This window comes from Chenopodium album, chromosome 9 (genome assembly GCF_948465745.1).
Source record: "Chenopodium album chromosome 9, dcCheAlbu1.1, whole genome shotgun sequence".
Taxonomy (NCBI): Eukaryota; Viridiplantae; Streptophyta; class Magnoliopsida; order Caryophyllales; family Amaranthaceae; genus Chenopodium; species Chenopodium album.
In genome coordinates this window covers 10,987,501-11,047,015 of record NC_137842.1, presented here as the reverse complement: position 1 = coordinate 11,047,015, position 59,515 = coordinate 10,987,501, and the positions used below count along the sequence as shown (strand labels likewise).

General features: G+C 33.9%; 2 protein-coding genes across 3 annotated transcripts; one reads left to right on the top strand and one right to left on the bottom strand.

Moving 5' to 3' along the window:
- The first annotated feature begins 4,559 nt into the window (after window positions 1–4,559).
- On the top strand, window positions 4,560–19,329 carry LOC145558386 (ribonuclease E/G-like protein, chloroplastic). Of its 2 annotated transcripts, XM_081619613.1 has the most exons (12): window positions 4,560–4,711; window positions 5,901–6,138; window positions 6,226–7,547; window positions 7,703–8,020; window positions 8,201–8,242; window positions 8,829–8,953; window positions 11,252–11,399; window positions 13,513–13,585; window positions 14,567–14,679; window positions 15,549–15,668; window positions 15,929–16,084; window positions 18,632–19,329. In XM_081619613.1, exons 2-12 carry the CDS (start codon window positions 5,901–5,903, stop codon window positions 18,809–18,811), a joined length of 2,835 nt encoding a protein of 944 aa, XP_081475739.1. In that variant the 5' UTR covers window positions 4,560–4,711; the 3' UTR covers window positions 18,812–19,329. The 2 variants fall into 2 exon arrangements, with proteins under 2 accessions (XP_081475739.1, XP_081475740.1); XM_081619614.1 differs by lacking the exon at window positions 4,560–4,711 and having other exon boundaries at window positions 6,006–6,138; window positions 6,215–7,547.
- Window positions 19,330–21,469: 2,140 nt separating this feature from the next.
- On the bottom strand, window positions 21,470–48,887 carry LOC145558385 (succinate-semialdehyde dehydrogenase, mitochondrial-like). Its single transcript, XM_081619612.1, has 23 exons — window positions 48,747–48,887; window positions 47,794–47,925; window positions 47,468–47,599; window positions 47,169–47,282; window positions 45,507–45,606; window positions 44,963–45,011; window positions 43,634–43,721; window positions 42,605–42,715; window positions 40,138–40,200; window positions 39,873–39,983; window positions 36,251–36,316; window positions 36,090–36,167; window positions 35,935–36,012; window positions 27,717–27,783; window positions 26,671–26,756; window positions 26,349–26,381; window positions 26,221–26,253; window positions 25,967–26,067; window positions 23,265–23,350; window positions 22,974–23,080; window positions 22,785–22,862; window positions 21,845–21,912; window positions 21,470–21,730 (listed from the first exon to the last, which is right to left on the bottom strand). Exons 2-22 carry the CDS (start codon window positions 47,923–47,925, stop codon window positions 21,877–21,879), a joined length of 1,749 nt encoding a protein of 582 aa, XP_081475738.1. The 5' UTR covers window positions 48,747–48,887; the 3' UTR covers window positions 21,470–21,730; window positions 21,845–21,876.
- Window positions 48,888–59,515: the final 10,628 nt, after the last annotated feature.

The window sequence follows — 59,515 nt, the reverse complement described above, 5'->3', positions numbered from 1 at the left end:
AATTAAAACGACACTAATCATCTCCTAAAAATACACGCGCCCGATCGGGCGAGGCACCGCCCGATCGGGCGCGCCTTTTTGACTCTAACACTAATCTCGCGCCCAGCCGGGCGCGTCATCGGGCGCCAGACTAAGCTTCTCCCGCCCGGCCGGGCGCGCCTCCGGGCGCCAGCCACTTTGGCCGGGCGGCTCATTTGGGCCACTATTTGGACTTCGATTGGGCTCCAATTCTTCGGGCCAATCTGGGTTTCCTCTTTGGGTCTTGAATACTCGGTCCAAATGCCCCGGTATCACCTATACCGAGCCCTTAATCACTGGTTCGATGGCTCTAACCGGCCCTGGGCTATAAACTCTGGTCGTGCTTCTCCAATGCTCGTGATTGCTCCAAAATATCTCGGGAAAATACTTCAAAAGTATAAATCCCTGAAAAAGTCAACCAAATCTACGAAAACACTGGAAAACACCAATTAGTAATAAAAGTGGCTCTAAAGAGCCAAAAACACTACTAATTATGACCAAGGGACGGGGGTAAAATAATATATAAAATGGACACATCAGAAACCCATCGGGTATAGATGGGTGTTCATACGAAAAAGAAATGAAAAGGACGAAATTGTAAGATACAAGGCTAGACTTGTAGCCCAAGGTTTCTCTCAAAGACCAGGAATCGACTATGAGGAAACATATTCACCTGTGGTAGATGACAAGACACTAAGATTCCTCATAAGTGTATTAGCATGCAAAGGACTACAAATGCGTTTGATGGATGTTGTGACTGCATACCTTTATGGGTCACTTGATACCGACATCTATATGAGAGTCCCCAAAGGACTTGAACTACTTGAACCTTTGAGGTCACAACCTCGAAAGCTACATTCCATAAAATTGAAAAAACCACTATACGGTTTAAAGCAATATGGGAGGATGTGGTTTAATCGTTTAAGTGAGTACCTACTCAAAGGAGGGTATAAGAACGACCAATTTTGTCCATGTGTATTCATCAAAAGGTCCGAAAATGGTTTTGTCATAATAGCAGTGCATGTTGATGATTTAAACATCATCGGAACACATAAGGAAATTGAAGAAACCTCTAAATGTATGATGAAAGAATTTGAAATGAAGGACCTTGGAAGAACAAAATTTTGTCTCGGATTACAAATTGAACATTTGAAAGATGGTATCTTAATTCATCAATCCAATTATGCCGAGAAAGTATTAAAAAGATTCTATATGGACAAAGCACACCCATTGAATTCACCAATGATTCTTCGTGCTCTAAACATCAAAGATGATCGACAAGAAGGTGAAGTTGTACTTGGTCTAGAGGTGCCATACCTAAGTGCAATAGGAGCTTTGATGTACCTGGCTATCAACACTAGGCCAGACATTGCATTTTCGGTGAACTTATTAACAAGGTATAGCTCTGAACCTACAAGCAGACACTGGAATGGAGTGAAGCACCTACTTCGCTTTATACGTGGAACAATTGATTTAGGGATCTTCTATCCAAGAAATGGAAATACTATTCTCGTGGGATATGCTGATGCAGGTTACCTATCAGATCCAGTAAAATCGAAATCACAAACTGGTTATCTTTTCAGCTATGGCAATACGACAATCTCTTGGAAGTCAACCAAGCAGACATTAACAACAACTTCATCAAACCAAGCTGAATTGATTTCCCTTTATGAATCTGGTAGGGAATGTATATGGTTACGATATGTAACCCAACATATACTAAAAGAAAGCGGCATCAAAACAGTCGAAGAAGACTCAACTACAATATTTGAAGACAACACTACTTGCATCTCACAAATTAAAGGAGGCTACATCAAAGGTGATAGAACAAAACACATCGACCCCAAGTTCTTTTCTATTCATGACTTGGAAAAGGAAGGCAAGATCGATGTCAAGCAGATCCAGTCATGCAACAACTTAGCCGATCTATTCACGAAGGCATTACCACCTAGCAAATTTCAAGAACTCGTGCATATGACCGGCATGCGTCGTTGTAGGGAATATTTCAAGCATTATCCCTAGCTTGAACCCCAGTGATCATACACTTAAGTACGGTGGAGTCCAAAGGGAAATAAGATAGAACAAAAGAGTCGCCAACAAGTTTTAGGAACTTGTAAACCGTTCACAGGGTGAAGGTTACACCCCTTAACGATCCAGGAGATTGTCAACTCCAATAGGTCTGGAACCATGACTGGTAGTTCGGGGATGAAGGTACAAATCCAACCTAAAAAGAGATTGAACCTGCCCTAATAATAGGCCTTTACTTTATTCTGATCGTATTCATGTGCGCTTCCTGACTAACATGGAATCAATAGGATTAACCCTAAACCTGTTTATCTATGTTGGTTGAATATTAATGCACAAATAAACTATTATTGGCGATCACTTGAATTATAATCATATTAACCCTAAACAAGATTATTAATTATCTTATTAAGCGTGATTACAAGAACCAATTCCCTTTAAACATGCATAAAAGGTGTGATCAAGCAATAAATATCAAGCAACATAATAACAATAACAATAACAATTATTATAACAATTATAAAAATAATCATGTTAAAGCATAATAATAGCAAGATCCTATGCATGATACTAACAAGATTAATAACAAACCCTAGCATGTCACTAAACATCAAATATCAAAGCTTTGACCCTAACATGCTATTAAGAAGAAAATAGGAAGCATCGCAGGAATCATAATTGTCATATTTGATATTAGAAATTATAGTTGTTACCCTAAACATGATACTAGGAAGATCAAAACGCCCTAACATGACACTAGGAATCATAATAACAACATAGACATGATTTCTATATCATAATAACAATAAAATCAATTAAAGCACTTACTTGGATGCCTCGTACCTCTTTTAATAACAAAATACACACGTTAGTAACTTCAAGGAAAATAATAAAACAACAATTAAATTAAATAATTAAAATAGAGATTTGGGACCAAACCCTCAGAAATTAAAACCTTTCACGTCTAGGGCGAAGGCAACTTCGAATTATGCTAGGTGTGTCTAGATCTTGTGAATGAAGAATTTTGTATGTAAAAAGGTTGGTTTAGAAAAAGAGAGAGAATAAGTTTTAGCTTAGAGAGAGGAGAGACTTAGAAAACTAGAGAGTTGATGATTGTTGATGATGAAAAACGGAGGTTTTAGGAGGCTATTTATAGAGAAAATCAGCCAAACGGATAGAAAAACAAATCAGAGTTTCGACGAGGATAAAACAGGTTAGCGCCAGACGCTAAACTTTAGCTCCAGGCGCTAAGGCTAGCGCTAGACGCCAAGCGCTAGAAATTATTTTCACGCGTTTTCTTAATTCTGATAAAATTTAGCCGTACAGAAGGGCAAAATCGTATTTTCCTTAAAAACACTCTTTTATTCTGATTAAAACTCTAAAAAGTAAACCAAAGTCAATTCATCAATGCTAACTGAATTAGGAATGAAAAGAACCTTCTAGAAGAATCTAGAAGACTAAAATCAATTCTAATTGCATTAGGAATGATAAATCCATATTAGGCTCTCCTCTAGATCACTGGGCCGCATATAAGTATCAAACCGGACCCAGTTTAGTAATTTGGCCATAACTTCCTCATTATTCATCGGAATTGGGCTTAATATCGTTGGAATGCTCTTTTCAAGCCCCATCCAACTACACCATTATTGGACCCTTGCTATGGACCAAACCAAACTGGATTGACTGTTTTCTTAAAATAGGTTTTAAAAAACAGAGAGGAGAAACGAAATTAAAACTATCCGCAACACTAGACTTTCCACACTTTCACTTCATTCGATTATGATTCGACGCGAAAAGTAATCATCACCGGGTTTGGTTTTGGGGAGACACAAATGGGTGTCTACAGTCGTCTTTGTGGTCTTTGCTAACTTAGGGGGGAGCCCTATATGTGCTGTACACTTTTTCCTTCGTCCAAGTTTTTACCCCACAGGATTTTTCTTGGCAAGGTTTTAATGAGACAGATAAACATATAGGTACAATATCGGTAATATTTATTTTTACATACATGTAAATTTTAGATAGGAGTCATCCTATAGAAATTTGTTCAAGGGGGAGTGTTGTAATACGCACCGTATTGCGTAATATGAACGGATTAAGAATACCGCCAAACATCACCGTTTAGTTTCACATGCAAAAGTAAATATCGCCGCTCAGAACCTCATGCTCGATTAGACATTTCACTGCGTATTTAACATATTGAGTAAACACTGTTTATGCAAGGGTACTATAAATCCCCGCATAATCTAAAGGAAATATACACAACAATTATCGGAGTATCTAAAAGCTTTCTTTTGATCTCTTTGAAATCCTTTGCGGTAAGATATTGGATTTTTTTTAAAAGGAATAAGTTACCAGATAATTCAAATAAATAGAAAAAGGGAAAAGAAATAAAAAAAATAAATAAATAAAATTGAAATACTACGTATAAAAAAAAAAAACAATCCTCTATTGTTTATCTTCTCCACTGAATTCCTAATCCTTGACCATCCCCTGGCCTTGTCAATTAGCAACACTAGAGCTAGAAGCTTTCCCTCACTGCCCCACCGCACCCCTTCAACCTCAACCAACAGCCCACACACCGCAACTCTGCAGCCTGCACCACCGCCACATCTTCCCGGTGACTCGCCTGCATTCCGCCGGAGCCCGGAGTCCTGCACATTTCTTCTTCGTCAGTCATTTCTCCTCTTTATTTGTTTGTTTAATTTTTTCAAATTAGTGGTACTTGCTGATTTGGTTTATTGGTTTTCATGTATTATTCACAAATTGAATAATTTAATGTGAATTGTCAAGTTACTCACTTAAAATTTTACTTGGTTTTTTAATTGATAATTACAATTTCATTTTGTCACATTTGTGTTTACTTGGGATTATTGTGAATGTTGTATGCATTATCTCATTTGCCCAACCTCATCTCACACCTCCACAATTGCTTTTGGTGAATGAAAATTTGAATTGGCACCCAGAGATTTCAATTATCTATTTATTACCCTGTTCGAACTGAATGTTGCTTTACTTTTAGGACAAAATGCGATAATCTTTCAACTAATGATCCATGGAGTGTGTATATCACTAGAAGAAAGGGAATTCAGGTTCATTTGGCGAATTTAGTCATGGAATTTATAATTTTCAACTAACATTACTGCAGGGGGTTGGGGCGCCGGGGGGGGGGGGGGGGGTGTTGCTTTTGGATGTATAGTGAAGTGTACTAAACCATACAATTGGTGTTTTGGAGGGGAGAATTTTCAGGTGCTTGTTGTACCACACTTATACTGTTGGTTAGGATAAGGAAGGGAAAATTTGCTGACATTAATTACAGACACTTGCTACATTTTTTGCTGAGAAATATAATGTTGAAAATTCGAACTTATGTATTGAATATTTAATTAAATATATGATCAATTTGTTTTTGTAAGATTCTGAACCCACAAATTGGAATTCCTGGATATGCCACTGAAGCGCACTCAACGTACTCATTGAATCTAATACTTGTATCCCCCATTTATCATATCAATTTCACAATCTAGGGTTTAATCTAATTTAATTGTTAGTGCATTAAGTGTAGGGCTCGAAATCTCAACTATTGGTTCTAAATTCTAAAATAACCAACTATTATTTTACCAGAAAAGAAAATTATGAGCCTAATTGATTATTGAATCAAATATCCCTAAAATTATGTGATTTTTCGAGATAATTGAATCAAGTTTGGTTGCTAATGTATTGCACAACCCTTTAATGTTAGGATTCAACTATGAAATTACACCTCTTTATGTATTGCGCCTCCTGCCTAGCTCAGGGGACAGGTCTTAGAGTCTGTTGGATTTTAGCTTCCTTACCATATTATTGTTTCAATGTAACAGATGGTTTGTCCAGTGAATTGTCATTACAATTGTTTTATAAGAGACGGTAGATGGACCTGTTATGATGCAATCTCGAGGGTGAAACCTCGATTTCCTTTGTCAAATAATGTACATGAAAGACATTATGGGGTGACTTTGGCAAGATTTTACAAGACAAGGCTTAACCCTCATTTACAAGGTTCATTAATTCAGGAACAACACCTTCCTGTCCAGTCTTCAGTAACTGCTTTTTTTAAAGGTATTACGGGTGTGTTTGTATTTGGACATGTGAAATTTCTTCTTTAAGTAAGCTTCTTAACACTTAATGCTTTCAGCGCTTTGACAGATAAAGAAGACATTGTGGAATACTTTGACAGTGATTCCTTACGAGAAAAGCCCTTTTTAGATGATCTTATAGTTACCAATGGATACTATATTCGAAGTGAAGACTCGGATAGTCTTAATGATGAAGAGACCAACTTTACTGAAAGGAATCAACCTTTGGAGGAGCCCTGGTTCATGCGGCCATGTACTATCTCTCAATATGCGGAAAAAGACTTCAATGCTCATATTGATTCCTTTGATCGAGAAGGAACTTTGAAAAACTTTCCAAATGATCATGTTATGTCACAGTCATCGTCTAATAATTTCAGATACGGAGGTGAGCACTTCATTGAAAGTGAAAAAATGTATCATCAAGTTGATGGTGACTTCAGTTCTACCTGGTCTTTCTCTGAGAGGGACCATCCTGTTGAGGATCCTTGGCTCCTATATCCAATTCCCGATTTTTCAGAAACTAGTGTCATCCCAGTTGCTGAAACTCCCATCATTGAGGAGCCTACTGAAGATGAGGCACGTCTTCAAGAACTGCAGGAACAACACCAAATTATTTCAGAAAAGCTGCTTTCTGGAACAGAAAGTAATCTGCTTCCACCAGTGGGTTTAGTTTCTACTGAGATATTAATCAACTGCTCTATCTGTACCATGCAAAGGATAGCTGTACTTGAAGATGGAAATCTAGTTGAGTTGTTATTAGAACCTGTCAAAAGTAATGTGCAATGTGATAGTGTTTACCTGGGGGTAATTACAAAACTTGTTCCTCATATGGGTGGTGCATTTGTAAATATAGGGAGTTCCAGACCCTCTCTTATGGACATTAAGCATTATAAGGAACCTTTTATATTTCCACTCTTTGATACTTCAAAGGAAAATGATGTGACTTGCCCTCCATCATCCGTGCTTGAGAAGAACTTAGACATCAGTCATTTTAAACAAGCATTTTTGGAAGAAGATGATGAACTTGCTGATGATGATGTGGAGGTTGATTTTGAGGATGAAGAATTTGAGGGACATGTGAATGAAGATACTATGGATTTCGATGAAGTTCAAACGGGAAATCTTATTCAGGTTAACAGTAATGGAACTGGCTCAAATCTTGGGAACTTAGAATATCAGCTGGATGGGAATGGGAACCATTTAAAAATTCAAACTGATTCCCATCATCCTGTGGTGAAAAAACATAGGAGCACCAATGACATCCACAGTGCAGAAGAAATGTGGGCTAATGTTCGCAAAGGCACTAAGATACTTGTGCAAGTTGTAAAAGAGGGGTTGGGTAAAAAAGGTCCGACATTGACTGCTTATCCAAAGCTTAGGAGCAGATTCTGGGTAAGAATTGCAAAAGATACATTTTAAACCCAAGGTTTCTCTTTGTTGTTGTATTTTCGTTTTCAATATCAACCATCAAGTGGTTAAGGTGGATAAATGCATAAAATTTTGTGCTCTTTTTGAAAATTTTGGAACTTCTTTCCTTTCACTATTAGGTATTGATCACCCGGTGCAAGAGTATTGGAGTATCAAAGAAAATTTCTGGGGTCGAACGCACACGCTTGAGAGTCATAGCAAAATCTTTGCAGCCTCCCGGTTTTGGTGTGACCATCCGAACTGTTGCTGCTGGTCATTCTGTAGAAGAATTACGAAAGGACTTGGAAGGGTTGCTTGCAACATGGAGAAATATTGTTGAACATGCAAAATCTGCAGCACTTGCAGCAGATGAAGGTGTTGAAGGTGCTGTACCTGTTATTTTGCACCAAGCAATGGGGCAGACACTATCTGTTGTCCAGGATTATTTTAATGAGAAGGTTTTCTGCCTTTGATACAATTTCCCTATAATTTTACCTTTTATGTTTGTTTATAGACATTTTGAAATGTTTTTCTGGTAGTCCAATTCCTAGTATTTAAATGAACTTGTATGCTGCAAAGAGTTATTTCATAATCAAATGTTACATGCCTTATAGTCTTATCTTTTTTATTCTATTCAGGTTAAGAGAATGGTAGTAGACTCCCCAAGGACATACCATGAGGTATGAAACTCACTCTTCGAATTTATTTTAGTTGCCCCTTTACTTATGTTTTAGTTGTTGTGGTTATATTACACCCCAGTCCAAAGGTGTGGATGGACAGCTCTAAATTTTAAATTAGATAGCCCTATTAAATGGAAGATTTTCATATGTTTTCGACTGTATATGTTACCTGGATGTAGACCATGTAGTTGCTATAGCAGTTTAGTAGATGTAGTTGATATCTCTCTATTTTCTTTGGGCAATAGAATTTGTATTTGATCTGAGGTTAGGTCAATCATTAATCATTCATCTTATCTTTCCAAGCTTTTGATCATCTACCATCCAGATGAATAGAAATAAAATGTGTTTGTGAACACTGGTTCTTACAGAATGCATAATTAATTGAGGCTTATTGACTTCCTCGTTCGATTCTTCAGGTAAAGATGAAGAGGTGTTTTAAGCTGTTCTGAAACAACTTATTTGCCTAATATATTGTAGAAATAAGTTCTTGATCATCATTGTTGTAATATGTTATTCATGCATCTTGATAATCTAAACAAGTTAAGATTTCATGTCGGACTTTGTTCTTATTTGATGTTATTTTCAGGTGACCAATTATCTGCAGGATATTGCTCCGGAGCTCTGTGATAGAGTCGAGCTACACAGGAAAAATGTTCCTTTGTTTGATGAATTCAACATTGAAGAGGAGATCAATAATATTCTTAATAAAAGGTGAGGATGCCAAGAGTCAATTTTCCAAAGGTGTGGTATGTTGTAATTTTTGTGTTTATTTACATCTAATTGTTGGACTTGATCTTACTCCTCCATGTGTGTTTTTTAGAATGCTTATATTGGTAGGTTCAATCTGAACTACCATTTTACTGTTATTGTTTTGTTAGGGTTAACTGCAAGTAGGGGGATTTTGAATTGGTTTTGTTGCCATTGTTATGTGCTTATGCCCTTGGTTTATGTCAAAATAATTTGATAGCATTGTCATCAACAAATTAGGAAATTTATCATAGAATTTATAAAAATCTTTATTGGGCATTATGGAGTAGAGATGTAGAAAGAAAGGAGGAATGAGAGAATGATGACCAAAATTCAGAAGGGTCTTGGTGAAGACCAAATTAAATTCTGATCATCTCTGCAATTTCTCTGTATGTTCCCCATCTAAATGAGTGGTTGATATTTCGTTGTTGTTGTTGTTTGACGAGAAGAATAATATCATTAATAATTAGCCGTACGACATCTACAATAAGAATATAGATCTATAAACCACATATTCAAAGAAAGAACATATATTTTAAATATCGAATAACATTTTTTTTGCATTCTTGGCACACTTCATACTCCACCAATTCAAGCTTGACGCAAGCAGTGAAACTTTGAAATCCTTGCATCTTCCAAGTAGAGACCTTCTCAATTTAGACTAATGTTCTAATCGAGGAGTTGTTGACAAGACCTTAGCCCATATGAATCCAAATCACCTCCTACTAGGACCAAAAAAAAAAAAAAAAAAAAAAAAAACGTGGATGAGAATAATAAACCCAAAAAATTGGGAAGAAAACTCTCACGGATGGAGAAAACATATCAACAACTAAAAAGAGAAAAAAAACTTAATTGTTATAAAGAAAAAGGGTTGGAGATAGTATAATTTTTGAAGAAAAAGAGAATAGGAGGAGAGCAGCAATATATGGAATAATTCTACGAGTGGTTGATGCTGAATTGCTGAGAATCCTCCAAGTAGAAAATTTCCGAGTGATTGAAGAAAGAAGGTATAATTAATCTTTTTAATTTCCGATTAGTAATTCATAGTTTCATACACCTGAAAATAGTATAGTGTACCCGGGTGCACCATGGTGCACCCGGAAAGAACATTAGACATATTTTAAAGAACATGGGCAAAAAAAAGAACATGTTAGTGTTAGAAAAAGAACATACCTATGTTTGACAAAAGAACATGTTTGTGTTTGACAAGAACATGACATTACAAAGAACATAAAGTCTTTACAAAAAGAACATGTTATATTTCATGGTTATTTAGGTGTTGAACGTGTTTGAAAAAGAACATTATATTTGACAAAAAAGAACATGTTCGTGTTTGACAAAGATGTAGGTGATCATTGGGTGGGCCAGGCCAAGGTTAAAAAATCAACTCACTTCTCGGGTCGGGCCAAATTTGGGCCGAAGTTTTTGTGCCCAAAATTGTCCGGCCATGCGGGCTTTTCGGGTCGAGTAAAAAAATCAACTAAAATGCATAAAACGCATTCCCAAACCCGCCCAATAAATTAAATTTAAGGGCCGGGTCCGACCCGATTTTGGGGGCCGGGCGAAAAAATTCTGCCCAAAACCCGTCCAAAACCGGGTCGGGCCATTCTAACTTTGATCACCTCTAGCCAAAGAACATAAAGTCTTTACAAAAAGAACATGATAATACATTAAAGAACATGTTCTTTTTTCTGGTTATTCGAGTGATTGATTTTTTTTTTTTTTAATGTACATACATTAAAGAATATATTGTATAATATAAAGAATATTGTATAATATAAAGAACATATAGTTCAAACTCAAAGAACATAATCATCAAACTTAAAGAACATATTATGCTCATGTTCTTTATAAATATATATAATGTTCTTTTTTTGCCCATGTTCTTTTAAATATACCTTATGTTCTTTTCGGGTGCACCATGTGCATGGTGCACCCGGGTGCACCAACCATTTATTATCATACACTAGCTTACATATATTCTCAGACAACTCTGGAAGTCTGTTATGTGATGTGATTGATTTGTGTGTTCTTGTTGTCATAGGAAATTGCATGAGTTATTTATAGAGAATTAATACATATGTTAAAAAAAGCAGACAATTGTGTCAGGAAAGTCCATTAGTTGTGAACAATAAATGCCTCTAAGTCAAACTGTTTGCTCCTAATAAATTTTGTATGTGATATTGTGCTGGGTCCCAAATTTGTGCATAACAATCAGTAAGGAAAGTGCTTTAAATTGTGCTGATTGCATCTTGTTGACAGGGTCGCTCTTCCAAATGGAGGATCTTTGGTAATCGAACAAACTGAAGCTTTAGTCTCTATTGATGTGAATGGAGGACATGGGATGTTTGGTCAAGGGGCTTCACAAGAGAAAGCTATTGTTGATGTCAACCTTGCTGCCGCAAAACAAGTGCGTGACACTCTACTTTTGTGCTGATAAGTTTACTCGCTGGTGCTTTATGCTTGAAAAGGAAATATTGCGTTTTTGGTTAAATGAAATTAAATGAAACCAAATTTATATTACGAATTGCATGGCCTTGTTGGGCAATTACTCCCTCCAAACCCGAAAGAAGGTTACGTTTGGTGGGTTTACAAGGTTAATAAAGAAAATAAGATGGTGGAAAACAATGATTAGATATCACACTCATCAAGTATTAAGGCATTAAATGAACATTGCAAATAGGAATATTTGCACTAGGAGTAGGTAAATATTTATGTAAATAAGAACAGTTACATTGGAAGTATGTAAATATTTTGATAAATGGTGTAGTTTCATGGAAAATATGTATGTATGGAGGAAATGTGTAAAAAAAAATAATTATGTTAATGTTAAGTAATAATTGAAACGTAACCATTAAAGGAGAAGGTCAAAAAAGGCAAACGTAACCTTTTATGAGGAACGAAGGGTTTTTAGATGTTTTTAAAAGTGTTTGGTAAATAATTGGGTAGTAATTAGTTGTTTTAGAGTATAAAACAACTAAAAAAACTAAAAGCTCTTTAAAAAAATCTTCATATGAGATTTTAAAAAAAGAGCTTTTTGGGTCAAGCTCTTAAAAAAGTTTTTAACTGAACACCCTAAGAGCAACTCCAATAGTTATAACTAGGGACTTGCTTGTAATTTTAATAATTCCCTAGCTACAAGCTTGACCATTGGAGCTAGAAAACTCAATTAGTTTGGCTAAGCAAATTAGCTTTGCCAAGCTAATTTGCTTGGAAATTAAACTTGACAAAATAAAATGCTCAGTGCACCAATTAAGCTCTTTCCATATATTTTCTATTCAACAACTACTACTAAGCTAATAGCCAGCCATTAGAGCAATAAGTAGCTAAAATGATAATTAGCTTAAAAGCTTATGTGACATGACAAGCTAATTGTCAAATTATCTTTCCATTAGAGTTGCTCTAAGAGCTTTCGGAAATGGTCAAATATCTCTTTTTGTTCCAAAAGCTCTTTTTGTTCCAAAAGGTTACTAACCAAACACCCTCCTATGTAAATTCTAAATTTCTTATACATCAATGTGTTTAGTAGACCTGTTATTGGCAGGGTGGGGCGGGTCAAAGAGGGTCATATTTTACAAGGTCAATAATGGGTCTGGCCAATGCCAATCGTGGGTCAATAGCGGGTCGATAATAGGCGGGCCAACAAAATAACAGTTAAAATAAATATTGAACAAAGCCATTATTAAGTATATTTGAATACAAATTTATCTATGTAATTATTTTCATATCATCTATATTATTTGTCTGTTAAATTGGAAAAACATTTTGGCCCTATATTGCCCGTACGCAATAGGGTCTTGTCCATTTAAGGCTCTGTCCATTATAAACCCTTTAAGCTTGGCCCTAATTCTATTATCATTGGGCTACCCTACCCAATAACCAGGTCTAGTGATTAGCTAACTTTTCCTTATGTTGATTAAGTTTACAATATATACTTCAAGCCCTAAGGGCTTACCGTAAGCATAAGCATTAAATATGTTTCATGTATTTGTATTAGTTTAGAAATCTATGAAAAAATTACACGTCGACTGGTGTTTGTTTGATAATTCTTGTATCTTTCTTATTTTAACTTTTTTTTTTTGTTTATATATATTTTTATTCTTTTTTCTTTTAGCTTAAGGGCTGCATATATCTTCTTATTTTTATGCAACAGTTTTCTGTCTCCAGATGTTTCATTTCTATTTTTAAAGCTCTTGGAGTTTAAATGTTATTCATGTTTGCATAACTAAACTAGAATCAATGTTAATTCATCAATAGTGTTACAAAATACCTAAAAATATTCAATCATCTTCTTTTGTTTCATTGGTGAAAGGGATACTAGAATTAGTTTTCCTTTATCAATAGTGCTATAGATTACCTTCAGAGAATTAGTTACAGTACACTGTTAGACATGAAAACTGCATCATATTAAAATATTCAATCATCTTCCTTTGTTTCATCAGTGATAGGGAAGAGAACCACTTAGATGTAAAAATTACTATTCTTTGTAAGAATACTTCTAACAGCATTTTTTTTTTCCCTAGATTGCTAGGGAATTACGTCTCAGGGATATTGGTGGCATCATCGTGGTAGATTTTATTGATATGATGGATGATTGTGAGTAAACCTCTGCCATGATTCTTTCTCTTCATAAATTCCTGATGTGTGTTGTCATTTTGTAATTTTCTTGGCAATAGGATAAAGGTATGAAATTATGCAAACTTTAAGCAGATTTAGAATGCAGGGATGGATAAACATATTGTTTACTATATTCTTTGTTGATTAAGTCAACTTTCTTGATAGGCAATATCAAGTTATAAGCCTCAGTTCTTGAAAAGTATAATCATGTTGTCTTACACTTTTCCAACTGATTGTAATGAGATCAGCAGACAATGAGAATCCTACTTCTGTGGCAGCTCTTAGTCATCTATATCGCAATGCTTTTCACAAGAGGGGTGAAATAGTAGCAATCTTAATGGAACTTGTTTGTCTTCTGAAGGAACTCTTTCAGCTCTGAACTTAGGAGAGTCAAGATACTTTATTCCTGACACCAATTTACATAAATGATTAAATCATTGAGGTCCTCTGCCCTCTATTCCTTATTCTTTGAACTCTTGAAAATCAATTTTTTGTTGTTTTCATTACAACTTGTTGATCATCCCACTCCTAAATGCAGGGTAAACAAAATAGTAGTGTTTATTTTTATTATATAAATATGTTTGTCAACCTTTCATTTTAATTTTTTATTTTGTAAATTATTGATTGAGCTGTTAGTTAAACACCATTACTTTTGATTATTGTTCTTACTTTACTCTATAATGTAAAACACAAGTAAATTACACACATTGGTGATGTGTTTGCAAAATTTACAAATTTGAGCCTGGCGATATAATTACTTTTCAGTTCTGGTGGCCTGTTTTTTGCTCTGCTTATCCCTCCATTATAATAGTTAGACAAAATATCACCTCTCTGAATTCCTGGAAAACATTGTTCGACAATAAGACTTAATATAAAGGGAATCCTGTTTGAGAATCAGAACTTGCCAATATGTTTTTCTCTTGATTTTTTCTTTTTTTCTGGCTGATGCCTTCTTTCCAGCAAATAAAAGATTAGTTTATGAAGAAGTGAAGAAAGCAGTCGAGAGGGACCGCTCAATCGTTAAGGTTTCTGAATTGTCCAAGCATGGACTTATGGAGATTACCAGAAAGAGGGTATGTATTGAATGTTAATGCTTCATTCCTCATATATCCCTGATCCAAAAATGTGTTACGTTGGCTTTGTGTTAGGTTTAGCATAGGCTCTTTATCTTATTACTCCATTGTGTCTTGTTTTTTTTTAATTTTTTTTATTTATTTATTTATTTTTTTTTTTAATTTTTTTAATTTTTTAATTTTTTTTGTATATTTGACTTTTTGAATGAAACATTTTGTAAAATCTAAATGGAGTTATTTATTTAGGCTTGTCTAGGTAAATAGCTTTATAACATTGTCTTGTAGAATTTTATTCAAGGATCTTTTATCACAAAAACTTAGAACTACTTATTGTGTTGTAAATCACTGCCATAAAATTTGACCTTAAGTTGAATATCAGTTTGTCAATTAAGAGCAAGATGGTTACTATATTTAGTGGTCAATTTTAAGGTGTATACTGTATAGTGACTAGTGAAGGGTCTAATCAGGTACTTCAAGGTGTATACTGTAAGTGACTAGTGAAGGGTCTAATCAGGTATTTCAAGGTGTATACTGTATACTGAATTGTAGGGAAAAAAAAGTCATGAAGTCAATTGTTTACAAGAAATCTTTTTAGGAGGTTCTTTCTTTCCAAAAAGAAAAAAAAAAAAAAAAAAAAAGGGCTGTATATAAAGTAGGTGTTGATAGAGTTCCCACGATTTTTTTCTCGCTGGTAAACAACTGTTAAAAGTTTAATTAAAAAAGGTCAATGTGGTTGTGATCTTGTAAGATTGAGTGAAACAAAATTTATTATTTGTTCAATGAATGCAGCTCAAAATTCAGTCGCGAATGCTGTAGTTTATAAGTTACTTTATTATCTAACTGTTATATTCTTAACATAATTTAAACAGGTACGCCCTAGTGTGACATTTATGGTAAGTGAACCATGCACTTGCTGTCATGGTACTGGGAGAATTGAGGCTCTAGAAACTTCCTTCTCAAAGATTGAGCATGAAATATGCCGCTTGCTAGTAAGTAAAGCTTTTCCTTTAAGATTTCTTCCTTTGCTTCACCTGTATAGGCAAACATCCAAGTAGGTTTATTTGGCGTAGGATTCAAATCTGCGTTTTTCTTCATATAACTTGATACAAAGGATTGTTGAAGCCGTTAATTCACATCCTCATTAGTCTGTTCGGAGGAGAGGATAAACTTTAATTCCTTTCATCTACTTTCATTTGCAATATTTTCTTGTATCCATTTTAATCTAATTCGTTGCCTTTCTTTCTATCAGGCAACAGTGGGCCAGAAAGCTGATCCTGAGAACCCGAAGTCCTGGCCCAGATTGCTGTTGAGAGTTGATAGTTACATGTCCGACTATTTGACATCAGGGAAAAGGACAAGACTAGCAACTTTGAGTAGCTCTTTGAAAGTTTGGATTCTTTTAAAGGTATGGCTGATTTCCTATTATTTGGTCACACTGACTGTTGGAAATATAGATTTGTCATTGTCACCTGACTGTTTGCAGAGGAACTTGTTCAAATTTATAAATGCATATCAGGAAATAAATATCTTGAGCTGCAAATATACACATGTTTGAGATGAAACTTCATCAAATACATATACTTGATTTCTTTTTACTTGCAACAAACAATTTTGGCACGCAATTTAACAAAGATATTAGAATAGGTAATGGACTGAGTTTTCAGACTATGTAATTGAAAATTATCAAGTGAATAAATAAAGATAGAAGCTTGATACTTGATTAAAAATGGCCATAAGATAGTTTGAGGCTATTAATATCTAGTTTAGCAACTTGAGGTTTCTACTACTATGCCACATCCTATTTATAATTAAGCCCTTTTACAAGTTAACCTAACATCAATTATATTGGTCACTACTTTGCTCTATTTTCCCTCCAAATCTCTCCAATTTTGGAGGGATCATGCTTATTAAAAGAGAGGAAAAATGGATCTCCCCCTCTCCTTCCCCTTCCTCCTCCCAATTCTTTACCCAAACTAAATTGTTGTCCTCCATTTCTCTTCTCTTTTTTTCCTTCCATTTCCATCTGTCCTAACAAAGTGTTGGTGTTTCATTGATTATTTTTACCACATCTGCCATGTTGTCCACCTTTTCCCCTTGCTGCTGGCATGCTGCTGCTTGTCTCTTCCCCCTTTGTCTTGTATCTCAAGTTATTTACTCCTTCGAGTGTAGACCTATATTGGAGGTTTGGGTGTGGCCACCAGGTGCACCGAGTCCATCACAGTGAACGAACAAATTAACTAAATAAATATTACCACCAATAAACAGAAAGTTTTAAATTGTTGCGGTTTAATTTATCAAGTTTACTTTGTCCGTTTACCTTTTCTAATCTCTTCCTCAAATAGCATGCCAGAAGGGGTGTTGTAAGTAGAGGAAGTATTATTTTACAATATAATCTTAAAAACTATTGTAAACAACAATTCAGAGCTAAAGACATCCATGTCAAATTGTGAATTTGTGATGGCTGACTGACACAGTGCAGTGATCATAACGAAAAAAATCTGACACTTACCCTGCATAGCCATTATGTAGGAGGTTTTCCTATTAGGTTTCCATTTACTTAGCAATCAAGATTAGAGGCATGATCTCATCCTTGGTTATTATATCTGAACTTGGGGCAGCAATTTGCTCTATAGTCTCCTGATATTTCCTTTGATAAAACTACTTTTACCCCCCTACTTTATACATTTGACACCCTATTACTCACTTGCATGCAGTCTTCATACTTGATTTATTACCTTCTGTAATAAGGTTTCCTTCAGTCTGTCTCTAAACAATAAGCCACATATGATGGAAGGAAATTTAGAGATGACAATGAAGGAAAGCAGGACAGGAGTCTGTTTCTACACATCCTTCCCACCTAAATATTTCATGCCACCCCCTAACTGCTCCCCATGACAGGCACAAATCTAAACCATCAAATCCTGTGGTTACATACTCTCCATGAAGCAAATGTGTTCTGCAGCCAAGTTTAATATTCTACACTATAATAGAAAGCATGGAATGTCTAGCTTGAGGCTGCTTTTAATTAATGAGAATAATCAACTATTAGAGTCAGCTAAGTCTACTCTCTTAACTGAACCTAGTCACACCTATATCATGCATTGAATCAATAGGCGAATTGGGTTGAAAGCCCAAATATGTCATTCACAAATTACGTAGATCCAGGTAAAAGGTTGTTCTTGCACATTAATTTTATTAATGTAAAACCCAATAATTCTCCCATATCACTAGATTATAGGGAGAAGGTTAAGGAAAATTGATTAATAATTTGGTAATTAGATTAGGTGAAAGCTTGAAAGACATGATCGTATTCATAATAGTCATGGTGGAAATCACCAATTGCACGTTCAGGAGGTTGGTGCTCTCTGCCCAGCAATTTCTCCGTGTACTCTCATCAATGTTCAACTCACTAACTATATTTTTTCTTCCACAGCTACCGATAACATCATTATGATGATTCCACCTAAAGTGCCCCTCCCCTTAATACTAAAGCATAGTGTATGTATGTTCTTAACTATGTAGGTCATATGTTTGTGTTAGCGTAGATTCGAATTTTTCCCATTCTGTATGTTAATGAGTGAGCCAGGAAGTGCAGCAAAACACTAGCTATGACCCACCTCAACTAAACCAATGACTGACTGATTTAAAAATGAGTCCCATATCTCCAATTTATTCAATATGCTGCATATTCGTTGCTGTAGTTATCATCCATAAGTGATAAGTCCATGGATCTTGAAATATTTTACAGTTAACTTTATATGTTGTCCATAATTTTCACATCTTTGAACCTAAATTGAAATATACTTCGTATATGAAACTGGAATATAAATTTTTTCTGAGAGTTTATTTTTACTACTAGTATTTTTTTTTTTACATTACCAAGGATAAACTAGTTATACTACATATAATTTGTTCTTAATTTGATCATCTGATGCATGCATCACTTTACCAGGTAGCAAGAAACTTTGCGAGGGGTGCATTTGAGGTCCGACTACTTGCTGAGGAAAAGGGAATTACTAACCAGCAACAAGTTGGTGTGACCACTCAATCAGCTGAAGCTGCTACAATTATACCCACCAAGAGAACTAAGTTGTTCCCTGTGAAGAGATGGAAGGCAGGAAGAAAATTATGACCATGAATTTTTATCGAAGCTGTTCTCTGTTTAAAGGTGAAAGATGAGAAGGAATAAAAAGCCTAGAGAAATAACTTGAGATTAAAATAATATCCAATGAACATCAAAGAACATCAAATTTTGGTGAAAGAAGATTTTGCAAATGATGGGTAGCTATTGCAGGTGTGATGAACTCAAGTAGGCAAGACAAGTGAAAAAACTGAGGAAATTAAAACCTCTCCTGTTGTTTCACTTGTCTGCCCTTTCAGGCTTTATATGAGATTTTAGCCAACATATTTGAATTTGTAGCTTCGCGAAGATCAGAGCAGCCAATAATTCTTAAATAACTGCTACAAGTCCAAGCTAAAGCTTGATTTTGAGTTATGTACTGAAACCATGTAATAAACGGCATGTATAGAGTGGCTCACTGGTTGCCTTGATTTTGTTGTTTACGTGTAAATTAATGTAATTTTCGAACTAAAATAATAGTAAGGGTTTAGATTTTGGTCTAAAGAATATCTGGTTTTGTAGATGACTAATTTCGGCTTGCCTAAGAATTCTTTCATTAGTTTGTGACTTGCCTAAGTATGAACTGTAACATAATACTTCAGCTATTAGAAAGGTTACACCAAATCTAATGCGGAGTGAAGCTTTGTTTGTGCTTGAAATTGTTACTACTTCAAAAAATATGGGCTAACATGATATGTACACTTGCGATGACACATAACATATAAGAGTTTACCATAACCTCTTCATTGACATATTCACTTAATTGATTATACACACATATATCCTGTTTCATAGATACACTTATTAAGACTTGGATTATATCAACCAACTAACAAATGAAGACTTGGATTATACCAACCACTATACATAGATACACTTATTAAAAAACTACATTTACTTGATAGATTGGGTTATTAGCTTATTGGAAATGCCCTACAGATTTTGTGTATAATACCATACCATTTTTTTATTTTTATTTTTATTTTTTTTTATATTTGGCTGTGAACCAAGTGTGCAGCTTTAGAGTTTTATGCTTTGTTTGGATAGCAAAGAAGGAAGGAAAAGAAGGGGAGGGAAAATGGAGGAAGGGAAGGGAAAAGAAAGGGAGGGGGAGGTGATCTCCATTTTCCCTCCAAATCTCTCCAATTTTGCAGAGATTATGGTTATTATATAGAGAATTAGAAAATGGATCCCTCCCTCTACTTCCCCTTCCTTCCCCCAATCTTTTACATAAACAAGAGATTTTGTCCCTCTCCATTTCTCTTCTCTTCTTTTCCTTCCATTTCTTCCTATCCAAACAAAGTGTTAAGCAAGACTAGAGTCTCATCAAGACACTTCTTTGAGTGTGTTATATTTTGTTACTTAATTGTATATATCCCCTATAACGCAGGGTGTTAGTATTATCCATGAACTCCATGCCTTATTTCATATCGTTATTGTTCATCATCCCCTTACTGGGATTTGACCACCATTACTGGGATTTCTGAAATTGCACAAAAAACGCCATAGTAAATCCAATTCACCTCTTTGAAAAAGTCTAATTAGATAGAACATATCAAATCTTGCATTTTTTTAAGATGTTAAAGTCAAGCTGTCGAAATTTTACACAAACCCAAAATACAACGAATATGATGAACTCCATACAAGAAAGTGAATTGCAGTGATTTCTACCGTTTCCAGAGTACGAATCCCAGTGGTTTAGAGGAGAGAGAAGGGGTAAATCTAACAATACAATTGGTCTTGTATGGACCCGATCTACAATAAATTATTGTAGAACCAAAATTTGACACCTTCAAATAATATAATCACATTCTGGATGATATAATCACTTTTTTAGATGATATAATTATCTTTTTGTGGGGCATATTTTGAATTGTATAACCTCATATTAAACTAGAGGTTATATAATTATCTTTAGGATGATAAAATTTAAAAATCATGTTTTGTATGATGTAATTTACTATTTGATACTTTTTATAATGATAAATTCACCTTTTGAATTATACATTTACATAACAATTTCAAAATGATACTTCCTCCGTTACAGGTTATGTGCAACGATTTGACATAAAGTAGAGAGGGAAAATGTCTAATCGTTGCACATAACCTGTAACGGAGGTAGTATAATCACATCTCGTATGATATAATCACATTCGTATGGTATACAAGAAGGTTGGGTCTACAATAAGTTATTGTAAACCGGATCTATTCTAGTCTTTGTACTAACCATAAGATAGAGAAATTTTGATAGTATCCATGAATACAAATTCCATTTCAAATGTTTATAAATGGCTGGTGATGTTCACCACGGATTTGATGTTCTCAAAAACCTACCGACGACCATTTTCGGTGACCGGGAGAAAAGATGAAGGAGACAGAAAGGGGTTAAGTAAACCCTAAGAGAGTAATTAGCAGCAATAATTTTAATTGCGAATTATTTCTCTTAAAAAATTTCTAATTATTTCATATTCTGATTATCATAAATAATAATATATGATTTTACTTAGATTTTTAACATTTTGTAAAATTAGGAATATGATTTTTTTGCTAAAAAGGAAATAAAGGACTTTTTTGTGTGTGTGTGGCCATGAGGATCAGACCCGCTTTTGGCTTATGGTAATCAAAGTTTCTCTGATCACCGTCACCCTAGAATCATTCCCAAAATATATATGTCAGTCAAAGGAAACTAAAAATGACAGTATTATTAAAGAAACACAAAAAATAAAACAACCAACAAACTACACTACGCATAAACACCAAGAGACAAGTGCGAGCAAACTTTATTCGAGCCAAGTTGGAGAACTTGAAGTCCACACTAGACCCAAGATGCTCATTTTGTACTATCTACGTCATTCTACTGATGCTCATTTTGTACGTTCCAAACCAGATTGCATGATTCCCCAGATATATAAATAACCAATGTGCGTGAACCTGCATAAAATTATGAAAACGTCATGAACTCCAACCGAGTAAATATAGAAGTTTCGTACAGAAGACAAAATAGTACAAAGACTGATACATTTCGAATAAGTTTCTATAGCTTACCATTAATGATAGGTGCATTTGTCCCAATTAATTTAACCATGCATGTTACCCAAACATACGTATTTAACCTGAAAAATTATGCATAGAAAAGGTGTCAATTGGATAGTATCAATGATCAAGTAAACAAATTCTATGTTTTTATCTGCAATATTAAACACCGAGAACAGAGAGAAAGTGTGACTGAAAGCCACATTATAAAATTCTGCAACATCTGTAAGACTGTAACTAAACCTTGACCTAAGCTACGCGGAACAATGATCTACGTAGTTGGTCTCTTATCATGTGTCTGATCATCACAAAGCCTAAAATAATTGTAATTAGTAGCATTAAAACTTCATTTAACCAAAACATAATTAATAATAATATGGTGATGTATAAGTCGAGAGAAATGTTGGTGGAGTATGTGAAAAAGTAGGAGAGAGATTGATGAGCATTTTTTTTTTTTTTTTTTGCTCATTAGTGGGATAAAATTTGCTCACAAAAAATGCTCATGGTTGGCAAGAGACAAAAAGTGGCTAGAGAGAGAATGAGCAAATTTTTTTTGCTCACTAGTGTGAGTGCTCTTACTGCTGACAAATTCTCATCTCATTGAGTGATCATAAAGAGCCTACTATTTGATCTGAATCCCCATTTCAGGCTGCAATTATAAATGTGAACTCGTTCAAAATCAAAATGTAGATTCATTCACTAAACTAATATGCAGAGACACCCACGCAACTGTTTTTAGTAGCACAGTTGAAACATTGTTTGGTCCACAAAGCACTGAATTCTTGCAATAGATTTTTGAGATCAAAGTCTCTATGCGTAACTTATCTATTTTGCTTAACATTCTTTATCGGGATTAACACCACATTAACGGACAAAAAATGCCATATAATCATTGATCATAATCAACTTGTTAAATTTGATTCCATAAGGAAAGCTAAACCATGTAACTTACTTCAACATATTCATCCATGCCATACTTAGAACCCTCTCGTCCAATACCAGACTGCTTAAATCCTCCAAATGGAGCCACCTGTTGCACATTAGCTGCTCTTTGAAAAAAAAAAAAAAAAAAAAAAAAAAAAGAAAAAAAAAAAAAAAACCTAGCTATTATCTTTTGAATACTTTGAAAACGCATACAGACCTCCGTGGAAACTAATCCCTCGTTAACACCAACAATTCCATATTCAAGGGCTTCACTAACACGCCAAGAACGTTGAATATTTGTTGTGAATAAATATGCAGCTAATCCTGAATGGAGGAATCCACACCACAAATGAAAGAAATAACATCAGTCTACACCACTGAACTATGAAAAGACATTCAGGGTTAGGTTTCTGTACATAGATTATGATTTCTGTATGAATAATGCACACATATTGCAGAGTAATTTGATGCGCTGTCTAAGCTACAAGACTATAATCAATAAACAAACCTGCATTGGTGTCATTTGCCAAGCGAATAGCATCTTCCTCTGTTTTAAAGGGAAGAAGAGGAGCAACAGGCCCAAAGATTTCCTCCCTGCAATTTTAACCAAAGGATTGGAATGTGATAGTCTACTCCACAGTCCAATCAACTCATCATATTTGCATATCAAGATTCAAAGTGGACCAATAGTGTAGAAACAATGTCTAAATCTTAAACCTCACAACAACTAGCTATCCTCATATCTAGGTTGCTACAAAAATTGTAGATAGTATAAAATATTCTTGGATATCTTATTATTTAGGTACCACAGTACTCTTAGTCTATGCAACCGCACAGGGCCAAATTTGTTTGGGGCCTCAAATAAGTAACCTATTGTATTAAATTTGTTGTGCAAGATAATAAGTTGAGGTGCTTTGGTTCAATAGTACAATAAAAGTCTTGTAGATTTCTTGTTCAATTCTCACAATACCTTTAATTATTTTTCTTTCTTTATTGCTTTTGAATTTTGATCCTCACAAGACACATTACAGTTTGTATTTTTTCATTCAGTTTGTAATTTTCAAAAATAGAACGCTATTAAAGTTATGACTCGATTGATTATTAACTTATTTGAGGATATAAATTTAATTAGGAGATATTTATACATCGTTAGTTTCTCTTCCATTTCATTAAAGAGAGGGCCTAGTTTTATCTCAATTGTAGGGCCTCATAATAATTGGGACAGACTTGGTTGAAGTCTTAGAAGTATCAGCCACCTTTGCCACGATGAAGTTATAAATTAATTTCCCTATTTATCTAAGTAAAATGAAACAAATTTATGAATACACCTTTTCTTCAAATCTTGTTCCATGAATTTGATGAAACTAAAATAAAGACTCTTGTACACTGTTCGGATAAAGGGATTTGGTAAGAGAGAAAAAGAAGGGAAAGGGAGAGAAACATTTTCCATTGTTTAGATAGCAAGGTATGAGAATGTTTGAAATGGACTTATGGAGGGAATGAGGATGGAAGAAATCTATTTCTTTTATTGTACAATAAATATAATCTTTAGAAAATTGGAGTGATTTGGAAGGGATAGGGACACATAAAAACCACTTAGGGTGAAAATGTTAATTAACCATATTATTTCTTGCTACACAACGTAATCATTTTCCCTTTTGAAACTATGATTTATTTTGTTGAGTCACTCATGACAAGATCTTGGTTTGCTCACTTGTAATTTTCCATTGTGGCCTCTTCTAAGACAAAAAGAGCCAAACAAAGGAATTTGCAGCGGCAGCAAATGATGCTCTCTATATGGCGATGAAAGAGGCAGAAGAGGAGGTGGTAATTGGGGTTGGGAGAAAGAAGGGTCTTTAAGAATCTAGCGGGCTTCCCTTCTCTTCTCCTCATTCGAGAAAAGGAGCTAGTAATTATCCTCTCTTTCTTACCCTCCCCTTTCCTTCCTCATCCCTCACCTTCCTAATTTTCAATTCAAACACATTAGTAAGTAAACATTTCCAAACAATCCCTTTGTTTTTTAAATCCTATGTATAAGTGAAAACCAAAAGGATATTAATATTTTTGCTCGCTCTGCCTATCCTTTCACATTGATCTCTGGAAAACGAACATGTAACCACAAAAGCGAAAAGATATGGAATGGGAGAGGAACAATATAATCATGGTATTTAAAATTTTTGTCTAAGCGAACGTTTGGCCTATATTGTTTACTCTAGTAGCTGCAATACAAGAGCGATTTTCAAATTTAAATGAAATATACTCATACATAATAATATAAAAGCTACATCTCATATATTTGATTGTAGCCAAACCAAAGAGAAAGTGGAAAAGGTAGGTTGATGTCATCTTTCTTTCTTGGTAGTCAAACCACACCTTCCTCTACCCAGGTTAGTAGTTTGGCTCATTAAAGAGATATCACGTGGTCCCCCCCCCCCCCTCCCCTCTCTCTCTCTCTCTCTCTTACCCCCTTCTCTCTTTCTCCTCATCTCTATTGTGGATGTGATAAGGTTGAAGCCTTGAAGGTGGTAACAATGTTGGTAAATAGGTTACTTCCTCTATCTCCCTCATAGTTCATGTTGCGTGCTAACGCCAACATAAGGTAAGGTAGAGGTCTGTTAGCTTGGCCTTAATTGTCATATTAAGTGGGCATCAAGGGAGGTAATTCGAATTCTGGGAAGTTAAAAAGAGGAGAGTGGTGGTGGACTAGTGATTGACTGACTGACTGGTGAGTTAGCTAACATAGGGGAAAAGGGCTAGCTGGTTTAACCGACTGGTAATGGCTGGTGGATCATGTAAGTGGGAGGTAGGACCTGGAATGTGGAATGAAGAAGGGTGGAGGACAGTGGAAGTAGAAAGGGCGTTCAAGTAAGGGCAATCTTCCCTTTTCTCCATTTAACTATTACTAAACTTGGCTTGGTTGCAAGTAACATGACATTTTCGTTTTATGAAAGTATTGCAAGTACAAAAATAAATAAGATAAATATATGGTCATAAAATCAATGTAATATAAATTATCAGGATTTCAGGGCAGGAGTAGATTACTTGTGCAACTTCCCTCAAAGTGGACACTTAGGGTACACATAACATTATCGCTCACAAGAAATGATTGTTCTCTTGAAGCCTAGATGTCCAATCGTTGTCTTGCCCAACCAACTACCCACACACATGAATTGAACGAGAGCATAATAACCACAAGGATTCAGTAAGTACCTAGATATAAGCATCTCATTGTTGATGTCTGCCATTACTGTGGGTTCATAAAAGGTCATTCCAAGATGATGTCTTCTACCACCAAGAAGAACTTTGGCTCCCTTCAAAAGGAAGAGGAGATACTTTTCAGTTACTGAAGCTATAACACAGTACAATTAGGTTTGGGTACCCAGGGGAGGGGGAATACACTTCAGAACAAAGAACAAAGAGGGGAAGGTAAGTATGCTAGCGTGTATAAAAAGAGAATGGTTTACCTTTGAGATGGCATCTTGAACAAATTTTTCAACCTATACATTGTCATGAAAAAAAAAAAATTATAAGTGACCTTGTAATCTTCCATAAGGTCCAACAACCATTACTAGAACCCTGATAGCAAAATTACCTTCTGAACGGCAGCTTCATTAATGAGTGGTCCCTGCAACATTTAGGCACACTTAATTAACAATAGTTGGTTAAAATCTAATTATATGCTTACCAAGCTTCTAAGATAGATTGCCATTATAAAAACAAAATGAATATTTGCATGTATTTCAGCATGGTCATCTTACAAGTAAAATCCTAGTGGACCTCAAATTAACTCATATATAATGCAACATAAATAAATAACACATCTGTCAAAGAACCACACATTTCTCTAGAAATTATAACAAATAAACCTAACAATCAATTTCAAGTTTTCAACACAAAGTAAGATAATACATCACCTGAGCAACACCATCAACAAATCCATCCCCTACTTGAAGTTTCTGGACAGCATTTGAAAAAGCGCTAGCAAATTTATCATAAATACCTGCAGTTTATGATGAAAATTTTTAGGGTTTGACACAAAGGATTGAGCGACAAGCCTTAACTTGATTGATGAGTATTTATAGTATAAAAAAATAAATAAATAAATAAATAAATAAAAAAAAAAAAAAAAAGATGTTACAATACATTCACTCTCTACTTTCAAGATGCTCCGGGCTTTGCTTACTTGGTTAGATTACGTTTTTTATCAAAAAATTAAGGTCTTGTCAAGTAAGCAGTTGTTGGCCATTAGTTAAAAAATCTTGTTTCACAGTTGGATATATTCTTGTTGCTTTAGTTAATTGGTAGCATTAGCTGTTAACAAAGCTATTTGGTACAATCAGCTGTTTTAATGGGACTTTTTCAAATTTTGGTCACGCTTCAAATATATTTAGGCCATTCAACCACATGAACAAGGTACAAGTCAAAAAACTTATACAGAGAAACTAATATCCCTTGAAACTATACTATTCTCTCAAGGAAAAGGGTCATGCATGATGAACAGTCATAAATTACCACACTAGATTGCATAAATCGTTGCTTCATCAATGTCACAGTAAAGTGTCACATACTAATGTTGCAATATGAGGACATCAAAATTAAAGCATGGTGGTATAGATTGCCACAGACATCCAGGACTAAAAGTAAGTTTTAAGGGGCTTTGCCCTTGTAACAATGCCCCTTGCTCCTTTGAAATGTTGAAACTCTAATCACCATGATAGTAATTAATAGTTTCTTAGATAGCCTTAGTACTTGTCCCAACTCTAAGATCTTAAAAAATTCCACACATTGAATTAATATCAGAGCTAACATTAAACAAAAGTTCGCTGATTAAGGAGATTGTATTTTTTAATTTTTTATTAATTTGTGTTTTCCACTGGCATATATTATCATTAAACTCAACAAAACAAGATTAGTATCACCACACTACAAAGCCAAGGCTTTAAAATAAATTCCACCATACCTTCTTGAACAAGGATTCTATTAGCACATACACATGTTTGTCCACTATTACGGAACTTAGTCCCTAGCTGCGAAAGATAACCAAGACATTCGTTAGCGAGACCAAGAGAGCATATGACAAAAGTGCAAATTAGATCATGCATTAGGGTACATTTTCTTTCAAAACAATTTCATATGCTTTATAATAAATTTACATGGTAGTTAAACCAAAAAATAAAGAAAAAAAAGAAAAAAAAAACGTAGATGAACATATCATAACATTGCAGCCATACAGGACATAACATACAAAGTTGCGAACAAAATAATGGATGAGTTATATACTTCATACTTTCTTTGCTTTCATTTTTTTATTCCAGTGTTTCCCTTTTTGAGAAATTCCAAGTTAACAACATTTCCATTTTTGGTAAGTTTCTCTACACTCCTTGCATGTGTTCACACACCATATACTCATTTTTGCAGCATAGAAATTTGATACTAACCATTGTTACCCACATTTTTCTCTCTCCACCTTTTACTCTCTCTAAATCTTGTGCCCATATATATATATAAGAACCCTAGATATAAGGAGGGATCCGGTAAGAACCCCTCCTTATATAAGAACCCTAGTTATATAAGAATTAATCTCGGCCGTAGGATTAGATTGATATGAACGGCCAAGATTAAAACAAATCACAAACCCTCAAACTCAAACATCTTTCACTTTCTCTCTCCTCAATCTTAACATTTGTGAGTTTCTCTCTCCTCAAAAACATCAAAAGCTGCACTTGGAAGAACTTTCAACAATTTTCCTTCACATTGTCGGTTAAAATCAACAACATTGGTCATAAAATAAGTTAATTTCACAAATTAAAAGCAAATTTTGGCGAAAAACTCTAGATATCATAATTCAGGTATGATTATATTCGACCATTTGTTTGTTTTTTCATGAATTTTCAGCGTTTTTTCTGTTTTGATTTTCATGAATTTTGCATGAGTTTGATGTTCTGATTTGATTTTAATGAATTTCGCATGGAGTTTGATTTTTTTGAGTTCAATTTTTGCAAATTTAGGGTCCGAAATTTGCAGATTTAGGGTTCGATTTTTGCTAATCTTTTGATTATATGCTAATCTTTTGATTTTGTTTGAATTAATTACTTCGTTTTTTGCGATTTCACTAGTTTAATCTTTTGTGAATTCATCATTATAACTTCTATTCTTACTTTAATTGAATTTATGTGTTCTTTTGTAATATTTTCAATTAAGTTCCCTTGTATTTTGTTCGGTTTTTTTTTTTTGTTTTTTTCCGTCAATTCAAATTTTTCCAGAATTTCTCAATTTTTGAATTTTTTTCTGAAAACTTCATACAATTGATTATAGATCCGTCAATTTCGAATTGATCCATCCCGAATTGATTTTTGATATTGTGTTTTATTATATGCTAATTTTTTTGCTTCATTTATCAGTTTTTTTGCAATTTTTTTCTTCAATTTTTGATGATTTATAGTAAATTAGTGCAAAATGTGTTGAATTCTGTGATTTGTAAATAAGCTTAGCATGTTCCAAATTATTTTTCAGCATGTCGAAACTCACATGACATCTCATTTATTTAGAAAAAAATTTAGAACATACAAAGAAAAATTTGAAAAATAAGTAGAATAATAAGTTTAGAACATAGGCAAAATACATTTTGAACATAGAAAAATTTAGAACATAGACGAAATAAATTTAGAACATAAAAATTTTAGAACAAGGAATAAATATTTAGAACATAGGAAAAAATTAGAACATAGCAAAAAGTTTAGAACATATGCAAAAAGTTTAGAACATATGAAAAAACTTCGGAACATATAGGAATAAAAAAAATTAGAACATAGGTAGAAAATTTTAGAACATACGAGAAAATCAGAACTTAGGCAGAAAAATTTAGCACATAAAAGAAAATTTTAGAACATAGGCTAAAAAAATTAGAACATAAGAAGGTAATTTAGAACATAGGCAACAAAAAAATTAAAACACAGGCAAAAAAATTTAGATTATAGGTATAAAAAATTAGAACATATAGGCAAACAATTTAGAATATAGGAAAAAAAAAATTAGAACTTTATAATAAAAACTTTAGAACATGGCCATTAAAATTTTAGAACATGATAAATTAAGGACATAGGAAAATAAATTAGAACTTAGACAAAATTAAATTTATAACATAAAAATAGTTTTAAAACATAAAAGAAAAATTTAGAACATATGCTTAAAAAAAAGAACATAAGAAGAAAGTTTAGAACGTAGGCGAATGGGAAAAAAAAATTAGAACATGGGGAAAAAAAATTTAGAACATAAGAAAAGTTTTACAATATTGGCTCAATAAATTAGATCACACACAAAATAAAATTAAGACCATAGGGAAAAAAATAGAATATAGGCAGAAAAATTTAGAACATCGAAAAAAATATTGAAACATAGGGGAGAAAAACAAGAAAATTAAGAACATTTGTAGAAAATTTAGAACATAAGGTTATAATAACGGTTAAATTTCACTACGAGTACTATTTAATTTGCATGTTACTATTTTTTATTCTCCATACTCAAAATAAGTGAACTTAGCTTTGTAAAAGTCGTCTCTTTATTGGCATCTTTCCTCAAGTGTTACTGGTGATTTTTTTTGTTTTTTCTTTAATTTGGATCAATACGTGTCTTCAGTGATTCATTAAGTGGCGAAACTTGTATAATCAAATTGATGACATCATAATATTATTTGTGTATAAATTTCATAACCATCCCTTGAAAGTGAATTTTATTGAAACCAAGAAGGGGTAATAGGTTTGTGTCTATTAGTGAGAGGAATTGTCTTCATAGAATCATAGTCTATCCATGTGGCTGCAAAGATGCTCTATCTTATACCAATCTTCACCATCAACATCAAGACTTAATCAAGGGACTATATGTGGTTTTTTGCAGCTAGTGGGGAGGTGACTGATGCTGCTGCAGGTAGCCTGATGTTGCCGCTATTGGCTTGCTGCTGCCCTGCTGCTGTGCGTGGCATGCTACAGTGCGTAATGCCTCTTTCATACTTTTATGGGTTGATGGGGTTGATTGCAGCCGGTGATTTTATATTATAGGGTTATTGTAATGGTTAAATTCAGGTTGGATTACACTATTTAATTGTTGGGTATGCTAAAACCTATTAGCTCAAGTGGAAGAGCACTATGCAATTGCATAGGGGATGTAGGTTCGATTCCTACATAGGTTTTTCTAAATTATTTTTTCACCTTATGTTATTAATTTTTAACTATGCTATAAATTATTTTTTTTCAACTTATGTTCTAAATTATTTTTCTTATGTTTTAAAATTTTCGGCTTATGTTCAAAAAAATTTCTATTTATGTTCTAAAATTTTACCTATGTTCTAAATTCTTTTCTATGTTCTAAATACGAACTTCTCAAAATTACAGAAATGTCATTACTAAAGGATCATTTTAAATGGTTAGATCAAAACTAATAAAGGGTTGAGATTGGTTCTTATATAAGATTGGGTTCTTATATATAGGAGGGTTCTTACATGAGCCTTCCTCTATATATATATAGTTTTATACATTGTTACGTATTAAAAATACACATTCACCGGAGGCCAAGAACAAAGCTCAGAAAATTATTCTAGGAACACATTATAAACAGTCACTAAACTAAAAAAAATTAGGGAAAATCTATATTTGAGCCACCTAAACTAAATTCTATGAGGAGCATCATGGTGAATATCCCCATTATTCTTGTAAAATCAATGGGGTACCTTTTTTTTTAAACAAATCGAAAAAAGATAAGTTATTCCAGTTCATAACGGGTTTGAAGCCATGGGCTCAAACCAAAATTAAGAAGACAAAAAGTTCAAGATTTGAATTTTGCGACAGTTACCACAAAAGCATTGGTTGCTTGGAAAATGTCAAACGTTTCTGATAATAAAGGCGAAAAAGATAGAACTAGGATCGTGGAACGAAGAAAGGTTTCCAAAGTGGTAAAAAGTCGGATAAAAAATCCGAAGGAAAAAAACATTTCGAACAAGAAGTCGCGTTTTAGGGATGGGTGTTTTATTTGCAAGGGGCCACACATAGCCAGAAACTACCCTAAACACAAACAACATTTTGCATTGTTAGGCAAGTTCAGTGACGACTAGGAGACCATGGAGAAAGGGCAGGAAGATGATGTTGCACCTAGGATGAACACCAAGAATGGTCTTATTTAATGTAAGGTCTCTATAAACGGAAGTGATATGTGGGCTATGATTGATACAGGGGCTACCCATAATTTTAAGGTGGGTTAGTCCGGAAGATGGGTTAGAAAGTTCATCCATCGTTAAAGGTGACTACCCATTATTGATGATGTTAATAAAAACATGTTGTGATAAATATTGAGTATTCTATATATTGTGCTTTCATATATTGTTAGGTGTGAAAGTTAGGCTGGTTAGTTCATCTGTGAAACGAAAAATTTGTTGTGACAATTTGGTAACAGCACCAAGCAACGCACCGCTTTGCTATCATCTCGAGGACAGATGATTTAGTATAAAATAAAACACCCATTGTGATAATTTTTTCTTCGACGCGACGCTTGCAAAGCGGTGCTTTGCTTGGTGCTGATACCAAATTGTCATAGCGAAATTTTCGTTTCACTATGGATGGCGTTAGATCAACTAACCAACCTAACTTTCACACTTAACTTATAAATGAAAGCACAATATAAAGAACACAATAGAACACTCAATATTTAACACAACATCATGCTTTTATTAATATCTTAATAATAAGTAGCCACCTTTAACGAAGGCTAAACTTTCAAACCCGTCTTCTGGATTAACCCACCTTAAGAAAATTATGGGTAGCCTCGGTATGAATTATAACCCACATATCCCTTCCGTTTATAGTGACCCTACAATAAATAAGACCATCAACGGGTTCTTTTTGCTCTTCCTTGATTGCACTCTATAATTTCATGGTGTTCATCCTAAGTGCAACATCATCTTCCCGCTCTTTAACCATGGACTCATCATCGTCACTAGACTCGCCCAACAATGTCAAAAGTTGTCGTCGATGGTAGTTTCTGGCTGTGTGTGGCCCTTTGCAAATAAAACACCCATCGCTAAAGCGCGACTTCTTTTTCGATGAGTTTTTTCCTTTTTGTTGTCGGATTTTTTACCAGACTTTTCACCACTTTGGAAACCTTTATTCTTTCCAAACTTTTTCTTCTTTCTTTTCAGCCTTCGTTATCAAAAACGTTTGATGGTTTCCAATCAACCAGCGCTTCCACGATGATTATCGCATAATTCAAATCTTGTACCTTTTGTCTTCTTAATTCGGTTTGAGCCCATGGCTTCAAACCTATCATGAACTTGAATAACTTGTCCTCTTCGGACATATTGCTGATAGTCTGATACCAATGACATAAACTCCTTAACATACTCACGAATCGAACTATTATGCTTAAGGTCCTTCTACTTATCCCTTGCAACCCAAGATGTGGTGTTAGGTAAAAATTGCTTTCTAAACTCGTCTGTCAATCTGTCATCACATCCCACTCCGCCATAGCTTCGCATCCCTAAAAAGATACAGTGCGGCCAAATCAACTTTAACGCCATCTCCCCGATTGGTCACTTTAAAATAGTGCTCCAAATCCCAAATGAAATTCTCTAGGGTCTTTAAATCCCTAGATCCATCGAATGATTTTGGTTCAAGGACCTTCGCACGATCCCTCGATGAGTATGGAGATGTCTTCTCTTCACTCGTCTTACAAAGAAGAGTGAGCTCTTCCCTCAAATACTTCAACTCAGCATCCATCTTAAATTCCTTCTCCTTGTAAAAAGAAGTTCCATTAGGACTAAACATTTCTCTTTGTTTTCCCACAAGACTTTGAATCATTCCATTCATTTCGTTTGAACCTGTTGGGTTAAAGAGAGTAAAAACAATGTTTTTTGGTAGTTGATCAGTTTACTCCACAAGGAGGTTGTGGCCTACAACATTTGCCCACGAGTGGGTTGAGGAGTAGACTTTTTATGTCTATTTTATAATAAAAAAAATCAGTCTACTCTACAAGTAGATTGTGACCAACAACGATTGCCCACAAGTGGACTGCGGAGTAGACTTTTTCATGTCTACAAACATTCACCTTTTGGCATTCTTCCTTCATCTCTTGGATTCTCTTGTAACCTCCCATTGAAGTGGATATTTATGGTGATTTAATCACATTTTGATGTCTAGATTCATCCTCTAGCTTGAAACTCCATCCTTATAAATTTGGCTTGGGATACACATCATACACCGTGTATCCTTAGGGAATGTACCGATGATACAATGTGCACCTCGGTTGCGCCGAAATTCGTTTTCAAAAGCAGTGACGAAATTATGCCACACCATCTTCTTTTTTATCAAACAATTACATTATTCATGCTATTATTTGTTGCCTTTGAAACACTTATTTTACAACAGAACCAACCCTCGCACAGTACTAGGAGGAAGATCAACATTTTAAAAAATAAGTACTTCTCGATCTTGGCCAAAGAGGCCTTGTTTTCTTCAGAAAATTTCACCATTTTTCTATAGTTCTTTAATAGAAGAATTTTTCGAAAGAACGCTAACTTTGTGGGACTAAGAGTGAGAGCCACGATTTAGAGGAGCGGGATTGAGACATTGATTTAAAGGAAGTGGATTGTGATGATAATTCACAGAGTAACAACAATTTCCCATTAATAGGAAATCTAAACTTTCCTCCAAACGATCGGCAGATTTGCAAATCAAGAGTCTTATGTGCACGAAAACTTCTTACCATTTAATGTTAAAGCATCCTTACTTCGCCTTTTCCCAATTCTAAAACTATGGCAAGTAATCTTTGCTTAAATTCAAATTACATCCCATGAATTCTCTATTGTGATTTATTTCGATCTATTTCCTCTGGGGCTTGGAGAAGCTATTGGTGATGATGTTGAAGCCTTAAAACATTAAATAAACAATTTTGCTACACACCTCACAACCTTTTAGATAAATCATTAGCCAAACATGTACTCTTTATTTCTTTTTTTTTTTTTTTACCCTTATACCTAAAGCAAAAATCAAGTTATGTATTTTCAATATTGAATTCCATACTTCATCCCCTCTTCTCACCTAGATCTACAATTTTCAGTGCCTAATTAAAAAGGGGAAAATATACTACGTTTTGATATTGAAATTAGCATTGAGATAGATCTTTAGTACTTTCCTCCTATACTAATATTGTAAAAGAGGGAGGAAGAAATGGATGGACCGAGAGAGACAAAGAAGGAAGTTGCTTTGGTTAAGGACTTGGGATTGTTAAGCCAATCACATCAGAACACCAATATTGTACTCCCTCCAGCCCTAAAAGAATGCTCCAAGGCCCTAATTTTTCACTTAATTAAGAAGGAAAAATTTTGCACATGGGTGAGGAGTCCGAGGACAATTATTAACAAGAAGAGTGAGAGAGCAGGTAATTATTACCTTTTATTATTTCACCCCTCTTACCCCATAATATCTACACATTTCCACTTTCTCTCTAAATGTATCTACTATATCTCTCTTAATTTACAAATTTCCACTTTCCCACAGTATTTACACATTTACGATTTCTCTCTTAATTTTTCTAACATAGACCCACGTTTTAACAAACTCTCTTACTTTATTAACCTTTTTTTACATCCACTTACCACATCAAAACTCTCTCTTCAATTACATTAATTTGTGTGCAAATAGTATATGTTAAGAACTTTCGGAAACGGAGTGAGTAGATTAGACAACAGAGGCCCACCAAAGCAAAACATTAAAAACAAAATTAAAAACAAAAAAAAAACAGAAAACCTAATTAGAAAACAAACTCCTAGAGCTTTACCAGACTAATTCTGTCTACTGAGACCTAGATTATAGAGAATCTACTTAATCCAGTGAGTCAAGTTCTGCTTGGTTCAGATCGAAGAATGAATTCTGTGGCACTCATTGGTTGGCTAAACAGCTGCTTCAAAACCCTACAACATATTGAGTTAAAGCACCTAATGGACCCACTTTACCCCTTCTGTACTCCTTGCAGCACATGTAGATCACTCTTTCCAAGTTTCTAGGAATCTAAAAAGGCCTTAAAATCAGTAACCAATTCCAGCAGAAAAGAGATAGATGTATCTTTACTGTTTAGATAAAATTTGCAACTTCTGTAAAATAAAAATTAAAATGACATAAAGCAAAATTTATTCTTACAGCTCCTTTCACTGCCACATCCAAGTCTGCATCATCAAACACTATGCAGGGTGCATTGCCACCAAGTTCCAGGGATAGCTTAACATAAATAATGGAGATTATTAGGGTATCAACATACAAATCCGAAACAGACAAAAATAAAAAATTAACCATACCCTTTTTACAGTATTAGCTGAACCAGCCATTAATTTCTTTCCCACAGCAGTTGAACCTGTGAAAGTGATTTTTCTCACCTTACAAAATTACAAGCATTGTCAGACATTCAGTAACAACAAATACTGAGAAAGACACAAAAATCCTTTATCAGAATTCCAACCTGCGTGCTGGCCAGTAAAGCATCCCCAATTTCTTTAGCATTTCCCATGACAACGTTCACTACACCCTGAAACGTAGAAAGAAAAGCACCCTTACACAAGTGACCCAACATTATATGTTATCTTCAGTAGAAACATTCAACTCTACAACACGAGAACGTTTATTATAGAATACAAAATAATATGGCAGTACAGAAAGGAAATCCACTAAATCTTTTCTCCATTGACTTTCCTTTCTAAGGGATCAATTCGGCTGCACAAAATCACAAAATCGATAAGATTTATATGTATTTGAGGAATGAATTCATGAATTTTTATAATAAAAAAAAATTCCTACTTTTTCCACATTTTTCTTACACTCAGCTACCTTTTTTTCCTTCCTTACATTATCCACTTATTTCTTATATTTACTCACCACATCAACACTTTTATTCCAGTTTCCTTAATTTGTATGCAAACAGAAACATAGGGAACTTAGAACAGTTCATTCTGGAGCAACTATTTGCCAGATCGAGTGTTCATCAGCCAAAATAAGATTTTTTATGAAAAGCAAATATGAAAACACCTTCTAGGGAAAATCTGAAACCACCTACATTTTTTTTTTTTTTTTTTTTTTGGTAAGCACCATAAAATCAAATTAATCTACTTTTGCCTCTTTCTTGCACATTTAAGTCGATATAGGTTTGATATTTTGGGTGTTTTGAAAATTCAACAAAGAATACTACAAAAAGTTCGGGATATTTTTTCTTTTTCTTTTTCTTTTTCTTTTTCTTTTTCTTGAAAGTTGGGATCATGAAAAAAAACGCGGTTGCGGTCGCGTTTGCGGAAACGGTCGCGTTGTCGCGAAAACGGCTTGTAACGGTTAAATAAATTGGATCGCGGGTTTCGCGGCGTGAATGTTTAAAAAAAATTCACGTAAGCAGAATTTTTAGTTTGTAGATCCATATTCTTTGTTTTTATACCATATTATAGCCAAAACTATACTCCATAATAAATACTAAAGACAATATAATGTAGACCATGTAGTAGTGCAGTACTATCTTCAGTAATATTCTAATCTAAAGATGTACTGCTTAGTTAAAAACTTAAAATACTTGTACGTGTACTTTAAAAATTATTAAATCATTTTTTTATAAAAAAAGGGATAACGGAGGGTGGGTCCAAAAATATGAAAAATAGAAAGAAAAGGAAGTTAATTGAAATTGGGGTCCAATTGTCTAATCTTTCAGCCACTCATTTTTAATTTCTCTCCTCTCTCCTCTATAATTTTGTCTATTGTCGCTGTAAAAAAAAAAAATAATAAAATAAAATTGCCTGTTGCCTGTTGAATAGTCTGAATGTTTGACCTTGACCCATCTTCAACCTCCTTCTTCGCCATTTATGAAACTCCGGAAGCTTGAAGCCGTGAAATCGCAAAAGCATAAAAAGGATAGTAGGAATTTCTGAAATTTAACGGCCGTTAAATGCCTATAACGGTTCCAGAACGCTGTTCCACCGTTATGGAACAGGAGATGCGCCGCGTTAGGTGCGATTTTTGACTCGCCGTTATATAACGGGGTTTTTCGGTTCGGTCTCTCTAAAACCCATTACAAAGTGCCCGTTTCATAACGGAACGGCCGAGTTTTGTTTCCATGGTTGGGATAATATATAAAATTAAATATGTAATTTATTGCAAGAACCTCTAACTATGAATTTACTCTGTTACTAGCTTCATTCAAAGAAAATTATTTTATATACCAAACAAGTAAAATATAAAATGTTACTTTTAAAGAAAGGAAAAATGATTAAATTAAAGGAAGAAACCATATACCAGACGATATAAAGTTCTCAAAAATCATAAAAACAACATATAGAGGACAAGCTCATTTACGGAGGAAATAAATAATAAATCTTTTATCTCTTATATTCAGAAAATTAATAAGCCGGTTTAATTCCGTCCTATAGGCTTGTGTGATACAATTTACAAATTAATAAACAAGCTAATCTCTAAGTTGAGACCCCTTCTCCATAATTTGATTAGTCCTTTCCAATCAATAATGACTAATTGACTGTTCTTGTCAACCATGTGATGATGCTCCTGCTATGATAATTATAGTAGGTAGAGTGAGTATAATCCTGGCTAAACCTTAGGCCTTTTTTTTTTTTTTTTTTTTTGTATTTTCTATCATGGCTGCTAGTCTTGACTAGATGCTAAACTACCAGTTCCTAGATTCTGACTGAGTCTTTTAAATACTTTTTTGGGAAGACTTTTCTTTTGAAGGTTCCTTTTAGTTGGAGGTTTAGCCCTTGAAGAACTAGAAATTAATGAATTTGAAGCACATGAGTTATTTTTATTTACGATAACCTTTTTTTTTTTTTTTTTTTTTTGTCAATCTTCATATGCAAATTTATTTTACTGAAATGCAGTTATCATGATTCTGATTTTGATCTGGTACATGGATGATTTTCTAACTGGTGTTACACTCATCAATGCTTAGTTTAATAACCCAGCACTTTTTTGGTAGGCAGTTTCTGACATAAATTTACGTTTGCTATTCAGGTATTGTTATTACAAGTTTAAGGATTTTAGTTTAGCTGTAAAAGATCTTTACACATGTGTCAGCTTGATGAGGGTAATAAATCTGCATACACTTATTTGGTGGGGTTCTCATTTTATAATGTGGATGTTGGATCACAAGAAATTGTATGCATGTCTGTCTTCTTCCTCCTCTTGGTGACTGGCTTAAGTATCATATCATTAGGGACAGTCCTTATCAACAATTAACGGGTAAAAGAGAGCAGAGGAGTCACATATGTAAGCACTCCAATTTGATCGTGATTTTCTGGAGGCTTGGACTCATCTAACTCAGGTACCGTGTATCAACTTCCCTCTTACTTCTCACATTCTTCTATCGTGAATTTGTTCCTCAAGCTGAGTGCTGTTGTCTGTAATTTGGAAAATCATCATAACTGACAAGTTCTCGTCTTGAATGTTCAAATTTTTAGACTTTGAAATAGAAACCAATTACCATCTTTTTGTTTCTCATAGTCCTTGCACTTATCATGGTGCATAAATTTAGGTGATAAATTGTTTGGTTATCTATTGTTATCTTATTGAAAAGGTAGATATGACAAGAGATATTGGGGAATTTGGGGTGTACCTTTTAAATGTAACAGAGAGAGTACGGAGTGGATAAGAAAGACTAAGAGAGTAATAAATTATGGTGGGGCTCTATCCCAAACTAGAAGTGTATTTATGAAAACTGATTCAGAATAGATGAAAAGTGTTAAAATAATTTTGGGTCGAGGGAGTATCTCTGCATAATGTTTTTAATTTCGTGTTTGCAGTATGGGTGCACAACATACTTGACTATTTCGTGTTTGCAGTATCAGTGCACAACATACTTTATTATTTTGTGTTTGCAGTATGAGTGCACAACATACTTGACTAGATTGTTGATTTCAGCTTTCACTTTTCAGGAAGTGTCAATTATTATTAGGTATTAATTGAAACTGCAAGTGCAAGTGCAAGTCCTCGTATCCTTTTGTTTGATTTTACAGTACATTGACTATTTTTATGAAATAAGGGAGTGAATGATTAAGATACTGGGAGAGATAACAAAACACCCAATCCAAAGTAATTACCGGAGGTATCCCAGCCTGAATGGAGAGCTCTGCTGCTGCCAAAGCTGTCAATGGAGTAAGCTCTGATGGTTTAATCACTACTGTGCAACCACTAGCAAGAGCAGGACCTACCTGATAATGTTAAAAGAACATGTTAATTTATCACAGATCAATCAAAAATAAAAATGAACAAATTGAACAACAATTAATTGCTCAATGGTGGTTTTCCCCAGACTTCATAGTAATTGCTTAGAGGTATCTAATAAATCATGAGAGAGTTTGAGACCTTTCTGGTAATCATTGCCAGTGGGAAATTCCAAGGAGTTATGACTCCAACAACACCAACAGGCTGCAGAGAAGATTTTCAGCAATTCATCAGGAAACAGCATCAAATGAAAATTTCAATGTAGAAGGGTATAAACAATCCAACAGCAGCACAGCGATATCCAACTCTCAGACCTAATCACATAAGATAACTTCATACTTCCCCCTATCCCACTAAGACCAGTAAAGGAAAAACAGTATACTAGTTAAATGAATTCCTACTGCAAAGAGACACTTAAATGGGACTCTTGACATGGGACAAAGGAAGAACTCAGGATGCAATATAAAATGAGATACAATAGAAACACAGACTGGAACCTATATGATAACGACTCCACTGTTATTTCTCTAACAGAATTTTTTTTTTTTTTTTTTTTTTTAAAGTACAATAACAGGCCAATATATCAGCACCCTTCTAATATTTTCCTCACAGGGTAACATTGATATTCCCCTACCGCTTTAGCCCACAAAAAAACTATTTACTTATCCTATCCAACAAGTGATTCCCTTGAAAACTAGTGCATTCTGTTCTAACCATAAACACCATAGAACTGCCATAAAAGCATTTTGCTTACGCCACAACATCTTCTCCTTTGCCTCCTAAAGCTCAAAAAAACAAACTTGCAACAGATGTAAAACAATGTGGGATAAGTTGTACAATCCATATGGAAAACTCCTCTACCAAATATTGGTACATATCTCACAATAATGGTTTCAATCTCAGTATTAGCACAACACATTATACACACATATGGAAAAATAGCCATCCATGGTCTTCATCTTTGAAGTACATCATTAGCGTTAATTCTCCCAAAACCAAAGGTCCACACAAATGCTATCACCTCAAGAGAACCCTTGGCCATCCAAAAGACTTGTGGACTAGGAAGGGGGGGGGGGGGGGGGGGGGTTACCTAGCTGGCAGAGAAAGGTAGACCAAAAAAAGACTAGCAAGCAAAGGTGTCCACTTTATCCCCAACAACTATCTCAAAAATCACAAAGGGCTCAATTATTTCCTATCATGAAGACGCCTCCATAAATGAAGAACCCAAACATTGCTAACTAGGAGCTTTGTGTAAAATGGACAAATCATATCATAAACAAAAAAATAATAATAAAATAAAAAAACCACAGAACATAGTTCAGCTGTTTCCCTCTCTAAAGTCTAAACATACTCCCAAAATCTAACGCGATGGCCATATTCCACCTTGAAACCAACTAACAAGAGGAAGACTGGATAAACTTTTGAACAAAGAGCAATCAGAAGTCATCGAAAAAGCACACTGCAGATCCCACCCTTCAACCAACTTGTACTTGTACTCACTTGGAATTACATGATGCTACAACAATTGAGATTCAACAAGAAAGCCCCATCACCACTTTCCCACCAAAACATTTTTTATAACAAGCCTTCCAATTCATAATCCTCCTTTCTCTTTCAGCCAACTTTCACTTCACCAAATGATCTCTTCTCCTCACGGTGGAGGAGAAGCTGGGCGGAAGGGCAACGGGAGAGGGGGAAGAGGATGGTTGCTGGTGGTTTTTGCTGTGGATTGAGTTTTTTTTTTTTTTAATTTCTAATACAACTTAATTGTTAAAAAAAATAGATAAATCTAACTATAGTTAAAGATTTAGTAAAAAATTATCATTAAAGTCGTGAGTAAGAAATTTTAAAAATTTATGATTACCAAGGAACATAAGATTTTTTACATTTCACCATTGAGAAAATTTAAAAATAGTCTTACCAAAGAGAATTTCCCTTGTCACTTAGGTAATAATTATCCTTTTATATTCCCTAAAACAGAAACACATGTGTTGAAGCACGCCATGGAATATCACATATGTAGATGCTATATAAACCCTATACCAAAAGAGCTTGATGACTTTGAAGTTATTTCTCTGAAAATTGTCCTTTATTTAAACACTAAACCCACAAGATGGTCTAAGATATAGATGCCTCCAGAATTATAGCTAATTATTTAAACACTTTATTGTAAATCAAGGTAACTACTCTTATAAAATACAAGGAAAGACTTTTTTCTTTTACATGACTTAAAAATCAAATTCCAACACATAACATGCCTAATATAAGAAATGAAACCTCCCACAAGAAATCTATCTATCCAATATCTTCAAATCTACAAACTATCAAGAGTGTTAATTGTTGATTCTTCAAAAACAATTCTAGATCTTATCTAGTCCCTTCATCTAAATCTTACAAATATATTGAAGTAAGGATTCACTTTTATACGGCCTGTAAGGCATTAGTACCAATTTTGTTCCTATATTCTAAAGACTTCATAACCTATTATGTTCCTACTTTCTGAAAGGAAAATTCCACTACAAGCAAATAACATTAAACTACAACACATATTTATATTATCTGATATTTTGTAAAAGTGGCATAATTTATTTAGACTTCATAGACATACCTGTTTTAGAACAAACAACCGTCGATCAGATAGTGGAGTAGGAATGATTTCACCATATACACGTTTTGCCTCCTCAGAAAAGAATTCAATAAAGGAAGCCCCATAAGCAACCTGCAATGAGAAATTAAGTGGTTGCTACAAAATTATAATACACCCAATGTAATCAAGCTAATGTTCTTGGAAAAAGAAATTGAATAAAATTTTCTACAAAAATCTCCAAGTAGATTTTGGAGTTCCTATTTGAACTAATAGCAATTTTAAAAAATACCCTTTGATTGGTTATTGTCACTTACTGACATAATATAAATATCGTTTTCAAAGAATGTAGTACAATTTAAAAAATAAAACTTCCTCCGATCTTAAATGTTATTGACTTATTTCCATTTTGACTGTGCACTTTTGTTAGGCATTACTTTCACCACAAGTATCTATAGTTGTATATTAGTAAAAAAAAAAAAAAAAACGGTTGAATATTGATAAACTAATCATTGAGATGATCAAATAAGAACCAACATGGAGAGATGACCATGAATTAGTTGACCATGAATTGATGGTAGCTTTGACAATCTAACATGCGCCAACTTTTGTCTAACTATTTGTGATTTGGTGCTTGACTAATATTTGATTTGTGAGGAATTGTGTGTTAGTTCCTGATATGGCAATAAATTTAGATATTGGTTTGTCTATTAGTAATGTTCCATGACACACTTATATGCACATTGAGGACAAAGGCATTTGTTATATTAAGGAGCTGTCATATGATTTTAGATATATTTGTTCCTACTTGCTATCTATGTTGTTGCCTATTCCCTTATAATGTTTTGTTTTTTTACCACATTATTGGCCTAATTTAGCCCCGTCTATTACTAGTTCCAAGCTTGGCTTTGGGGATAAAAGGGGTAGTAGTGTGTACAATTTGTGCACAAGTTATGCACAATTTGGGTGAAAAAAGTTAGATGGTGTTTTGTTCTTGCATTGTAAGTTGGAAAAGATTACAGAAGTATTCAAAAGTTGGAAAAAAAATATTACCTCACCAATTGCTTCTTTTAAGGGTTTTCCTTGCTCTAATGTAATGAGTTGTCCAAGCTCCTCCTTATGAGCAATCAGCAAATCATACCTGAATGAAATAATTGTTAAGAAAACTAAACAATGACGCAAGATATAAATTTGCCATAAACAAAATAATAAGTGTTATTTTCAGACCCTGTTTGGAAACATAGCCTCGCACAACTACCAATTTAATAAACATAATACCATATTAACTTAAAAATTCACGAACAATTTGGAAGTAAATGAAATGCAATAATCCATCATACACAATATTTATGCACCAGAATAAAAAAAATATATCCCTATTCCAGAAAGTTTGATACACTATCTGCTTTAAGGTGTTTCTAGAAGTTAGACTTATTTCTACTTGATCCAATTTCTGCAAAATCCTTTTACTATTTACCCCCTCACTAGTTACACCATTATACTGTCTCTAACTTTATCCACCTTTTTTTCTTACACTCACACCTTTTACTACATCCCTCTTACTCTATACACCTTCTTTCTTTCACCATTTATTTTTCCAACTTTCCTAGAAACAAGACTCTACATAAAGTAACTCAAAATGGAATAATTTAAATCGATTGAGATAATAATTTCCTATAGATATATTTATGAGGTTACAAACTGTTTTTAGTTAAAACTATATTTTGCTAAATTAAGTGATTACCTACTTCCTTTGTTCCTTTAACATTGCAAAGTTTACCTACAAAGGAAATTTTACAAATATTACAGCATACCGATTTTAGGAAAATAAATATCACATTTCCCACTACAAAGGCATGCAGAAGCTTTTGCTAATGAGAACAAAAGATTTATGGAAAGACCAGAGGAGTGCCCATAATCTCACCATCTTATCCAAAAATTCTGAAACAGTAACGTTTTCCAATAGCTCTAAATTGTCGATTATAATAGCTCCAACTCTTTAGAGTCTTTCCCAAAGAAGAAAATCAAGAAACTAGATTACATTCTTCCACTTGGAAGTCTAAGAAAAATAAATAAAATCATAAATTGTAAACTTATGATAGAGGCAAAGAAAACAATTAGGGAAAGAATACTCTTTAATCCAAAACCCCTGTCAATACCTGACTTTAGTATCCAACTTTATGTCTGTCCATTGGACATATTTAATTATTGTGCATAAAGCCAAGGCATACCTAGATCTGGAAACTTTTTATAACATCAGTTCAAAACAAAACTATACAAAATGTGGCTTCATAAATGAAAGCAGAAAACAGTCTGGTACTATTTTCATAGACATTGATTGAAGAACATCAAACACGAAAGAGATAGAAAACAATTTGATACCATTTCCGTAGGCATTTGCTCCTTTCAGCTGCTGTGGTTTTGCTCCATGCTAAAGGGAAAACAAACAAAAGCGAAATCAAAGAGGGGATTAAGCAAAGACATGACATCAACAAAAAGTGAGCAAGAACTAATTCAGTTTAGACCAGGGGAACTGAAGTACAACATAAAAGGCACTGCCACACCAATGAAACGACAAAAAGCCATTTGGACAGTTATATACTTTTTATTTTACCAATAATAATACAAAAAACACAGGAATTTTTAATTATTATAAAATGTCTATGTAGTCTACATCCAAAACAGCCATACCCAACCTTGATTAAACTAGTTTTAGAAACACCACATTGTGCCTCTACAGTTGAAAATACCAACAAGGTTAATATGTTTTAAAAATTAAGTACAAACCTACATTAAGCTTCAACTGCATTCATTGGAAACCTTTATTACATGTCAGGACTAAAAGATGAGAATTGTAAATATAAAGAGTTCAAGACTATTTCAGAATGTTACAAAATGCAAGATTGATTGGACTCAAGTCACATACAACTGAATGTTTCATAAGCTGCAGATATTGCATCATTTGTCTCCCTTCCACCCATGCATGGAACATTTGCTACAACATCACCAGTGGCAGGATTGGTCACCTGTCATCTCATTGTGTAAACTTTAGCTGTGAAAAAAGTTCATGAAGCCCATACAAGTCACCTTTGAAGACTAAAAAATATTGCTTCCTTAAATGATAATCAAGTAAAGTACAACTAATATGACGCAGGTACAAGATTCCTACTATCTTGCCATCCGAAAATTCCACTAAAATGACCGCCTGACAGCACTCATAGCAAAATTATCAATTAAGAACAGGCAATATTTTAACTAAATTCCACTCAGATGGCACCTAAAAACAAAAAAATGAAACCATTAGAGATATCCAGCACATTTTTTCTTCTAGGGGGAGGATATTGCCCTGTTCATGGCAACAGTTGCTCATTTCTAGATTAATGTTGTCCAAAATAGACTCAAAGCTTGATAATTCCTGGAAATTCTAATGAAATCTTTGCCTAACTTCTTTTTCTTTTTCTTTTTTTCTTTTTTCTTTTTTTTTTTTTTTTTTTTTTAATCACTGTTACTTTGTACATAAAGATCTTATCCTCCATTTTGTTCACACCCCATTGTGATTCATTGACTTGTCAATGTCTACAACACCTTGGCTTTTGTGCTTCAGCTTGGTTCTTGGGTTGCTCCATATATGATTTCACATGCATGTTAGATTATGGAGCATTTTGACAACTGTTAGTCCTACCCACCATTTGAAACCTTCATTTAAATTCACACGGGATTCGAAGAACCCAGCTGATTCGCCGGCAGCTGAGTTACATGTTCCACAGTGACAAAATGCAGCTTGAAAACTCCCATGCTTTCTTTACTATCTTCATATGGCAGCTAGATGAGAACCAATCTGTAAGAGCACACAAGTTGCATAGAAACTTGGCTATGGGGTGATTTCTCCATAATCTTCACCATTCTCCTTCACAGCTTCTTAATTAAGGAAAATGAAATATGAGGTGGCCTCGTCAAAGGAACAACAAAGGTCAAGGATGACACTGGCTAGCGACACTAACTCGACAAGCATTTTGATTTCAAAAACTGATGTACCAAGATGGAAAGAAGAATGTTCTATGTTCAACTAATATTTACCAGCCACTAATGGTGCTATTGATCTTTTGGTACTAGGTGACCAAATTTAGGTGCTGAGTGGGCATAGTTAATTACCTAAATGAGAAAAGGGACACTCTGTGTTCAGCCACTTCATAACCAGCCACTTGTAGTGCAAATGATCTTTTAGTTTGTGCATTGTCATTTGTCAAAGTCTAAATTTATAAGTGTTGCGTTTGGCAATTCTGTAATTTTTTAAGTAACATAAATCACACATTCCTATAGAGTGCCAGAGGATGTGGTGTTCACTGGTCTATCTCTATCCCAAAAAAGGATTATTCCCAAATCTGTATTCAGGCAGTCAAAACAGAATGTTTACTTTCAGCTATAAGTACGGGTAACAATGTGCATATTCTTTTCAAAAGAAAATTGAGTGTTATTCTAACCTACTAACTCTATATTAACATATATTTAACCCACATTACCTATTCATAAACCACAAGTATCCAAGAGACCAACAATTTTTGAAACCACTAAATCAAGAGATTCATACCTCGATAACCTTCCCATCATAAGCTTCAGTCCATTTTCCAGCAATCAGACCTTGACTTCTTAACAGCCCTGAACTATTAAGCCTCGTAGCAACATTTTCAGCTTTAGTGCTCATCTAAAGGAACAAGTCGTCATCATATTAGCATTCAATAATATAATGCCAACAGAGAGTACAAGGATATATCAATTTTCGCAGCACCCACAAACTTAAAACATGAAAAGAACTGAAAAACATCAAAATGACCAAAGTATTCCAATAGAAAACCATAACCCTCCTGAATTTCATCAACAAAAATTTACCCTGCATCTAGAAACGACAGCACGGGTATGCCCACCATAAGCTTCAGTCAATTTTCCAGCAATCACAGCTTGACTTCTGAATAGTCCTGAACTTTTAAGCTTCATAGCAACACTTTCAGCTTTAGTGCTCATCTAAAGAAACAAGTCGTCATCATATTAGCATTCAATAATACAATGCCCACAGAAAGTACAAGGACATACCAATTATTGCAGCACCCACAAACTTTAACTCATGAAAAGGAATGAAAAAACATCAAAATGACCAAATATGCCAAAAGCAGACTATAACTCTCCCGTATCTCCTGATTTCATTAAGAAAAACTTACCCTGCATCTAGAAATGACATCACGGGTAGACGCATTATAAGCTTCAGTCCATTTTCCAGCAATCAGAGCTTGACTTCTTATTAGTCCTGAACTTTTAAGTCTTGTAGCAACAATTTTACCTATAGCGCTCATCTAAACGAACAAACCGTCCTCATATTAGCATTCAATAATACAATGCCAACAAAAAGTGCAAGGATATATCAATTTTCCAGCACCCACATACTTTAAAAAAATATATATAATAATAATAATAATAATAATAATAATAATAATAATAATAATAATAATAATAAATAAATAAATAAATAAAACCCATCAATATGACCAAAGTATTCCAATAGCAAACCATAACTTGTAATTAATTACTTGGAGAAAAATACGTCAATTAGGAACTAATCATGAAAAACATTATGGTAGTCATGTTTTAAACGACCACTATAGAATTTTCACAATAACGCTCTTGAATTTCATCAACAAAACCTTACCCTGCATCTAGAAATGACAACACAATTATGTTTGAAGTATCATTGACAATGGCTAATTTATGATCAACAATTCATGACTCATGTCCAAAATGAAATGCGTAGGGTAAGAAATAAGTCACATAACCCATACTTCCGATTTCGCAATGCCGGTAAAGTACTGATTTCCTTGTAAAATACCATAACATATCATAATCAGCCAACAATGCAGAAGAAGAGGTGTAATTCACTAATTTCATAGTTCAATCCTAACATTAAAGGGTTGTGCAATACATTAGCGACAAAATTTGATTCAATTATCAAACAAAACCCGAAAATCACATAATTTTAGTACTTTAAATCTTTAATTATCAAATTAGGCTCATAATTTTGTTTTCTACCAATATAATCGCTGGTTATGATCTTTCTTAATCTTGTTATTCAGAACCAATTGATATGATATGATGATGACCACAAAAACAAATATCTTACCTCAAAAGCTGCTTCAATGGAGGATACAAGTATTCGTTGGAGAACGTCAAGTACGATGTTGAGTGTGCTTCAATAGAGAACTGAGAGAGAGGGGATCCGTTTCATTCGTGTTAATTATTTTATTTTTATTTTTTTACACAGGCATGCCCCAGTTATAAATGAGAAAATCCAAGCTAATCTCCGAGATAAACAAGTTGTTTATCTCGTGGCAAAATGGTAATAAAAGTACGTTGATTTACGTGCTGGAGCAATAAACAAATGTTTTCTAGAAAAAAAGTTCTGACATTGAGCACATGGCTTCAAAAAGTAAACTTCACACCGTTATTTAAACCATCCATCTAGCTGAACCCAGCTTAACTCACAATAACCAAGGGTTCATGGCCAATTCTTCTTCCTCCATTCTCTCACCTCCATTAGCAGATCTATAATGGAGAAATCGAAAAGCACGAACAACTTCAATGGAGAAGGAAGACAAAGCTTTCTCTTAAGGGTTAACCATGCCCTAATTTCTCTAATTTTCCTAGGGTTTTTCGTTGGATTCGGCGGCGAAGTCGCCGAAAATCTGCCGCCGATAAGGTGAAAAAGGGCGAAGAAAAGACAGGGGACAGCGAGTGGAGAATTGAAGTCAGACCCCTTAATGGAGTAATAAGGAGGACAAAGCTACACTACACTCACGAGATTTCCAACTAAACCAATTAAATTAGAGAAGAAACACAAAGTTTTAGCTAAATTAAAGAAGTAACATTTAAATTTTTGCTCGATAGAAGAACAAAAAAAATGTCATCAGATCAATTGAAGAAGTCAGTCAAATTGAAGAAGAAGAAACTTGGGTTTGGGTATGTCAGCGGACTTGACGACAATTTAACTGCGGATTTCCGTCTATTTGCTTTGGACATTATCACCCTTGCTTTTAAACGCAAAATGACGACTTTACCCTGAGATAAGGTTTATCTCAGAGATTAACCTGGGCCAGCTCGTTATAAATGGGTCAAATAAATCCAATAAATAAATGAGTTAGGTCTTTAAACGATCTATGGTAATTATATCTAAACCCAAGTGTAGGTTACTATACGTCTATACCTACACGGCTACACGCCTACACCCCCATCCACCATCTAACAAATACTCCGTAAAGAAATTTTTGTGTAGAAGTAAAAAATAAAAAATAAAAAAAATGGGAAATTCTACGCTATAACCGTACCCTCAGGTGTTCGAAATTCTACGTTGTGCCCATGGTTTTTGAAATGTCTATAACCACAAGGTTCCATTAGTAACTATGTTGTACTCTTAATGCTAAATCTCCGTTAATATAGTTCCGTTAGACATAAATTAAATAAACAATTTAAATAAATAAAAAAAAATTAAAAAAAAAAACACCAAACCCACCCCATGGTAAGCCCGTTGCCACCGCCAGCCCGCCCCCCTTCCCCCGGAGCGTAGGCTGCCTAGACTCCTTCCCCTCTCCCAACGTCGGCGCTACCCCGACCACCTCCCCTTTCCCCACCAATACACCACGAAATTCAGTGAATCCCATCCCCCAAATCCCAAACCCTAACACTAACACTAACCTTCGATTTCCGACAGCAGGAGTGTAACACCCGCGATTTACTAGCTAATAATAATCAATAAATAAATGAGAAATAGACAACATTTAAATAAAATTGCGGAAGCATACACCTAAATCGGAGGTATTACCGCCACACTTAACAACCTGTCAAGTGTTAAGGCTTACAAAAATCCCAATAATTACAACCCAATAAATCTAAGTGAGCTATTTATACAACTTTACAAACTTGTTATAACAAACTAATCGAAACACTTGAGCTCCTTTAGCTACGACCACTTGATCAACCTGCTTAGAAAATCTTGACTGCTCACCATTAAGGACAAATTCCAAAATAGATCGTCGCAGGGCCACCATAAGAAAAAGACATGGCCGCAAACACAAGTAGCAAAACAAAATAACACACACGTCAGCAAAAGCTGAGTAATCACCACAAATCAGAATATAGAGTATAATTGAATAATAGACCATACTAGCTCAATTAAACAATGTAGTTCGAAACTACATTACACATTGTACTCTGAAAATAACCTTTAACAACTCAACCTCGAATAATAATACGAACCTTTACTCAATATATCCCATAAGTGTGCCATGCTCATTGTTCTATACCTAGCCTTGGACATGGGTAATTCGAATAAAACCAACAAGTATAAAAACTTGAATACTCCCAATAACTAGAAAACACCTTGAACCAGACCACATATGTAACACCCCAATAATTCTCTCTTTAAACTTGTGAGGACCCTGAACAACATTCAAGAGAATTACTGGCGTGCTACCGCCACGTGTTCAAACGTTAAGGCTTTATCAGAAAATAGCAGCGGAAAAACTAAATCAGTTATAAATAAGTTTCAAAACCAACGAATGAAACCAAATTAAGTCATACAACTTGGAACCATTAAGGCCCTTATTCAAAACCCAATAAAAGTAGTAAGTGATAAATTCCAGTGTTCGAATAAATTCAAACCCAAAAGAATTAGTGTCAAATAAAATCGAATTAAAATAAATTCAAACTTGCAAAAGAAATAAAATGCAAACAATCAACTCTCTACTCAAGATCCCACAACCCTGATGAATGCTACATGTGTAAGAACCTGTGGTAATTCTGCTCCCCAATATTACAAGTGTAAAAATTGGATCGTCATAGGGTCATTGAAAGGCGAAGGCCATGACCAAAGAAAGACACACAAAGCACGCAATCAGCAAAGCTGAGTACATACAAGCTGCAAAATAAATTAAGAAATCCATAACATGCTACTAATAATCAATCATCATGCATCATTAAATTATAGACTCAACACACGACTCAACTATTTATATTACTAAGACTCCATTAATTAATAATAAGTAAATCATTATTTTTATTCATTGGATTACGCAATAGACAAGGTTGTCCAACCCATGCTCCATTTGGAACATCAATAAAAGAAAAACCCCATGCCTCCTTTCGGAAACATCAATAAACATCCAACGACCACGGGCGCGACTCCGTGACCGTAGTTAGTATGAGATCTCACCTAACTCCTAGTTTTGAAAAATATTTGAAATAAGAGACTCGTAGATCAGACGGCCTCGAGAAAAGTACACGGCTAATACCCCATGTACCCCAACCCCTGATTGTCATTACTCCAGAAGTGCACCAATCCAGAGTTTTATTGCTCATCCATCTTGCACTTTACGTGATTTACAGGTTTAGACTTGGTGATGACTCATATGCATAACAATACAATCAATCCAATATCAATTCAATCAAGTAAAACAACTTTTCAATTTCAATTCTTGATTTATTAGTGGCAAGCAACATTTATTATTTATTCCTTTACTACCTCGGTGTATAAACACCTTGAGTGCATAAGGCACCCCAAAACCTTAACCTCGTCTTAGAAGACTTAAATTCTTCCTTTACTCATCCTGCTTGCATAATCATGAATGAGTAATAAATTAATCATTACACCAATAATATACCTTTGCCTCTAAGCGCACCTTGCATAATTAGAGCACAAATAATACTTGCAATATAAAATAGTGCACATTATACGAAATTCACAATGTATAACCAAACAATTTAACTGAGTCATCCCTATACATGATACTAAGTTCTCGATCCGTCGTCCTTAAATATACACCTAAAAGAAAGGTTTCGTAACTTGTACGTACCTTGAGCAAACGAATTGGTATGCCACTTTACTAACTAGAAATCACCTTCAATAAACTCCTCTCCTAAGCCAAATAATAACATCTCAATCAATACCCAATCAATCAAATTTACAGCAATACTAACTTACTTTAAAACCTTCAAAATCCAAATCAAACAACACTTTAAAACCTTCCCTTTAGTTAAAATTAAAGGCTTATATATAGTTCTTTAAATTTTCTTCATAAAAACCTTAAAATACACTCTTATACATGAAATTACAGCAAGTTCAAAGTCTAATAAAAATCTGAAAATTATATAAAAACCCCTAAAAATCTCCCTTTTTAATGGGTGATTAAACCCTCTTTATAAAACATTAAAAGTAGTACTTAGAAACTATTTCCAACACTTAAAACTTCAATAAAAACATATATTTATGTTTAATTAACTTTAAACATAATTAATTTTATTAATCAAACTCAAGGATAATATTTTAAGTAAAAAAAAAAACTTCGTTAAAATGAAAAACTGCCCGAAAATCATATTTAGAGGCTGAATTTGGCCATTAGAGGCTGAATTTGGCCACGAGAGGATGGTGCACACTACCAAAGGTAGTGATTCTTTCTTAAAACGTTGTTTCCACATGGAAAACACTATTTTTTCATCAAAATCGGATGAGTTCAGAATCTGATCGGGATTAAAACGGGATTAATATTAACGAACGAAAATCTAAAAACTAAAACACGAATTTACATGTTCAAAATAATCTGGAATTAAGTTAAACTAATCATTAGTTATAATCACCAAAATTTCAAAACATCATTACTATAAAAGCCCTAAATCAATTGTTCATAAAAACCCTAAAATCATGATTTTCAATAATTAAAAACCCTAGGTTATAAAATTTACAAAATCTGAAAATTATGATACTTATAAAATCTGAAATTATAAAGTTTAGTCATCAAAATACAACTTGATACTAATTAAATTACTTTCAAACAATAAAATCAAAATCCATAAATCAATAATTATAATTATACAAATTAATAAAACAAAGGAGAGAGAAAATAAGACTAACCTTTTGGTGTGGGAAATTTTTGGGGATTAATGGGGTATTTATAGGAGAGAATGTTGTAGGGTAAGTAAGAAGATTGGGCCTCATAAAATTATTGGGCCAATTAGGTAAATGAAATGGACTAGGCTTTGTTTGTATGATCATGAATTGTAGAACATATGTTCATAAAATAGTTTGTGCTAAAATAATTTTTGACCAATATTGATAATTTGAAACTTTTGTAATTAAAGTCCGGAAAAGTACAAATAAATATTATAAATAAAATAAAATTTCATTTATAAAATATTTAAAAATACGGGGGATTACAACATATGGGTCAATTCCCACTGTAGGGGACCAAAAAAAAACAAATAGTAAAGATTGTACCTCATTCTTAACTCATGATCATTATCTCATTACCAACATGCCAAGTACTAATAGACCATACTAAGGTCTATAACGCCGAGCCTCAAACCAAGAATATAATAATAATCTCAACCTTTTGATCTCATACATTGATCAAGTAATCTTTCACATGATAACAAATTCTCAATATTGGCACATGTTCCCAAATAACATAACAATTCGATTCATAATATCTCAACTCTTAAAATACATACTAATAACCCAAATATAATCATATCTCAACCCAACAATAATACTCTGCATTAACAACCCTAAAACCTTGATAAAACAATACTCCCTATAACAACAACATTAAAACCCTAGCAATAATTGTACAATCAATATATACAACAAAAATAAATAATACGATACTCAAATCTATTCAAATCATATAATACCATAATAATTAAACATATATACAAAGAGTACAAATAATAAATCATATCACACATAACAATACGAAAATATAAACATCTCAAAAATATAGTGTGATTACACATAATAAATAATACAATCAAACATCTCCAAATTGATAAAGTGTGATTACCTTTCCCACGAATACCAAAACAATGAGACACAATTGAGAACGAAATATGAAATAAATACTCCAACACTTCAAGTAGAATGACACACAAATTCCACAGTGAGTGATGAGCAAAATAATTGAATCAAATAGTTGTACGCCACTCGAAACTCACGTCCAACAATTAATGAGTATATAAAAGGCTTGATGACACACAAATTCCACAGTGAGTGATAAATCATGATGATAATCAATTAATCACTATAGCTTGAGGTATTGCTTGATAATAAAATCAAGATTCTGAATGTTCAAAAGTGACGAGATGAGCAAGCACCAAAAAAGAAGAACAAAAGTAGGGATGGCAATTTAATCCGAGTTCGATTCGAATTCGATCCGATACGAAGGAAAAAATCCGATTCGAATCCGTTTAAAATTAGTCCGAATCCGAATCCGATAAAATAGATCTGAATCCGAATAGGAGGTGGATCGGACTTGGACCCTACGCAAAGTTCGACGGAGTTCAATCCGAGTCCGAATCCGAGAGTATAAGTATGTGCTCTATAACTTGGGACAATTATTTGCTTGTTTTGTAGCAAAATTTTGTTATGTAACTTAGTTTATAATTTAAATATGTTATGTTTATACTTTAATTGGTATGACAATACAAGCAATTATAGGTATATAACATTACAAAAAAAAAAAATATTCGGACCATTTCGGAGGTCCGAATAAACGGACCGGATTCGGATCCGAAAATTACGAGTCGGATCGGATTCAGACTCGGATTTTTCGGATTCGGACTCGGATTCGGATCCAAGTCCAGGGTCCGTTTACTAAACGGATCGGATTCGGATTTAGCCACATCCGACCCGAATCCGATCCGTTGCCATTCCTAAACAAAAGTGACGAGCAAACGGCAAAAGAATAAAAACAATTAAAATAATAAGGGTTTATTAATATAAATAGGTGTTAATAAAAGAGTCTATTTAAACTATAAAGGGTTTTAAAACTTTCCGAACTCTAAAATAAAAAATATGAGATTAGGAAAGTTATTTAATAAATAAAAATAACTTTTTTTTTAGGGAAATTCTACATGGTGGCCTCCAGGTTTTAATATTTCTACGTGGAAGACACACTTTTTTCCAATTCTCTCAAGTGGCATCCAAGTTTTGTAAAATTACATACAGTGCCCTTTTTTAGGTTTTATGGCTAACCTTTTGATTTTTTGGTTAACCACAATCAAATTCTTAAAAAAAAAAAAGAAAGAAAAGAAAAGAAAATTCACAACCCCCAACCTACGACCACCCTCCCCACCACCACCATCCCGGAAGGCGGCGACCTTCACCATTCCGACAACCCAGCCCTCCCCCACCCTTCGCCGCCACCCAGACAACCTTCACCATTCCGACAACCCAGCTCGTCCCCCTACCCACTAAACCCACCACCTGAAACCTCCAAATATCCGACCCGAAACCTGAATAAACCCACCCCCGCCACGTTAAACCCCAAAATAAGGACCTTTCCCACCCTCAAAACCTTGGGCGTCGGAGTTTCGAGGGTGGGGGAGGGTCTAATTTGGGGTTTAAAGTGGTGGGATAGGGTTTTTAAGGGGTTTCGAGTTGGGTATTTGGGGATTTCGGGTTTGGGATATGGGGTTCAGGTGGTGTCATGGTGGGTTCAGTGGGTAGGGGGACGAGGCCGCCGGCGCCGGCGCGGTAATAAGGGATTCTGGGCGCCGGTGGTGTATGGGGGTTGGGGTTGTGGATGGTGGACGTGGTGGTGGGTGGGTGGACGTGGTGGTGGGAGGGTGGTCCTGGGTTTGGGATGTTTTTTTTTAAAAAAAAATTCTTTTTTTTTTATTTTATTATTTTAAAATATAATTTAATTAATTTTTAAACCAAAAAACCTAAGGTTAACCATTTTAATTATAAAAGTTAGCCATAAACTAAAAAAAAGGACACTATACATAATTTTGCAAAACCATAGTGCCACTTGAGAGAGTTGGAAAAAAGTGTGTCTCCCACGTGGAAAACTTAAAAGTAGGAGGCCACCATGTAGAATTTCCCTTTTTTTTTTTATAAAATATAATATATAAAATCATAAAATATCCGGGTATTACAAGGAGGCTAGGGCGGAGAAAGAGAAAAGGAACAACAGCGAATTGCTATGACAACGGTGAAGGGAGATGTGGCTCGATGTTTTCCGGCAGTCGGGAGGTTATTTAAAGCGTTTTAGAGCGGGGGGAGGGGTTACACGAGGTTTTACGGGGAAAGGGGAAGGTCATTGCGGCGGCGCCGACACTGGGGAAGGGGGTCTGAGTGGCGGCCGACGCTCGAGGGGACGGGGTAGGGCTAGTCGTGGGTTGCAATAGTTGGTTGGGGGTGGTTGGGTTGGTGGTTTTGATTTTCTATTCTTTTTTTAAATTTTAAATTTTTATTTTTTTAAAGATAACGGAAATTTACTAACGGAAACTTAACGACAAGGGTACAACAAAGTTACTAACGAGACCTCGGGGTTACAGTGTAGACATTTCAAAAACCATTGGCACAGCGTAGAATTTCGAACACCCGAGGGTTAAAGCGTAGAATTTCCCAAAAAAAATTATACATCACCATCTTCATCTTACTGCTTCTCATCAAAAAATTCATCCCCCATTTCCTCTCTCTAAAAATCTCCATCCTCCATTTTCTCTCTCTAAAAATTTTATCCTCTATTGTTTCTCTCCAAAAAGCATTCATCCTCCATTTTCTCTCTCCAAAAAACTCCATTTTCTCTCTCCAAAAACCTTCATCCTTTTCACAATCTCTCTATATAAACCTTCATTTTTTTTCCTTTTAGGAGTTTCATCATAATCTATTCACGTCACCACTAACCGAAACTTTATCGTCGACGCAAATTCATTGATGATGTACTAATTTCTCTTCTTTTTTTTCCAATTCAACAATTTTCATATAATTGTTAAATATCGATTTCATTACCCTAAATTTTTTCCCCAAATTAATTGTCAAAGCATAGAAAGAAATCTTAAAACGTTGGATGAATTATACTATTAATGTTTGATATATTTTTTTTTTTTCTAAATATTAAAATATTGGTAAGAAGTGATGTTATTATAGTTAAGTTATGTTAAAGTATAGAATTTTCTAGTTTTTTGAATTAAATTATGTTGCGTTCTCATATTGTAGGATTGTTGGACAAGAAAGTTGAAAACAATGTACAATTGCTGTAATTTTCTGTTATTTTATAGGATTATTACGAATTGTATTTTTGATAAAATGTTCATTATTATTTTGATAGATGTTCATTTTTGTTTTGATAGATGTTCATTTATGATATAAATATATATGGTTATTTACATATAATAGATTATCATTAAATTTTTTATATAAAGTTCATTTATATATACTTCTTTAATTTTTTTTTTTCTTTAATTCTACGAAATTTCAGTATCATGAAACATTCATATTTGAAATAGAGAATCTTAATTGAATTTTGATACACACTTATACTCATTTGGATACATGATCATAAATAAATTGTCAGTTATTTATTTTAATTTTGAATTTCATTATATACTTCTTCTCATGTAAATATATGGTCAGTCACATTTTAATAGTTGCTCATATAAATTTCGTGTAAATTTAACCTATTATAAATGTTCATTTTAGATGGACTTCATGTTCATTTGTAGAATGATTAATGTTCAAATTATAATAATTACAAATTTAATACTAAAGATGAATTATCAATTTAATAATGGAGTCGAAACCTCAATTATCATTTAATATTGCTTATTTCAATTCATTAATTAAAATTGTTATTTAGTGAATTTTGACTATATATGAACTGTAATCTATAGTATATGTTCATTTTAGGATGAATTATTGTTCAATTGTAGAAGAAATAATATTCAAATTATAAATCACTAAAATTAAAGATTTATAAATTTGATTTATGGAATTAAAACGTCAATCATCGAGTATTCTTTAATCAAAATGGTTATTGGAGAATTTTAGATGGTAAATTTAAGCTACAGTAAATGTTCATTTAAATGGAATTCATGCTCATTTGTAGAAGGAATAATATTCAAATATAAAGACAAATTATCAATCTATTAATGAAATTGAATCGTCAATTATTAATTATTATAACTTAATACTTAAACAAAAATTCTTATTTGGTGAATTTTGGCTAGTAAATTAAATCTAATGTAATTATTCATTTTAGATGGAATTTATTTTTATTTATGGTCATTTTCGTATTAATATAATTTTAATTAAACTTGATACATGTAAGGACATTCATTTCAAATTTAATACATGTTTATTTTCATTTGAAAGACGTTCATTTGAAATTTAGTACTTGTTCATTCTCGTACCTAAACATGTTTATTTAATTTAATACTTGTTCATTCTCACATTAAAAGATACGGAGTATTTGTTTTTATTTTAATACTTGTTTGCTATCAGAAAATGCTCAATTAAATTTTAATATTTGTTCATTCTTGTATTAAAAGATGTTTGTTTGACTTTTCATACTTGGTTCATTTTTATGTTGACAGATGTTCATTTAGATTTTAATGTTTGTTCATTATCATACTAAATTATGTTTTTTCTAGCAATGTGTTCAAATTTGTATTTGTAAATGCTTATTATATTATATATCCTATATTGTTTATAGTGTGTATTTATTATTACTAAGGTATTCTCTTAAAAAAAAACTCTTATTACATAGGATGGATAATGAAATAAAAAGTTGAAGACGATAATGAATATATTGAGAAAAAAATATGTATCAAGAAAAACACAAAAACATCATACAACAAGGAGGATGATTCTATATAGTAGTATCTTTTATTCATACTAAATGTACTAAATCAAAAGACGATGTTTAATTTGTAAAGCACATATGTAATTTGTACATTATTTAAGTTTAATTTTTTAATTTCTTTCCCTTGTAGTTTTTGTTTTTATTTATTAAATTAAGTATATCTACATTAAAAAAAGTTAAAAAAAAAATTTCCCTTTTATGCTTAAGAAACAATGAGTATATATTAATTTAAAATAATATTTTAATTGTAATTAAA

Excerpts from the sequence above, each read along its gene's own strand:
- LOC145558386 (XM_081619613.1), top strand. The coding sequence starts at position 5,901 with ATGGTTTGTCCAGTGAATTGTCATTACAATTGTTTTATAAGAGACGGT. Across the intron at positions 7,548-7,702 it reads AGCTTAGGAGCAGATTCTGG|GTATTGATCACCCGGTGCAA; the intron begins GTAAGAATTGCA and ends TTTCACTATTAG. Across the intron at positions 16,085-18,631 it reads AAGTTTGGATTCTTTTAAAG|GTAGCAAGAAACTTTGCGAG; the intron begins GTATGGCTGATT and ends TCACTTTACCAG.
- LOC145558385 (XM_081619612.1), bottom strand. The coding sequence starts at position 47,925 with ATGAGCGCTATAGGTAAAATTGTTGCTACAAGACTTAAAAGTTCAGGA. Across the intron at positions 45,012-45,506 it reads AGCTTATGAAACATTCAGTT|CATGGAGCAAAACCACAGCA; the intron begins GTATGTGACTTG and ends TTTTCCCTTTAG. Across the intron at positions 43,722-44,962 it reads AGCAAATGCCTACGGAAATG|GTATGATTTGCTGATTGCTC; the intron begins GTATCAAATTGT and ends TATTTCATTCAG.